At 43.2% G+C, this 71276-nt stretch overlaps 2 protein-coding genes across 4 annotated transcripts in view; one reads left to right on the top strand and one right to left on the bottom strand.

The window, feature by feature from the left end:
- Positions 1-43288: 43288 nt before the first annotated feature.
- STYK1 (serine/threonine/tyrosine kinase 1) lies at positions 43289-49777 on the bottom strand. Its single transcript, XM_013948738.1, is given in 12 exon segments — positions 43289-43473; positions 43476-43492; positions 44059-44155; positions 44438-44478; positions 44730-44828; positions 44830-44936; positions 45193-45276; positions 46952-47133; positions 47406-47654; positions 48617-48692; positions 48694-48761; positions 49711-49777. Coding segments are annotated over 12 exon segments (1272 nt in total).
- Positions 49778-68799: 19022 nt separating this feature from the next.
- SYCE3 (synaptonemal complex central element protein 3) overlaps positions 68800-71276 on the top strand; it is a 6027-nt gene continuing 3550 nt past the window's right edge. For 2 of the 3 annotated variants that reach the window (XM_013948762.2, XM_013948763.2), the window contains exon 1: positions 71035-71276. This exon is cut by the window's right edge. The gene's annotated coding sequence lies outside the window, so the exon portion shown is untranslated. Of the gene's footprint in view, positions 70695-71034 lie in introns of those variants that run through there. The other variant, XM_013948761.2, reaches the window with a different exon arrangement.

The following is a 71276-nucleotide window of genomic DNA, read 5'->3' on the forward strand; positions in this document are numbered from 1 at the left end:
TGACAGTCTGGAGAAATGGGCCAACAGGAATCTCATTAAGTTCAACAAAGGGAAATGCAGAGTCCTGTATTTGGAGAGGAACAACCCCATGTACCAGTACAGCCTGGAGCCCTACTGGCTGAAAAGCTACTTGGCAGAGAAGGACCTACCCTTATTCTCCTTATGTGTGATAAGCCTACTGCACTTCATCTTTTTACTTCCTTTCATTGCGCAGGGGACCATTAAACAGTAAAATGGCATGCTAATAAGAGTTATATGCACTTAAGGTTCATTTCACTTTTCTGCACTAGTTAAAAGCGCTATGTAGCTTTATCAGGAGAATAATCCCAGTCCAAGAAGAAGACACACACACAAAAAAATGCCAATTTTCCTTAAAAAGGAGAGATTTTCAAATTAATTTTTGTGCATGCACAAGTATCTGTCTTCTATGAAAATATTGTTTTCCTCAGAATGCCAAAAATGGAAAACCTGGGAATTTGAAAGCAAAATGCCAGCCAAGACTTTTTTTTAACTGTGTTTATCAATGGAAAAGATGTTTGTCAAAAACAAGAAATCTGGATTGCTTCCAAAATTCACCTAAATTGCAAATACATTTTAATTAGGCTAACAAATAGAAACTTAATTGTTTATTTTAGCATCCTGGGTGAATAATTTTGCATTTCCAATTAAAAATTTTCAAACTACTTAGGTTTGCCACAAAAAATTTTTTTTTCTGAGGCCAGGCAAATGTTCTGATGCATTTTCCTTTTTTTTTTTTTGTGTGTTGACACTGGTGACTTGGCTTGGAAAAAACTTACAAAATTTCAGGTTGCCAGTGGGTAAGATAAAATGGTTAAAATTATATTCAAAGGTTAAAAATGGAAAAATTATGTCTATTGAATGTTAATTCTGTATTGTTACCTTAGCAATAATATGAGTCAAAGTGAAAGACAGAGGAAGCCCTGTCTGCAATACAAACAAAGAAAGGATAGACAGATACTGAGTCCAATATGATTTTTATCACAATTTGTGAAATGTGGGAACATATTTGAAATCCTCCCTTAATTCTGGTTTCAAACTTTTAGGAGTTGCTGTTTAATGTCTGACTTAATTTTGGCTGAAAAGTGAGTTAAATTCCAGTTTAGATTGTTAGCACATAAAAGTATCTATTTTAAATCCTATTTTTTACACTTGGTTGAAAAGAACAAGAAATTTTTTAGACTTTTAGGAAGTTCTCAGTTATTCTTTAAAGATGTTTGAAGATGTTCGCAAAGGATAAAAAGCAGTTTGATTTCCAGTTCCAACACAAATAGACAAAACAGGTATGAATTCTCCTGAATTCCTTTAGAGAATCTCATCTGAATCATGTGGTACCAGAAACTAAAAAACACTGCAGTGTAGAGGTGCTCCAAAAAATGAGTCATTCAGCAGATTCACTCTCTGAGTGTACACTCACATCATATTTATATACTCACATCATATCTGCTAATTTAGGGCAGTGCAAAGAACTTAAGAAGTAAAAAACATCCACTTGGCTGACTGTAGCCCGCATAAGTTACAGTGAAGTCAGTTCTTTTCCTGTTTGCCCTATCGTCACCTAAAAGAAATCTTTTAATAAATATCCGGTTTGTTCGTGTCTGTGCTATCTCTTAGAGAAAGCAAAAAAGTAGTTAAATACTCTTCCTTCAGTTCCATCAGGCAGTTTCAGTCATCGCACAACTATATTTGTTAATATCTACCCTTCATTCCACAGAAGGAGCAAAATATTAAACCTCACCTCAATGCACTGCTGTATAAGAAACCTGTCATGAGCTACACATGTAAACTGCAAGAGTGCAAAGGTAATCTTGAGCTATTTAATGTAAGGTCAATATTTGTCCATTCTGTCAGAATAGCAACAGCACTTACACATTAGCATTCTGAACCAAAGATTTCCTCCTCGGAGTCTCTCAAGACTGAGAACAATGTATTACTACACTTGTACAGTGTATTATGTGAAAAAAAAAGTTATGGACATCACATGAAATGTTACTTTTTTTTTCCCTTTCAATTTCAAATCTCTGCAAATTTTGGTATATTTTTAGTTTGATTTCGGTAGATTTTGGAACACCTTCCAATTCTGTGTAACTTACAAGTTTCAAAGATGGGTAGATATAATCTCAGTTCTGGATCTTTAATAATGAAATTAAATGAAATAATAGACACCCCAAAGACTTTCTGCATTACCTCAATTCATGCCTATCCTTGAATTCAATATATTAGTCTTTATTCAGTAATGGCCCCTGACCAAGTTTGATCTGGTAAGACTATGTTGTTTTTGAATATATCTACTCTCCACTGACTTTTCAGGATGGGCAAATTGTCACAGACATATGAAATTAAAAAAGAAAGAAAGAAAAAAAATTTAAAGTCAGTTAAGTAGTATCTCTTTAATATTTCTACCCTATTATATAATGGTAAAAGCAATTAAATATTTTCTATAAAGCAAAAATGGACATATATGCCAAAGTTATTTATCATAAAGGAAGGATTCAATAAAGGTGGATTCAATACTTGTTACTAAGCACCTATGCAAAGTTATGAAAGGAAAAAGTTAAAAAAAACCATCCACAGCAATTTTCTTGTCTAACAGTGAAACTCAACAAAGTCGGTTGATGATAATACCTATGGAGGTATCCTGAGATCCATGTCCTGCAATCACAGTATAGAGTTTTAAAAGCTGCTGAGATCTTCTTTTTGTCTAAATATATCGGGAGAGTCAATAAAAGCAAAAAAAAGTCACAAAAAGTCAAAAAATATTCTATTCACAGTTGCACAGAAAGCTCTCATATTGCTATTTAACACATACCATTCATTGATATGTTCACATTAATAATAAAATAGTAATAATACCTTTTCTCCCCCTCCCATGCCAAACTGGACTGTGATTTTTTTTTTTTAATTTGTGACAATCTCTAATTCAGACTTACAAAGCAAGCCTTAACTGCTTACAACAGCAGAAGAGAGCACAACAGTGAATCCATAGTGAAGATGTTCACACATTGTCCCATAAGTTCTATTGCTTTCTTTCTTTCATTTTAAAGTTGTGTGAAATGAAGCACTTATCAGCACGATCTTATTATTATATAATTACAGACACTGTATTCCAAAGTAATCTAGCTCTAAACATTCTCAGTAATGTGTCAGCAGCTCTTCATTTATCTTCTCTTATTGAAATTTGTATCTTCTACTTTCAGTAAAGGAGAAATATCAGAAGAGTGGAGAAATAAACCTGATCAGCTATGCAGAATAAAAATATTCCTGCCCTATTTTACTTGCTTACAAAGATGGCCGCCAACCAGCACCATCTGTCCAGAGAGGAAAGAGAAAGAGGGTTCTACATCCAGCCATCTCTCAAAACACAGTAAAAAGGATGTCTGAATCACATGAGATGCTTTGTCAACTTAATTGCATGAGTTCATACAGTGATTCACCTCAGCCAGTGACATAGGTCTTCCTTAATTCATCATTGAATTTTACAGTAAAACTATGTGTAAATGCCATTGAATTGATAAAAATAAGAATGTAAGAACACCAATATTAGTTCAGACCAAAAGTTCATTTCCCCCCAGGATCCTGGTCCCAAAAGTGGTCACAAGAGGACACAGAACAGGGTAACCATGTGGCCATTTTCCTGTAGTATTCTCTCTGGATCCGTCTTTTCAAACAGAAAAAAAAAAAAAAAGAGAGGCTATAGGAGTCTTTTAGATTCTAGATATTCTGAATTTTTTTGTGGTTTGGTAGAGTAAAATGATCCTATTATATAGTCAAAAGACACACAAATGATATCTCAATAAAAATGATATTTACTGAAGTTTTCCAGACAGACATCAGTATTTATGTAAAGTTTATTATTAAGACACAGATTTATGTCACTTTTGAGAGTGTTGTGGCTATTTTAGTTTAGAAAGGCCTTTTATTACAGAGAACTATTCAAAGATGATGTCATGGATGTGTCTTCTTTCATTATCTTATCAGCTATTCTATTGAGGGGGAGCCCTATTTTGTTTTAGGAAAAAGTCAGCAGGGCAGCCTGGGAACCTCCTGGATTGCCTGTGCAATGCTGGGTTGCTCTTACAGGCAGCTATTTGGATGACTGAAATCCCCCAGGAGGATGAAGACCTGTGAGCAGGACACTCCTGCTAGTTTTTTTCAAAAGGTCTTCTACTTTCTCCTCTTGATCAGGTGGTCTGCTAAAGATCACTCACCACATCCCCAGTTTTACTTCCCCATTCTTCAGCCCTGCTTTCTCCACAGAACTTTCTCTAAAATAGGCCTTCCTCTGAGTCAGCATCGGACACTGTAACTAGACAGTTTACCCTACAGTCACCCCAAAAAGAAAAAGAAGCTCAGAGGCAGGTGAGGTCTTTGATCAACAGAGCTCTCACTGACAACAGCTACCAGGGCACACCAGCATGGGCTGATGTAAGAAGCTCAGCAAATGCTAACTTTTGTGGTAACAAAGATTATCTTTGCAGTGCGTGGAAGCAAAGGAACAGGGAAGAGTTAAAGGGAGTACAGAATGCTGTGTCTATCATGAATCTCATAGTCATGAGCTAAAATGGGAGATGCTTTCATGAGAGCAACACAGATGGTAGATAGTTTTTGATGGGACAAATGTAATACCTGGGATATGAATAATATCTGGAGAGCTGTCAGGGAGCAGCATGTGCTGCCTGCTCCCTATGGGGAAGAGAGCCAGGAACCAAGCATGAAAACAAGGTCAGTAGCGGCAGTGGCATCACCAAGAGTCTAGTCCCACATAACCCAAACAAGGGAGCAGAGCAGAGATCTATCTAGAGCCACTTTTCTTTCTTATGCAAGATCTGTTACAGTATTCCACCTGCTTTCTCTGGCTTTTGTCAAGCATATACATTATTTCCTGAAAATGTTTTCTCTGATAGGCATGTATGAACTCTTATTGCCCACTCAAGGGCTTTCTTGCATCTGCCTCTTTTGGCAGATCAGCCTCCTTTGGACTTTCAGGCAAGGTAAAATAAGGAAGAAGCATTTACCATAGAAGCTACAGGCCGTAAAAAGAACAGATGTTTTCTGAAACACAGACTCTTTTGAAGAAAGGGCCAGAACCTGTCATATATGGTATGGTTGTAATAGTGTTCCCGGGAATGTCAGCATATCAAGAAACAACCCGAGGATCTGGGGTTAGGGGGAGTAGGCAGTGTGCCTTCTTCTAGTGAACTTCTTGCATGCCTATTACAAGGGATTTTAATAATGTCACTCTAAGAGCTATTTCTGTGGATAGATGTAAAGTATAATTCTTTTACTCTCAGTTTTTTGGCATTCCACCCAAAATCATTTTATTTACAGAAATATGAAATTCCACAGTCATCTAGCATCATATAGTCATCTGAAACCACCAGTCAGACCTAGGGGTGACAAAGGCAGATGTAGGTGTAAGGGATGGGGATGGGCTTTCTTGAGGTGTCTCACACCTTGCAATCATTCCTGATACTCCAGAACTTTTTTTTCCATCAGAAGTTCCCGACATTTTCAAAAGCTACCCTCCTGGGTTCTGATTTGGCATGTAAGGAAATTCAGAATATTCAGATTTTTCCATTAATTACTGTCCATTAATGAGCGACTTGCATGGGACAGAAGGATGGCCATATTAGGCCAGAACAAAGGACAGCCTCTCTCAGTGGTATCTCCAACTGCGGCCAGCAGAAGCAGGAAGGCTGGCCATGTATATTTGCTTCATGGACTGTTGGCTGTTGATCATTGCAAGTGCTACCTTTACTTCTGGAGTTGGACTGGTGGTCCTTCTGCCTACCTCTGCCAGACGGAGACCATGGCTGCTACCATCACCACCAGCTTAATCGTTGCTGTCACCAATATCACCACTTTTTAATTTTACCAACCAGTAGACATGACAGGACCAAAAGATTTCATTGCCTGAAGGCCAGCAGCAACTTTCCATCTACCTACCACTTCTCTTCTTCCCAAATCCCTTCCTGAACTGCTAGGCCAGATCCCACAGACTGGAATGCAGGAAGCCAAAGACAAACTTCACCCTAGGCCCTGCAAGGCAGGAGGCAAAAACCTGCTGCAGGAAAGCAATATCACCAGGAAGCCTGGTACTGAACATATACAGAGAATTTTCTGGTTTATTTTGATCTCACAGGTAAATACAGCACTCCTTGGCTTTGCTCTGAACCTCAGGAAAGACCGTTCCCCAAGGACTTGGCTCCTATGCTCCATCCAGCCCCAATGCATTCCTGGCCCTAGAGCAATCTTCAGACCGGACACCAGGCAGGCACATAGAGGAAAATGAAGCCCAGGATTCAGAAACTCCAGATCCCAACCACTGACACTTTCCCAGGAAATACCCCCTTGGGACTAGATTCCCATGAGGAATGAATTTCAGGCAGCCAGGCAAAGGCACTTTCAGAGGCAGGTGTTTGCAATAGCTTACCACAGTTGACAGCATACCAGCCCCACGCTCTTGCAGTCAGACCTAGCAAAGTGAATGTCACAATGCTGATGCCACTGATGAATACCCAGGTGTCCCCACTCCATGTGCCATCGGGAGTTACATGGCCTCTGTGTAAGCAGTAGCGTCCTCTCTTGCCTGTATCCACATCCCCCCTCCTCTTATGCCACTAATAAACAGCATTCCAGGATGGGCTGGAAGGATATTGCCAGGTACCTCAAACTGCAAGGGATCGAAGCCAAACACTATATCTCCAAAGGAAACAGCGAAGTTTTGCAAACCCTTGGTTGTGATTTCCCCGAGTCATTTCCAGGGTCAGGGTGGGCACAGGAAAAACAGAGTCTTGCTGTAAAGTGATAAAGAAAGGTGTCCACTATGCAGACAACAGCATCAACATTTCCCATGCATGACCTAAGAGATCACCCTTGGACAAATGACATTTGGAGAAAGTCAAAATACAGACTGCTGGACTGTTCTTTTTGCCAAACACCTGTTGCAAAGAAACTAATACCAGAATGAAACCCTGACTGCTTTTGTCTAACCATCATTCTTGGGCTACCCTTGAGCCCAGACTGTGGGGAATGCACAAAGCACGCCATTCTACTGATTGGTTCATTACAGTCTCTGCATTTAAAATTTTCCTCTGGAACACAAACCCTTTTCCAGCGGCAAAGGGCAGAGGTGGGCAGAACAAGGGCTTTTCTGCATGGCAGGGAAAGGGGAGGGTCCATTTAGCATCTCACACTACAACTCCTAAGTTGCAGTGGCAAGGTAGAAAATTCAAGGAATGTCAGTTGCTCTTTCCAGCAGCCCAGGGTATGTAGCCAGTGAGGCGCAGACTGTTTGTCCTGAGTTTATATTCTCAGCTACAATGATGCTTTCTCACAGATGCATTTATTTGTGATAATACACGCTTGGGAGATGGCTTCTTCAGCTCTGAGAATCACACAGTTAAATCCAGAGTGTAAAAACAATGGAAATCTAGGAATAATAAAAGGAAGAACAATTACATAATTAGCTGTGCCACAGCTGGCACAAAAAACAAATAGGGTCCCTGTCCCCTGGAACAACTGAAGGTCTCATAGAAAATTAAACAAGGTGGGGAAAACACATCTCTTCCTGGCTGGAGGCAACACATGAGGGGAAATTGAACAGACTATCAATGAGAAGACAGACTCAATGAGAAGAAAACACATGAGTAATTTCCAGGTAGGGCAATCGGAATGAGCTGTGCTGTCCTCCCACACCCAAGGCCTAGAGGGGCCATCACGGGGCGGTCTGATCCAGCGCTGACAATTTAGGGCAAGAATAAAGGCCTGTGTTGGAACAAAATTAGTTCATGTCTCTGGGGCACAGACCTGCACAAATCACAAGAGGGAGACCCTTCATAGGCACTCACAGAGCATCAGTTCTCCCCTCTCCAGGAGCTGCCTCCAGCCACACTCACTACAAGGAACAGGCACCCAGAGCACTTCGCAGCATTCACGCACAGATCCAACTGCCTCTCAAGGGAAATAAGCCTCAAATTCTCCTAGCCTCTACCGTGAAAGACCTCACTCCAAGGGCTGCACCTCTCGCCTGGCAGGTGGGGCTACAGAGCCCCTCAGGCTGACCAGAGCAAGGGCCTCTCCTCCCTTAGGCAACTTGTCTTCCACCCAGCACACAAACCAAACCTGGAGAAGCCCTATAGACACATTTCTGCTGTGCATCCCTCCCTCCACAGTGATTTGCAAAGGGAAGCCCTCATCTCAGCCTCTCAGCCCTCCACTCTCATCTGGCACCCTCTATCCAGGATGTGTGTTCCATCTCCAGTCACACAGAGACACCCAACATGGATGTCTCAGTCACAGGCTCATGCACCTCTCAGGCACACCTGTACTTGCCAGTCACCATGGGACAAAAGAGGGGTCCCAGCTGTCTCCACCCTGCTCCTCTCACTTTCCACCTGTCTCTTCCTTTACAAAGAGCCTGGTAGAAAAGCCAACAACAATAACAATTCCTGACAGCTCTGCCTTGCTATCTATTTTCATCAACGATGAGTCCAGACTACCACAGTACTGTTGACTCTTGGCCCAGGATTGCTTCACAGATAGAAATAGTAACATTTCTGTCCATGCTGGATCCAGCTCCTGCCATTAGGGTCACATCTTGATGATTGATAAGGAAAGTACAACACAATCCCCATATGGCCATGGCAACAGGAGCGGTACAGGGACCGATGGCAAGAGTTACTCTGTAGTCCATGGCCATCCTGAGCTCTACTGTTTTATACTGGGATGTGCCTTCTGTTCAGACAATCAGAGAGATCAGCCGGGGGAGAGCAGAGGCCATACGGTGAGGGGGCAGCAAGCAGGACTGCTCAAAAGGGAGTGAGGGCAGAACCTGTGCTACTCAAAGGGGAACTCAAGAGTCCTGGGCTTCAGTCACTTCTCCCAGGGCACATTTTTGCTCTCACTCTCAGGCACAAGGTGCAAGCAAAACATCAGAGGAAGGGGCTCAGGATAACTAGAAACTGCCAGCCCATCCTTGCCCCCTTCCCAGCTTTGCCCCTTTGACACACTGGGTTAAGAGCCACAGGTTTGTCTCTATCTTGTTCTGCTCTGCATTGCTCAGCAAAGACTTGGCAAAGCCCTTGCAAAGCTCAACAAGATGCAGGAAAAGCCCACACCACTAACCTTCATCCTGGGTCAGCTTTCCCATGGGCAGCCAGAGGGATGGAGTGCTCCTCCATAACAAGTGCTCCTACATCATGGAGCAGGATGGGAAGGACAGAGCAAAAACCCCTCTGTGCAGCAACCTCCTGCTCTCTCCAAGGATTCCATAGCACCTCTCCATCCCTTCTTTCTCTTCCTTCTGTTGAAATGTCATTGCAAAGTCGTTCCCTAGGGATCACCACTCTAAACACACTGACCCCCTCACAAGGACCATACGTGTTTCCCATGCAAGAGGGAGAGGAGGCTATGTAATAGGTGAGCACAGACAGAGCACTACATCATGAGGTGAGCAAGGAGAGGTGCCTTTAGTTCTTCAACAAAAGCAGTTTCATAACAGCTGGCACAAGACATTCATGCTCATCAATACCTCCTCTGAAGCAGTTATGAGAACAGTGTCCTGGGCTTGGACATGGTTTCTCTCCTGCACACAGACTTCCAGTGCTTCCTCCAGTTAGGTATCATTTTTCAAGGGGGATTTTTTCTGGCAAAGATTCTCTTCCTTTTCTTTGCTTCCTTCCTGTGAAAGCTGGATATCTAAATGCAATATCAAGAGCAAAATGAACCAAAGGTAACTAGGGTAAAACTAATACCCCTTGTAGTAGTTTAGATCGAAGGGCTGCTGAAAGCTGGACACAATGTTCCCTACTAATAGCAAGAAAATCACCATACAGGTGTATTCAGTTCTTTACGCCAAGAACAGACTTTCTGTGTCAAAATCCATCACCCAGTCTCACAAGCAAGTGGCTCATTGTTTTCTGCAATATATTTTTGATCCTAAGGAAAACATACAACTAGCTCCCTTTCTCTCCCTCCATTCCCTCACTACATCCTCTCACCTACACAGCACATGAATCTAGCTAGACTGAGGGGGAATTACAAAGCTTCACTCTTCTGTCATGAAGTCTTCTTGGCCTCTTGTGCTCCCCTAGCATGTAGAAACAGCTGTCTTTTCTCATTGTTTGGACAGTAGTTCTGTGGGCACATGCCTTCCTGGGTGGTACTTTACAGCTCTTCACACATGAGGACCCAGCAGACAACCAAGGATAGCACTTCCATGCAAGAAGCTCTACAGCAGAAAAAACTTGTATCCTAAATTCTCTGGATCAGAACCCATATGGTCTTGAAGAAATACAGAAGGACAGATGGATGGTCACAGCTCAGATGATACCTCTGTAACAAACAGGCACAAGCTGTTTTTCCCCCCCACACTCTCGGACATAACATAGCAGCATGCCTCCCACATCATTGATGTCACTTTCATCAATATGCTTCCACAGTCCTGGCTATCTTTCTCCACTCCGTGTTAATCACATTTGGCACCAGAGATCCCAGTCATGGCTGACAAACCCAGGCAAAGAAGACACAGAATTACTGCAAGGAGTCACCACCGTGGGCTTACCATGGCAGAGGATGATGAAGAAAGCAGTGGAAAAACATTCAGTCATGTGATATGAGAGGACTGGGACACAAACACAAGCACTCCCATCACAACACCTGAAACCGAAAGCAAACTAATAATACGAATGTGTAGATGGACCAGTATTAAAATAATGCTCGTGTGTTTTTCCTCTACAATGGTGCTCAGAAAAGTCAAAGAGACATCTACTGGACCTGGTTCCATGGCTCACCCTGTGTGAAGGCCATGCCTGTCACATCCCCATTCCCACAGGCCCACTGTGCTGCTCACAGACTAACTGTTGACCTATAGTACCCCTAGCCTCATTATCCCTGCTTACCATATTAAAAATCATGCCCTTTGCTGCATAATGACATGTAAATAAGGGGGGGCATACCCCCAACAACCATGCAAATGGCAATCTGGCCAATGAAGTATGTCTGCCGCGCTTCCACATCCTGCCTTCAGCAACTATAAAACAGAGGATAGCTCACTAAAGTTTTTGGAAGGGAAGAAAATTGAACTGCCAACCAGTTCACTGGAGATTGCTGATGAGCGAGCCTCCTTCTCCCTTCCCCCAAACAGGGACGCCTCTTTGGTAAGACTTGCGCCTCCAACAAACGTCGGATGTTACCCGGGAAAATATATTATTATTGAAAGTGCTTAATTGTTAGTTTGAGCTCATAGAAAGAAATTTGTAGCAGCAAGTGCATTTATCAACGGCAATTCCAAACCTGTTGTATCTGTCGCTTTAATAAAATCTTATTCTTTTTACTTTGCGAAACTGTCTCAGGGAAAGTCCTCAAACAGGGGGGCTCTGGCAGGCAAATGTAAATTATAATGATAAGGAAGGGCCTTCTGTTCCTTCCTTTCACGCGAGATGATCACAGGCTTAAGTTAACCTCAGCAGTGCAGTGAACAGCCTGGATAGTAGCAAACACATCAGCCACTTATAACTTTGTGACCCTGTCTGGGTTCCAGATTAATTACTTCCTTTTTTACTCAAAAACAACTGTCCAAGTCTTCCAGGACACAAAAATCTTTTTTTATTATTCAAGCAACAAAGAAAAGAAAGTCGAAACCTATTTTCTCAACCAGACCATGTTAATGTAAAAATTTCCACCTAGCTTAGTCAGCTGTGACCCTCTACTTCCTCCCCCTTCTTTACTGCATGACATTTAAAGAAATCGCTGTTGAGTGAACTGTTGCAGGATGGGAGGAAGGAAGCACATTGGAAATGCCAGGTGTTGTTATTAGAGGGCCATTTCATGTGTAGTGTAGCAGTGATTTACAAAGCAATTCACTCGCGTGGATGTAGCTGACAAACTGTTTTCAGATCCCCAGGGATGAAAGGTGGTCCAAGCATGCAGAGTGCTGCTCTGACTTGGCATCGGCAACCAGGGCACGATGCTGTGTGTTAAGTGATGAAATGCCAGTTTTATGGATAGACAAACAAGTAGGAGCAGGAAAGCACATGCTGGAGGATGTGAGAGGTGTTACACTGTTGTTAAAGCAAATTGAATTTTCCTTTTTCTTAAATTCTCAGATGAACACTGTATTTTTTCTCTCTTTGTCTTGCAAATTGTGAAGGCTACATGGCGTTGATAAAAGCACTTGCTGCAAAAATTCAACTTTTTTGAGCTCAAACTGATAATTAAGCAGTTTCAATAATGGTATTTTTCCCGGGTAATGTCCGACATTGTCAGAGGCACAAATCTTACCAAAGAGGCATCCCTGTTTGGGCAGGAGAGAGGTCCAGGCCCATCAACCTATCCGTAGGTTAGTCATCCTCAAAATAGAGGAACTTTTACGCTCTGAATTTATAATCTTGGTGAGGTGTGACTGAGTCAAACACTGTGGGATGATTGGTCCTTGTCGAGTTCAGTGGAGGGCGTCACTGGGTGTTGGCCTTTTTTGCCCTTAGTAACAACAACTAAGCTGCAAGACTCCCGCCTCACCCCAGGGGTCATTTTGGGTTGAACAATGTCGAGTAGCGAGACCTCTGCCTCAGCCTGGGCATTGCCTCGCTGACATGGACACTAGACTGCAAATCACCTTTTGCATCTGCTGTTTGCCCCTGGCAGTGATGATAAAAACATATAGACCAGTATCCCACAGGAGGGAATGCCATCTATGCTGCTTTGTGATGCCTAGGTGAAAACCTGGCCACAAGGCTGCAGCTTGCTTCTGAGTTTCTAGAGGGTGAGCAGGTCCTTAAGGAAGCTCCTATGGAAAAAGAAGGTGCTCTGGAAGAAAGAGAAGAAGAGTTTGAGGAGAGAGAGATCATGAGAAAGAGCACACCATGAAGACTAAAGCCATGGCAACACCAGGGGATATCTTCCTGGGTTAGGGCTGTGCTAAGACCTGCCTCAAAGCACATGTTGGCAGCTTTGCAGACCAAACCTCCCTGGGAGGCCAGATCTTGTTGGCTGTATTTGTAGTCCCAGGTTTGCACCTGTGAGTCCTTGGTTGGGTCCCTAAAATAGACCTCTTAACACCCCAGGGACCCCAGTTCTTCGTGCTACAATCCCTTGTTGCAGACCACAGGGTTCACAGCTGAGTTTAGGCTGGATTGGAGGGTTGGGAGAAGGTGGTGCCCATATGCAGATATGGGTGGGTCAGCCCACTCACAAGGCATTCCCTCACTTTGTTCCCCACCCCCCACCAAGCCCAGCCCTCTTCCCACTTATCCCTACTTATGTCCTTGCAGTTGACTCCCTAGAAGAATACATATTGGTTGCACACATAACACCTAGTAAAGGCGATGCACTTCCTTAGCTTTTTTTTTCTGGCAGCCTTGCATGAAATCTCACCACTCCTGCAGGCCACATGAGCATTCGGTGTCTCTTTGAGCTGAGAAGAGAGATAGGAGGAAAGGGAAATAGCTCAGAGGGAAGGACAACCTCTGCCCACAAACCCAAATACATGTGCTCCTGGCCCAGCACTCTCTGTTGCAATTGACTATTCCCCTGGGCAGTCTGAGAAGAAGAGAGCCCCCCCCCAGAAGAGCTCCAACGGAAAGACCCCAGATGGTTCTCCTGTCTGTCCTACATCCCTGCTGAAGATCAGCAGGAAGTCCAAGTCAGGCCTGTTCGTCCTGGGCTCCTCCTGTGCCAAGACAACTAGAAGGGAGCATATGCTTGCATTGGTGGATGTTCACCCTCCAGCTCATCTAGGGAGCCTCTCCAGAGGATTTGGAGCAGCTACCGGTAGCTTGTCAGACACAGGAGTTTCCCTCCATACCCAGAAAGTCATGGGGTATGGACATCCCTGGGCAGCAAGGCAGGCAGTGGAGGTATTTAAGTGTTCCCAGAAGAGTGCTCTGGGGACAGATGCAGCTCTTCCTGGGCTGAGGCAGTGTATCTGTTTGCAGACTAAGTCAGGACCTAAACAGGCTCCCTGTGTAGGCACCATCCAGAGCAGCTCTGCCCTCACCATCTCCTCGGCTTCCTTCTCCAGCTGTCCAGGTCTCTTGGCATCCAGGCCTTCAAAGCTGGGCACTTTGCTGCTCTTCTTCAACTGGCCCTTTCTTCTTTTTCTCCTTCTCCAAGTTCTCACAGCACTACTGGTAGACCTGCTTAGTTTTGCCCTTCTCAGACTTTTCCTCTTACTGCCAAATCAAAACAGTTACCTAGGATGACAATTCACCAGGAAGAGCAAAGACTGATAGAAGAGCCCTGAGCTTTTATAGGGGAATATGGAGGGGCAGGAGGGAGCCTGGCATCCCTGGGGATCTGGTTGGCCAAGCTCTTTTTTATCACAGCATTGTTCCTGTTCCCCAGGATAACAGAGGAAGGATGCATCCTCAAGGCTATGTATGCAACTGTGAGACTCAGAGCTAGATCGGGGACCACCAACACAGCATATGTGGTGAATACTATTATTTACCAGCTTCCTTTGGGTCTGCTGCCACCACTGTTCGATTTCCTCCACCAGCTGCTGCCCTAAGTACCTAGAGCAGGTAAAGAGAAACAGCCAGACATAGGGTGTGGCTGGAGCAACAGGATCCCTCTTCTTCCCTTTGCAAAGGACTTTGTCTCTGACACCAAACTCCCCTGTCATTAGCTGAGTTGTGGAATCTGAAGTGAGAACAACCACTGTAGGAAAGTTTTTGCCATGCACTCGGTTATGGACTCAAAGGCATCAGATGCCATTTCCCTCCAGAGGAAAGAAAGCAAGAGACACCTTCTGCAACAGGAACATGAGTGTTCCCCACCTGCTGCACCTGGCCAGAGAGCCCAGAGACCTATGTCACCAGATGTGTGTGTGAATGTGGACCCATGCCAAGACATTTGCAAGTCTGAGCACAGCTGGATTCTGGCTCTGGAAAGAGCTGCCTGTAGTACCAAAGAGTAGGGAGATGGCCAGCATTTGCCTGTTGCTGATCACTGCTACTCTGCACTGAGTAATCTGGATCAGGACTGTGAGCACGTGTATGTGTGCATGAGCATGCTTGTGTGGGTACACGGGTGAGAGTCTGCACTGGGTGGCTCATTTACCTGCAGGCATTTCTCTTTCTGCATGATACCTCGCAGAACAGCTGCCCCCATAAGCTATATGATACTCCTAAATTGTCCAATAAGTTGACAGCAATGGCACAGATGGCTGAAAAAATGAGAAAACACACTGCTGAGACTCAACAAGACATACAAGGAGGTCCATCCTTCAATGCAGGGCAAGAGTGAGAGCCTCGGCTTGTGTGCCTGCTACTGGTAAAAGCCCAGACCTGGGCTGAAACCTTGTAGTCACAGATTGCAAAAAGACTGCTGGGAGGGAGATGGGAGGCCTGCTGAAGCTGGCAGGGCCAAACCCCTTGCCCAGCATCTAGGGTAGGAGCACAGGAACCAGTGGTTTGTGAGCTGACCTTTGGGAGTTCCCCAACTCCACCTGCTTACCTCTTGAGAGTGGGTCTCTTTGAAATCACATGCTAATGACTGAAACTCTTTAGCAGTCTTCCAGATCTCTCCTTGCAAATTCTTCCCAATATCCATAACACCTCTTCTGGGATCTTCATGTGCTGTGCCCTGCAGGCACCACCTGCCACCAGCCTCCTTCACTTCTGCATTGGCTTTTCTATCCTGCATCCTTTGCCACATTTGTCAACATTGCCCCAGGAAAAGGTTTCAAGCAATCCTGGGCATGTGATACCCAATCTGCCTCCCAAACTCTTCTCATGGCTATGCCCAGGTATCAAGGAGGAGATGCTCTTTCCTGCCAGCTGCTTGGCTCAGCCCACGGCCCTGACATTCCCATGTCCTGCCAGCCTTAGTCCTGCATCCAGGGAACATCCGCTTTGTCCATCTTGCAGTTTCCTGTCCCAGAAGGCATCTTGGCTTCCCTAGCACTGGGAACTCCTCCATCAAGGCTTTGGTGACAAAGGTGGAAAAGAGAGCTACCCAGGGAAGAAGAAGAGAAGCTGTGGAGGGAAGGGATCTTGAAGGAGGCTGGTGAATCTGCCAGAGTGAGGGAAATGGTAACCCAGGGCTTCTGGAGCACAGCTTGCAATGTGCTGGACACAGCCCTGGTATGACAGGAAGGCCATGAGGTTTTTGGGGACCTCCTTGGTACACAGCCATTTCAAAACTGCTCCTCCCCTTCCACTGCCAGCCAGTTTCCACCTTCTCTCCCTTTTGGCTCTAGCTGCCTGGTGCCTTTTTCCTCTCCTTGTGAATGGCAGTGTGGCCAGCAGGCAAAGGCTGCAAGCAGCTCTGCCAGTCTTAGTGGGGGGGGCCCTGGAAATCCTGTGCCTTGGGCTCAGTGGCTCTCCTCCTTCACAACCCAGGTATGGGTTTCCCTTCAGAGGCAACCAAGAGCTGTGCAATGGGGGCTGCCCTCACTCACCCGGTCCTCATCACTGGATAGACTGGAAGTGATGGTGCTGCTTTCCCTTTGCTCCACGGTGCTCGTGGGCGTGTGCAATGACAGGAAGGAAAGAGCTGGTTGGCAAGCAAAAGGGTGAAGATAACAGACGTGGGCCTCCTCCAAAGGGCGCCCAATTCACATGCAAGGGACAGGACTGCGTCAGTTGGCACTGCAGTGCTGACTGCTGGGAGGGATCAGTCCAGCTCCTCTTGATACTGTCTTGACAAGTGTAGTTGAAGGAAGAGAGCCTGGTGGTGCTGCAGCCCCCAGGATGGCCAGAAGAGGGAGGAGGAGAGCTCAAGCAGGCCTTGAAGTGCATCCCTTGGACAAGGCACTGTGTCGTGTGTATGGTTTGGAGGGGGGAATCCAAGGGAGGATGTGTTTCCTGGCTGGCTGGGAATCATGGGGTCCGACATGGAACCTTGTTGAGGGGAAACGGCTGGACAAAAGTTGCTTACACATCAGCAAGGATCTCTATGGGCTTCTGAAGCTTTTCCTTGCATGCTTTTTTGGTCTGAGCAAGATTGGAAACATGGCAGTAGGAGGAATGCAAAAGCCCCTGGTAATGAACACCTGTCCCTCCCTGCCCTGTGACAATGTTTGCTTGTTCCTGAGGGTCTTAAGCTTGCTGTGGGCAAGGACCCTCCATCCCTGCAAGGGGGGGTCCCTGCCTTGAGAAGCCCTTAGGCATGTCCTTGAATGAAAGCATTTAGTGCATCTCATGGGGAAGCCACATCTGTTCCCTTTGGATGTTGCTATAGGAGGCTGATACAGGACTTGCTACCCTGAAATCTCTCCCCACTGTTCTGCCCTTCTCTGCAAAGGGAGGAATCCCTGACTGTACATGGAGCACCACAGGGCCTGGGAACTTTTTTACCTGAATAGTGTTTGTCCAGCCACCAGAGATGAAAAGTAAGGCCCCTCAGCCAATTCCTCTTTAGCATTCTGGCTAGTCAGATGGGTGGCAGGATGGGCTTCCCCCAAAGCCATTGAGGGATCTGCTATTGCTAAAAACTCAGCAACAGCCCCTTTGCTCTCCCATCCACATTACTCCTGCTGTCTTTCTCCAGGACCTGGAATCTGACTCTCTTGAAAGGGTGACAGGTGCCACACAGGCAAGCGTGGGACTCTGGATAGTGCAGCCCACAGAAGAGGGGTTTACTCTGGGGTGCACCCCAGGAGTTAACTGTCGGAGTGGGGGGACGGACCCGGAGTAACGATGAGTCTCAATATGAGTATGGTCGTTCTCCCTTTATTGGAGCTTACACAGAGTATATATAGACAAGCAATACGCATGCACTAGCAATAGCTGTATGATTGGTTTACAGTCTGTTCACGCGCCTAAAGTGAATACACGATTGGTGCAAAGTTGCTGTTCATGTGGAGGGGCTTGTCAGCCCCCTCCTTTACTTGTTTACCACTACTTGCCTTCCCCTTCTGTAATGGTCTAGGAATGTTCAAGGACAGTTCACATAGCCGTGGGATCCTCCCTTCATCATGAAGGCAGGATTGCTCACTTCTAAGAGATCATGCCCTCTCTCGCTTAACCATTCTCCCACAATTAACAAACCCCGGGTGCACCATGGCCAGAGCCACCACATTGTGGGGTTACTTTTGTATAACTGTGGGCTGGCATTGTTTTTACTGACTGTAAAAGAGAGTAAACCACATACGTTTGTTGTGGACTTGGACCCAAAGTCAGCTGGCCTGTGGACCCCGGGACCCACCTGTCAGCTGCAATGCCCCTGATGTCAACAGTCTGGTGAGGAGAAACAAGGGAAAATTATATCGGAAAGGTAGTTCATAAAGGGTGAGAGTGGTCATTGTACCCACTGCTTGAGAATCCAGGGAAGACTATATAGGAGGGATAGCCCTCAATGAAAGGGCGAGAGCAGTTGTTCTATCAAGTATCCATGATTTAACTGTAGAGCTCTGATATGTATATATTTTCAGTTCGCTTATATTTCTAGCTTTACTATACTTTTAGCTTTGTTATAACCTCTTTAATAAATTCTCATACTTGACAAATGATGATCGCTTGAGTTCAGTGCAGCTAATTCCAGAATCCTAAAGAATCCTGCATGCCCCTGTATAGGCGCATCACAGAGGCTGTTTCTCTTCCCTTCCTTACAGAACATGGCTATAAAGAGGACTCAGAGCCACAGACTCAGAGCCATTAATACCATGGGAAATATGGAAGGTGGGAAAGTTCCTCCAGTTCACAGGGTGAAACAAGGGAGCTGGCTCTCTTGCCACCTCCCACCTCCTCAGTCATCCAACGAGTGAGGGACCTGCCAGGAGCTCCCAGCATCACAGCTGAGGCCATTGAGACATGAGTTCCAGCACTGATACATGAAGGAGCAAAGGCTTCTGGAAAACTCTCGAATCAGTCAATGGTCTTGCATATGCAGACACAGACGGTGACACATGCTGATGTCAGGGAGAGTGAGAATGAGGCATTTCTGCAGAACTGCTCCAGCTGCCAGACCCCAGTGCTGTGTTCTGACCATGATGCAGGGTTTCAGCCCCTGAGGCACAGTATCGAAGTGCCCTGAGTATGATTTATAGTGCTTGAAGCTGTGCCCGCTCTTGTTACCTGGGGGCAGAGCTGCTGAGCTTGCTAACCTGCCCCTTCTCTTTGGCTTTTCCTTGAAGACTTTTTTTTTTTTTTTGGCAAGGCAAGCACCCATGTGTTTAGATAGTCGCGATGCAGACCTCCAGCCAGGACATGGCCATGCTAGCACAGTCAGTGTCACCACTTACTCTGCCATAACCAGATAAACAATTCCTGCCTGCTCCTCTGTGGGTCCTCCACAGGCTGCAGTCCCTTCAGGGATGTACCTGCTCTGGCAAGGGAGTGGAATGGGAGAGACACATATCACAACCAATACTTCTTGGAACACATTTTATTAAGTTGTCATTTTTATTATTTAGAAGCAAGCAGCTGTTATTAATAGCATATAACTGCTTACACTCACTCATAGTTACTCATTTGGAGCAAGAGTTGGAGGCCAACCCGAACAGTACACTCTGAAGTAGAAGGTCATATAGATGCACCAGTGACTTCTACGTTGATGTTTGTTGGATCTTGGCATTCTGAATTTATCATTTTTTTGCAGATTCAACAGAACTGCTAGTCTCTAGAGCTTCTGAGGTCCTGGAAGGCTGACCTGCTACCTCTCAGCATGTACTTCTCTTCATTTTTTTTCTTTTTTTCTGGTGGCTATTTTCTCATCCACACCCACAGGTACCTGTGCAGCTTACATAAGACTCACACAAGAAGGGACTTTTCTAACAAAAGGAGAAGATCGAGAAACACAGGAGCTATGCCATTGCTTACTGGTGAGGGAAAGAAAACAGAAACTAGATGCTGCTATAAGTTGCTGAGATGTTCCTGCTTCCTTCTGTCCTTCCATTCCTGCCAAAACAAGGTGAGTCTGACAGGGGAAAATCACTTCCTTTCTAGCATCTCCAGCAAATGCATCACTTGGCCACAATGTCCCCAAACAGCAGCCAAAGGAACAAAAACCCAGACAGAAAGATTAAAAACTCCTAGAAACATTGCAGTTTTTCATGGCTTCATTGCTCCAACCTAATCCCCATTAAAAAAAAATGCGGAAGCATTCACAACACTGAATTTCCACAAGGTACAGATCAATTGCTCTCCTGGTCCTATAAACTTTATCAAATCTATTTTCATATCTTCCCTACCTTCAAGCTCTTTCAGGATACAGCCGCCTTTTCCACCATGCAGCTGCTCCTCTCTCCCACTGCCCCACCTAATTGCCTACGGTTTATGCAGGCCATCTGCTTTTTTCTTCCTTTAACCTGTCTCCCAGTACACTCCCGCTGACTCACCTACATGACACCTATTCCCACTCCATAACAATTCCAGTCTCCTGGGCACTCACTCTTTTGGGACTCCTTCTAGCTTTGGGGAAAAAATGCATTTTGGGAAAAACACATCATAATCAGATGCATGGACCTGTGGAATCCCGGTTCCACTACTCACATGCCTATGTCTGTGCTGATCTTATCACCCCCTTTTGTCCTGAGCTAGTATTCAACAGCTGGGGCCTTGTACAGTGATAGGAGGAAGCTATATTGAGATTTTACTTAAGCATTTCTTTCATATTCCTGTTCATAGGACATTCCTATTGCTTTAGTTATCTGGATCCATAGAATTACTGTTTTTAATTTTTTAATTAAATTTATTTATATATTATAATATTATAATAAAAATAATTTAATTAATAAAATTTAATTAAATTTAATTACTGTTTTTAATTACTGTTACTTTCAACACTACTCATAATAAACAGCAATAATTGTACCCAAACACATCAAGGTTTATTCCAATTTTCCTCCCTCCCTCTTCCCACTATAGCAGTGAGTTGTGCTGTCATACATTTAACAGATACCTCAAATGCTACAGGATAGCTCTGCCACATAGCAGTAAGACTGACACTATCATATATAAGCAATCAATCTACAATAAACAGCAACAAAATTACCTCTGCTGATGGGTAAAGCTGGGCATTACTAGCAAGGTAATGGTACTGAGTGGCCCTCACAGTATCATGCAAAGGAGTAAACACATTCAACCGTGACAGAGCTTCACCAATCAGAGAAATGGGCAGTGCAATCCTCAATAACAGCAGGATCCAGTGGGTCCCCTCTAAAATATCCTGACCAAGTGACAATTTGACAAGCCTTCTGTGAAATTGTGCAGGAGAAGAGGAGGAAATCCTCTCCTTAATCTTCATTGCCCCGTACATGCAGAGATCAAATGAGTTGATGTGTCATGACAAGCAGTACTGTGGCAGTGTGTCTATGCAGTGGACAGTTGCACTCCTTTTCCTGTGCAAATCTTCAACCAAGGATTTTGTTGAGCTTCTTCGCCAACAAAGGTAACATGACTATAGCTATTCTCTTTCCAGTATGGAAAAACAGACAGAAAAAAGCCTTGAGAACAAGGCAACACAATTCCTAGTCAGCCACTGGGCGTACACTCAAGTGTTTGACTATAGGATCTACACACCGCTTAGATGGCATGCAGGGACTGTAACATGCAGGGACTGTAACTTCATTCTCCTCTCTCCAGTGTCAGGCTCTTCTCTTTGGGGTTCCACAAGCACAGGAGAGGTGGGAAAGCCAACTACCCTTGTTTTGATCAGTGATCTTATACAAGTGGCTGCTTTCCATAGTCTCAAATGAAGAAAATGTAAGACAAAAGCAAATGTCATATTTGCTCCCTCCTGATCTCTACCTTCAGCACCATGAAGCCAAGGAAAGAGCAATAATGTTTACTTTCATCACAAATCTTATCATTGGTAAAATGTTAACGCTTTTTCCTGCAATATGCATCCAACTGTCTGAACAAAAGTTCATTTTTCCTTTTAAAAGAAAATTTCTTGGGGATTCATCATAGTGCTGAACTGATGAGTGTGATGCAGGACAGAGCTGAAAGTCCCTGTTTACTAGCTGCATGGAGCAAGGGAATAATTATTACATGGGAATGGCCAACATAGCATTTTCCTCACACACAGCACTGCACTGCTATAAAGAATGCCTAATGAGGAAGTCCACTATTTCTGCTGCAGATGAACCCTGACTGAGAATTATTTGAGTCTTGCCATTGCAATAATTAGATCAGTCCTATACATAGGGCCTACACTGGGGTAGATTTTTGTTAACATAATCCACTAATTGATAAGGAATTCCACATGAAAGTTACCAGAAAGGTAATTGCAGAACTCTGTTTGATACCTTGCCTTTTTGCAAAACCTTGAGAGTTTTGTGTGGTGGACTAACAGAGCCTCTCTGCAAACTATCAGGTTTCTTGAAACAGGAAGACGTTTTACTCCTGTTGTTGGAGTATTAGAATATGTGTCTACCTGTACCATTACTTTATTTGGTGTAGATGTCACCTTCTTAAGCCTTTCCTTTCCCCATCCAGTCTATCCCTTAGTAGGGAATCTGGAATTCATTTTCCTTTGAACTTTTGTCTAGATTTCATTCTTTGAACATTGTGTAATCTTTGAAAAGATCGTATTATTCACAAAGTCTTCTGGACTGATCTCTTCAGAACAATAATTTTTCTGTTTATGTATTTGTTGCATTTTTTTATGAATGTGTACAATTTGACTCTCTGGACTCTAGCAGTTACCAGCCCAAAGATCATCATTGCAACTTGTCTCCATTGTAAACAGTGAGACAGAAATTGTAACAGAAACAGAAGAAAAAATCATTCCACATGGGTGTGAGGGTCATATTCTCAGGACATGATGCTCATCTGAGGATGGCATGATCAGAGTTCCCAGCTACCTAGTCTAGTCAAGCTAAAATTACATCTAGATCCCTTCTGGATAGGAGTCAAGGCCATTCAAATGGCTATATATGGCTAAAGCACTGTGACTATGAGCACTTCAAAATAAAGAGACATGTTTTTCCTGACAATGATGATACTGACATCTTTATTCACCCAGCAGGGGATCATTTAATACTGCGGGCAAGGAATAGCATGAGCTATGTTTATTCAACAGTTTTGTTGTCATTTGCATTAGTCATCATTCTTCTGTTGATCAGTGACTCTCCCTTGCTGTTGAGAGACGTTAAGAGAAATGCCTGCTAATAAAGCCCTCCAAATCTACAGCTTCTAGTCATAATCATGCTCTTTATGTCCACATGGACAGCTCCCCATTTTTCCAACAGGGACTGGAAAATGACAACCCCATAGGATTAGAAAAGAAGTTGGATTGTTACATAAAAATATTTTGAGTTATATAATTTTTGCAGAACTCATTTTTTGTGTTGATGAACCACAATACACCTTACTGCTACAGGGATAACAGAAAGAAATTTTTTTTTTTCTTCTGGATATGTTCTATTCCTCAGCTGTCCCAATTAACTCCTTTACCCTAGCATCCTTTTAAGTTTCTTGAGTGATAGTGGTATATCCTCTATCTTTTTCTATTCCTCTGTAATCAGCAACCTCATTTTAACGGTCAACATATGCATGCACCATAAACATGTTTCTAGGTGTTACTGTCAAATTATTTATTCTTTAAACATGTCTAAAAACCAGCCTTTTCTAACAATGGACAGTTGTTGTCTCAGTACTGGGTAAAGGTGCTATTCTGCTATTTCCTGCCTTGTTATACCAGGTAAATAATACTCTTCCAGAATCTGCACAGCTTCTTTTCTGCTATTAACAATAAGGGAATTTGTTGTGCTTGCTACTGGAGAAGAGATCAGGATGTAGTGGACGACATTGCAGAGGAAGTATTTCTTCATTTGCTTCAGAGACAGAAGACAATATTTACTGCAAAGAGCTTTTCCAACAATTCCTTTAAAAAGCTAGCATGCTTTGCAGAGATTATTCAGCACAATGTATAGTTTTTCTGTGTCACACATTGATCTGGTCTTTCTGGAGCTACACACTGCAACTGGTCCATGAAAACAGACATTGCAAAACCTCAAGCAACTGCACACTGGTTTTATGATCTAATCTAACCTCAGTCAAGGCAAAACTGTTAAACTCCCTTCTCCTGACCACTGTTATTTTTCTGTCAAAGACTCCTACAAGTCTATCAAAAAAAAAAAAAAAAACCCAACCCTAAAACACAAGCCAGTGATTAACGTACCTTTATGCTCACTGAGCTGTCCCAACATTGGGACTTAGTGGTGCAACTAACCAAAGAGGTCTGTCCTAGATTAAGCAGTGCAAAGGGGGTTCTTTGAACATTTTATTTAAAAGATTAACCAGGACACAAACTACTCCTAAAATATACTATCCAAAGTCATTCTTTCCTTACACTGGCATCACACTTCAGGAAGAAAAGCACTGCTTGAGAGAGAGTGCATCCTCAGCATGGGTATGAAGACTGACTTTAAACTATAATACTATTCCTGAAATTCTACATGCAGCAGCCTTTTGGTATGCAATTCCTATTACTTTCATACACGTACAGCTGCTGAGTTCAAGCTTCACAAGCTGAACCTCACACAGCATGCCAGTCTAACAAAACTTTAAAGACCACAAGTCAATGCGGAAACCAGGCAGCCTAGAACAATAGTCTTTATCTCATATATCTGAAGTGAGCTAAGACTCAGATTGTTCATTTCCCTACACAGATGAGGTGTCGAGAAAGCATGTGATGTAGTTTCAATCTTGCTGTTATAAATAATGTTTACTTGTGTATTTGAATTAGTTATGGTTACTTTTTCTTCCCCTACTACTCTCACATGCTTGCTACTACATTTTTCTGTAAAAAGGTGTGACGCTTCTCAGAAGCACTCCCTTTGGCTCCAACATAACCTAAGCATATCAGTGCATTTGAACATTATATCTCAGAGAGCAAACATAAACTGTGTTATTAGTGAAGAAACAAGGAAAGAATAACTCTGCTCTGACTGGCAGAAAGCAGGAAGAAAAGAGCAGCAAGGTTCTCATGACAGGGCTTGTTATTGGGTTAGCACCACTCAACATGTGAATAACAAACTTCCTGATAAGAATACCAGTCTTTGGAAGGTAGGCAAGGATCATCCTATGGCAGCAAGAAGATACGTTATTTTTTTACTCTTCCATGGGCATTTCATCAACTTCACTTACACTCTTCACTTCCTCTTTTAACAGTTATTTTGCCTTGATGCTGATCCTTAATTAACCCTTGATGCTGACATCTTTACTTTTACCAAGAATAGCTCCACAAAGCAAAAACGTCAAACTTAAGGTCAGGACAGAAATCATTCCTTGACCAATCTGCACCCGTATAAATTATATCCTAAACAGGATTAGAACTATTTCATGACATGTCTCATTGGTAGTGTTGCAGCTCAAACCTAGCACTATTAAACAGTGCTTCCTTATACTACAGGTCTGCTTTAAGTTTCTGAAAGTCAAAAGTAGTTATTATAAGTCTAGCAGAAGGTAAAGACAGGAAACGGAGGGTAAGTGGGTTGGTTTGGTTGTATGAGCTTTTTGTATTGACCAAGCAGGTCTGTACGTGACAAAAAGTTGTCTCCTATTTACTGGGCTTTTTTTAATTTACACTTTGAGATGGGAATTCATGCTTGAGGTTTGACAGAGCTATTTGGAAATGAATCATTTCTGTAAATGCATTGGACTGTGTGAGAAAGCAGGCCACAGTTACAAGTAGCCTTTAGAAAGCTAACCAGGAGAGGCAAGAGACTTTACATCTGTGCGCAAACTGGGAGATGCCACAGGCAATTTTCAGTACCTGATGAATCAGCAGTTGTAAGTATGATGTGATAGAGGAGTTATCAATACACAGAGAAAAATCTCCAACACACGACACTGTAAAAGGATTCAGCACCACTACATAATACAGTGGGGGAAAAGACATTTCGGCTTAAATAGTATTTACCCAGCCATTCATTTTTCAGTGATCACTAAGTCTCTCCACTCATGCTCCATCATCTGCAAGATAACACAAAATAAAGAACTTAGAAAAAAAATCTAAGATGAACTTTAAATCTGTGCTTACATCAGGAGGAGGAGAAAAAGCAGTGCTGGGTAAGAAATATTTGTCAAACCTAAATATTTAAGCAAAGCTAGACCCAGTCAAGAACCTATACACTAACACAAGCTCATGGGGCTGACAGACATTTTTGTGGTGGAAACATCCCCTGCACACACCGGCTAGAGGTTAGTTATTTCACAAGAACATAATGAGCTGCCTTCAAGCTGCACAACACCCTATTGATAAGTAACCAGCAGCCTTCTAACCAGCCACACTCACATGATTCAATTCAACAGCAGTCTTCTAGAGCTATTCCCAGATAAGCAGTCCAATTATCTCTTTGGAAATTTTCAATATTTGAAGAGAAATAAGAAAAAGGCAAGTGCATTAGTAAGAAGGAAGATATGAGAGTCCCAAGACTGTATTATGTAGTGGTGCTGAATTCTGTTGTGCCAAACTCTGCTTGTATGTGTTTAGCCTATTTTAACTGCTCCTGAGGAGGCTACAGTCTTCAGTCTTCCTTTGTTTTCATAACAAATTCCAAAAATACATAATTATTTTATGATGCATATGTCCAGACATGCATCGGATACTAAGCAACATTTTGCTCTGATTTGGCCTCAAACTTCTGTCTCAGGGGGAACCTAAGGTCGGACCCTGTTGTGGTGGCCGGTAAGCGTAATTTTCCACAACAGTTTGGCACCTCAAATGGGACCCTAGACAACCACTGTTGGGGCCTCACATCTCCAAACGATCATCTGGTGTCATATGGTGAGTTCATCTGGTATCTTCAGCAATGGGAGGCTCCAAAAGGCTGAGTCTTAAATTCCCACCTAAATTCTAAATTCTGGTTTGGTAACAAAGTGCAAGGAGTAGGCAAGTTGATCACTGTAATGTATACCGGGTACCGTGACTAGTGTGAGTGTTGATAGTACCAGGTACTGTGACTAGTGTGAGTGCACATAACCTGGGAACCAAAGGGGCTGATAAAGCCACCCACTGAGAAGGGACAGCAGTCCTAGCAGTCAAAGACTCGGGTAGTGTGAGTGCGGTTCTGAGAGAGAGAGAGAGAGAGAGAGAGAGAGAGTGTTCACACTGGCTGCAGGGGTAATGAAAATTTAAATTCTTGTGTTTCTGGAAAAAGGGTATATTATAAGGAAGTGCACTGCCTAATCAGCATAAGATGCACTTTTCAGGAACAAGATATGGGAAATAATTTTGGCATGGAAAAGGGGATGCCCTTAGCTGAAATTCTGGAAAACTGGAGTAAGATTGATGGTACCAAGAACCTAAGGAAAAAAAAAAAAAGTTGATCCAACTATGTCAGGAGGATTGGCCATTCCTGACTAAGGATGGTAGCCTGGTGGAACGATGGCCACCGCAGGGAATCTTTGATCATCAGGAGGTAACTTTCCTGCGTCACCATGTGAAGGATAAGTTCCCCGGACAAATGGATTATTGGCATGTATGGGACAATTGGGTATTTGCTAGGCGAAAAGAGATGCCTAGAAAAGAAAAAAAATTTCTTCTCAAAATACTGTGAGTATATCATCTGCTAAAATGCTTGTGGAATCTGCTCCACCCTATGCTCTATCCTTTTCTTCAGTTTCTCTATATCCCTTGCTTTCTTCTGCTCCTGTCCTCCAAGCCCTTTTACAAGTGGTGCTGGTGCTGGGAGTAGCTGTGCCTGGTCCAGGAGGGGTGCTCCAAGTAGCCACTACAAAGTTCTATCGACCTTGTGGCCCCTAAGACTTGATTGCTTGGAGTCAACAGAACCCCAGGCTTAGGGAAGATCCAGAGAAAGTGTTACAAACTGTAAGAGAATACTGCAGGCATATGATCCTGCCTGGGGGGGGGGGGGGGGGGTTGTACAAATGCTCCTTGAAGCTTTGTTCACTCCAGACGAAAAACACTCAATTCTGGATGAGAACTGTCGTTGGGCAGAATGGGGGGGGTATGTTGTGGCTGCTCAAATGGCCTGACTGTCTGTGGAGCCCGGGTGGAATTATAATGCAGAGGCAGATAACAGGCAGTTGCATTTAGCCATACAAGGCTTAGAAGAAGCTATACATTTGGCAGAACAGAAGACTGCAAGTTGGTTTAAAATAAAGGAGTGTCAGCAACAACCTGAGGAACACCCCTCAGCTTTCCTTTCTAGACTGTCTAAACAAATCAGAATTTGGGTGGTGGGGGGGAATAGATCCAGAAGCTGAGGCTAACAGGCCTCTAATGGTTTCCAGATTGATAGATCAAACAGCCCGGACATTAAAAAGTATTCTTCTAAACATGTTCCTGACTGGCCAGGGAGGTCTATGGATGAAATAGTATGTTTAGCCACATTTGTGTATAACAGTTGGGATGAAGAGAAGGTAAAAGAAAAGAGATGACAAAAGAAAGAGGAAGTAAGTGTGTTAGTGGCTGTGTTAAGAGCTGGGTTTAAAGAAACTAGGGGAAGGGGGGAAGTAAGGGCCAGAGGAGATAGACGGAATCAAAGCGAATGTGTTGTATGCTTAGGAGTTAATGGTCGTTGCCCTTATTGCGGGGAGCAAGAGCACTGGAAGTGGGAATGCCCAGTGAGGCCCCCTGTGCCTAGGAATAGAGGGGACAGCATGAGACAGTTGAGACCTGGGAATGACACCAGGCAATTCCCAGACAGTCCACAATGACAGGAGATGGGAGACCCACGAAATACTGTGGAAACTGGGGTAAATTCATGGGATATAGATTTGTATTTCAGGGGGCAGATAATGGCAAATATAAAAGGTCTAGAAATTCCCTTTCTAGTGGATACTGGAACTACCCTTTCTCTTTTGAATTTTGAGCCTAAAGGATGCAAGTCGTCAGATAAAATAATAATACAAGCAGTAATGGGAAAAGGTGAACAAACATTAACTAAGCCCTTATTGCTCACTATTGGAGGTAAAGGAGTGTGGGTACATTTCATAATTTCCATGAATTCACCCTCTTGCCTTTTAGGGAGAGTTTTCTTACAAGTCTTGGATACTCAGATCTGCTTAAAGCCATAAGGGATAAAATTAATAATAATGGGCTCATGTGTTCTGGCTGAGACACTAGAACCAGAGTCAACTAATCTGCAGATTCCGACAGGTTTAGAATCAGTTCCTGGAAAGTTATGGAGCTCCTTAGGAATGGATGTTGGACTATTGAAATCAGCTAATCCAGTCTCGGTCAAAACAAAAGGGGGATTGCCTCCTGCAGTTAAATACCCTATCCCAAAAGAAGCAGAGAAGAGTATCCAAAAACAAATTGATCACTATTTAAAACTGGGTATCCTTAGAGTCTGTGAATCCCCATACCACACTTTGATTCTACTAGTTAAAAGAAATAGGTGGGATTCTGATGGTGATCCAGCGTATCAATTTGTACAAGTCTTAAGGGTTATAAACCAACATGCAATTGCTCCCCACGCAGTAGTTCCTGACCCAACAACTATATTATTACAGATACTTCATTGGGGAAATTATTTTACTGTGATTGATTTAATGGCAGACTTTTTTAGTATACTGGTAGCTGAGAACAGCCAAGATCTTTTTGCCTTCACTTGAAAGGGACAACAATTAACTAGAACAAGACTACCACAGGGATTTACTGGGTCTCCAACTATTTTTTCGTGTATTCTTAAAAATGATCTTGCGGATATTGAACTTCCAGGAGGATCAGTATTAATACAATATGTGGATGATTTGTTAATAGAAAGTAAAGATTATGAGACATGTTTAAAAGACACTATTTCTCTATGTAATGTTCTTGCAGAGAAAGGGCATCAAGCATCTCCATCCAAGCTTCAACTGTGTCAATCAATCAGAGGTAAAATATTTGGGGTTTATTTTGAAAGAAGGACACAGGTTAATCAATCCAGAATGATTAAAGACAATTCTTAAAATGCCTCATCCTGTAACAAAAAAGAAACTTAGGGTATTTTTAGGAGCTGTACGATTTTGCTGACCATGATCCCCGAGTTGGGAGAACTTACCAAACCTTTGGTCCAGGCAACAAAAAAGGAGACAGAGCCTTTGACCTGGGGTCCAGAAAAAGAAAAAGCTTTTGCTTCTGTAAAAAAGCATTGGTTTCAGCCCCGGCTCTAGGACTACCAGATTATAGTAAGCCATTTGAATTATTCATTCATGAATGACAGGGGGTAGCAGGTGGAGTACTCACTCAAAAACTAGGTCCTCACCATAGGCCAATGGCCTATTATTCCACCCAGCTAGATGTGTTAACCAAAGGCACTCCAGGATACATCAGAGCGATAGCAGCTACTGCAGCCATTATTGAAAAAAACATAACCTGTAGTTTTAGGTCACCCAGCGACTGTGTACAGACCATATGAAATAGAACTGTTAATGGAGCAACACGCTACTCAAGCACCATCCCCACAGAGAGCTCACCACTATGAACTACTGATACTACATGCAGATATTGTGACCTTAAAAAGATGCAATATCTTAAATCCAGTGACATTATTGTATCTACCTGAGGATGGAAAGCTTCATCATTCTTGTGAACAGCTGGTTGTCAGTTCAAGCAAGTCCTGGGAGGATCTTAAAGATGAACCCTTGGGAAACCCAGACTTGGTTCTGTTTACAGATGGATCATCCTATTATTTGGTGGAAGATGCCATTCAGGGTTATGCTGTCACCAACCTTCTTGAGGTACTTGAAGCTAATCCCTTATCTTTGTCTGTAAGTGCTCAAGGGGCAGAATTAATAGCATTAACCCAAGCAGCAAAGATAGGTAAGGACCTGCGAGTAAATGTATATAACGACTCTAAATATGCATTTGGAGTATGTCATGCAATGGGAATGCTGTGGAAGGAAAGGTGATTCCTCACATCTGCAGGGAAAGCACTCGCTAATGGACAAGAAGTACAGAAATTATTAAACGTGATGAAACTCCCCAAAGAAATTGCTGTCATTTACCATCCTACTCATACAAAAGAAGCCTCTGATGTAGCTAAAGGAAATGATTTGGTGGACAAGGCAGCTACAGCTGCTGCTAGACAGCCTCTCCTTGTAGCCACTGCAGATCTAGTACAAGAATGACCAGATGTATTGAATCCAGCAGAAATGTATGAAGTTATGCTGCAGAAAGAGAAAGAGAATTGGAAAAAGTGGGAAGCAGTTCAAGATGAAAAAGGAATTTATACTATTGAGGGGGAAGGCCATCCTTCCCTTAAGGTATTTGCTTTCTGTGGTTAGATGGTATCATGAGATGGATACATACATGGAGAAGCATCAACTGTCACCTTACATATTCTACAAATCTGGGCAGCTCCCGGAGTGCGTGTGGTTGCAAAATGCATAACAACAACCTGCCCAACTTGCCAAAAATTTAATGATACTCGTCCAAAGGTTAACAGAGGAGGCTGCCCATGGGCTTATTTTCCATTCTAGCGTCTACAAATTGACTATGCTGACACGCCTGCAGCAGAAGGATTTAAACATCTCCTTGTGATAACTGATCAAATTAAGTGGGTGGGTGGAAGTCTTTCCTACCACAAAGCAGATACGGCTGCAGTGATTAAAGCCTTGTTAAAATAAATTGTCCCTAGGTATGAAGTATCAGAAACTATAGATTCAGATAGGGGTTCTCACTTATCAGCAGGATTTTTAGGGAAATTATATCAAATGCTAGGAATTCATAGAGACTTACACACACCTTATCATCTGCAGTCTTCAGGGCAAGTTGAGAGTGAACAGAACTATTAAAAACAAGTTAGTATGGATATGTACACAGACAGGTCTCAAATGGCCTAATGCCTTAAACTTAGTGCTGTGGGAAATTAGAACAACCCCTAGGCAACCGGTAGGTTTATCCCCAGCAGAAGTCTTATTTGGGTGTCAGTTGGTTATACCAGGAACTTATATTCCAGCAAAGACCAGCCTCTTGGATGGAGAATAACATTTGACCAGGTGTGTACTAGCCTTAAACACATTTTTGTGATGCTTGGAACCAAGCCCAGTGGTCTCAGGCAGTACCTAAGGGTCCATGACATCCAACCTGGGAATAAAGTCATGATTAAAGTATATTCTAGAAAGACTAAGCTTGACCCAAAATGGGAGGGCCCTTATATGGCATAACTAATCTCTTATTTTGCTGTAAAGGTAGTGGGAAAAGTGGCCTGGCTCCACTGCTCACACGTCAAACACCTACCTGAGGATCCCTCAATTAATGAGCCATAACCGACCACCAGGACCTCTACCAGAGGGCAGCCATGGCAAGACCAGTCAGTCCTGTGAAACAACCAACTGCACCAACTATAATGAAATAAGGGTAAACACTGCATCCTGTGGATGGGTCTAGGTTTTGTCACATTGCTGTCTTGTTTCTTGAGTCAGAAGCCATACTGAGACCTTTTATGAACTTGTGTGAAGTAAATGCACCTGCAACAGGGATTTTTATTTTTTTTTTGGCATCCCTTTGCTCTGGCATCTGAGAAATCCCCCTGCCATTGCAAAAGTGACTGTTTTAGCACAACCATGACTGATCCTTGCTGTTAAGATGCCACCTCAGAGCAACTCTGACACCAAGGGCTCTTGCAGCAAAGACAGACCAAGAGTCAGATACACTGCATGATGGCAGCAGGGGGAAGCAAAACAGAAATCTTTTCTTCCAGATATTGCTGAGCAGCTACTGCAGTGGAGAAATATGCTTAAAGCCCCTTGTTTTATCATGGACGAAAACACAGAAATCTCAGAAAATGACCTTTATATACAAACAGTGGCTATGTGTTCATAGACCCAATATAAATCTCTCCTTTATACATGCAAAATGCCACTGTTAACAGAAGAGAGGGAGTACAGGGCTGAGGTAGATCCAAAGGCTCTGCTGGCAGCCGGTGATATCAGGCTGTCTATGTGGTCATAAGTCAGGCTGCAAGGGCCGGAGGCCTTGAGAAGATATCCTGGAGTTTTGACCCTGTGCCTTTGCTTTTAGAAAAATACAAAAGGATAAGACATTAAATGATGGATGGAAATATTCAAGCTGATTTTCCACCAAAACCTAATACTTTTACCACGCAAAGATCTTCTGCTGACCCAAACCAGTACCTGCACACAGCACAGCACTGTGTTCAGAATGGCTTGTTAGCCTAGCACCACATTCAGATAACACACACTACCTCTCAGCAGACCTAATTCACTCAGGTGAAGTGTCTCCCTGTTGTGGTATCACTACTTCATGGTTCAGTACTAAGTTAGGTGGTCTGTGCTTCCTTCCACTGCACAGTATACACATGTAATACCTCTGTGGGTGAGGTGCCAAGGGTGGGAGATGGTTTGAAAGATAAAGCAGTGGTATGTTGAATGGTAAATGCAGTTGGATGAAGTGTACCAACTCTCATTCATGTAATGTAGAGTTCATCAACGTTCTGAAGAAAACCTGCTAAAACACCACACAGAATGCATTTACCCACTTTTTTATTTACCCACTTTCTTGTTTTCTCAACAAATGAGATTACACAGTTCATAATTTGTAACCATACTATTGTGATAAGGGCTTGAGCCCTAGCTTCAAATGTATGAGACAGCAGTGTAACAGCTGTGTTGTTTCTCTGCATTTATTGCAGAAGGAGGAATCCTCTTATGTTCTAAAACAAACAAAAAATCCATATTTAGACACCAGTCCTAGAGAATCACCACGTAGAAAGTAAAAAGCTCATTTCAAAGAAACAGTAAACCCATGTTTTCATTAATGGCAGATTGTCAGATAGAAATACTGTGAACTGGAAAAGCTAAATCTCAGGTGCAGAGTCCATTCCACCAGTTCTGCAAGAGTTATGAATCCTCTGTTTCACACTAAGCCAGCACAGATCAATTGCATTATGCCAATGACTCTATCTCAGAGAAAATTTCTGTCAGACTAAAAAGTCAACTTTTTCCTCAGAACAAGATCCTTTCAATTAAACAAGTAAAACAAATGCCTTTATCAAAAATCCATGCTTCTCCATAGAACAATTTCTATGAAAATTTCCTCCAAGTCCTCATGGTGGTTTAGCTAATGAGGAAATCATGCATGAGTCTACACTGATCCTCAACCACTTCATGTAGACCCATTCAAGGTAGACTCATTCATGATGGGAGGCTGTAAAGAGAACAGGACCAGACGCTTCTCAATGGGCAAAATTTGAAACACGAGAAATTGCACTTGAACTCAAGACAACACTTCTTTACTGTGAGTGTGACTGAGCAATGGAACAGGTTGCCCAGAGAGATTGCAGAGTCTCCATACTTGGAAATATTCAAAACCCAGCTGGACATGGGCCTGGGCGATGTTGCTCTAGGTGACCCTGCTTGAGCAGGGGAGTTGGACTGTATGATCTCCAGAGGTCCCTTACAACCCCAGCTGGTCTGTGATTCATCCATGCGTCTATGTTTTGAGGAACAATTAAATTGCTTGTGTTTTTCTTTGTTATTTTGGAGACTGCCTATATGGGAAGGATTTCTATATATACTACTTTAACTATCACAAAGTGTAGTTAAACTAGGATAGTTCCACCTGTATAATCCTTTTCATGCCACTATAAAACTCAGTCTGATTTACATTCTTTTGTTAGATCTTTTTGCAGATCTTTTGTTAGAGGCTGTGAGGTGCTCAGCATCCTGAATTCCCACGCATTCCCTTGATCAGAGCTTTGATAACAGAAACAAAATATCAGGATTTGTGTAAACCAGAATAGTGCTTTCTGTGACATAACAAGCTAGGGAGCTTTTAGAACAGTGATGCATTTGTCACGTTTATCTCTGTTTAACAAACTTCCCTGTGAACCGTTGTGCATTATTCATCAGATATGCAGCAGCACTGTGGGTTCTGTTAAAGGTTTTGAGATTGTTTAACATATCTGAAATACACCTACCTTTCACTGACAAGACCTTTGAGAGTATTCCATTCTTGAGTAGGAGGTTTGAACTGAGCATACTTTTTAATTAATAGTTTATTCACAGAAAAAAAAATATTGGATAACTGGCAATTGTGAATTTGACCTAAATTGACCGAGTACCTTTGAACCTATTTTCAAATGGGGGAGAGAGAACAGGATGAACACTGAAGAAAGGAGTTTGAGTGGCTGCGAACGACTGCTTTACTCTTGCAGTGGTAGTCCCAAGGAGACATCCCACAGCTGGGGTAAGAAGGAGTTAATTCCAGTCCGCAATGGGGCACCAACAGTGAAAGCAGGTGTTATCTCTCAAGGTCCTGATGAGGAGGAGACAGTCCTGACCACAGCAATTAACACTGCCCCAGCAGTGAGAGGAGGCTTTTGTTTCTCAAGGTCCAGGTGCTGAAGCAGGCCTTATCTCAAAGTCTTGACATCCTCCCTTTTGGAGTGTAAAACACAAGAATTCAGGCTACTTGTAACTGGCACCAAATGTATATGGGGGGGAGGAGCTGGGAGCATCCCCTCACATTCCCACCCCTCGACTCCATGGACACCTTCCATACTGTGTAGTTATGGTAAGAACACCTTTTACTTACACAGGGGTATAGACAGTTGTAACAGTGTTACTTTCTAGGGTTTCAGGTACATGGCCTGTTGATTTTAGGTGTACATATTTAATTTGTAATACTGAATGTTCAATAATACGATGGATACATCCAAAAGCAATGCAAATTACAATAGGTAATAGCAATAAAGATAATATAAATTGCAGTAAACTATTCAACCATCCTTGAAAATTTAGTCCTAACCGTCCCATTAAGGATCCAAACTAGGAATCCTATAAACTTCTCTGGGTATGGGCTGAATCAGTTGTGACCTTACACATGATTTTGATTTGATTAGAAAGTGGTTCAGTTATATTTGGGATACAGATGCAGCATTGCTCTGCTGACATATTTATATACATACATACTCTACCATGTCTCAATAACATTGCATCCAAAGCTAATCTATTCGCAATAGTCATTTTAGTGGTGGCTTGTAACTGTTCGTTGAGGAGTTCATCTCCCCAAGTGGAAGCATTAGCTAATAACTCGAGTTGATCTGTCAGCTCAGCCATTGATACACGGTTTCTAGTAATACCAAGCGAAAAGTCCCTCAAATACCCATGCTATTTTCTTTTCAATTTGTTCTCCCTGTGAGAGATCGCACCAAAGAGGGGTAGGTGTCTGTTTGGAACAAACTCCCATGACTAAAGGGGCAGATGGTAGCCCTGGATAGTAGCTTTCAGGACACAAAAGCAGTACTACTAGGGTACATTGGACTCCTCCTAACGAGGCAGGGAGAGTGCTCTAAAGATGTTGATTGTTACAAGCCTATGCCATACCTTTCAGGGCAGGGACGTCAGCAACATTACAATTCGGGTTTGGAAGCAGGCCGGAGACCATCTTTTTACCTAAATCAGAGTAATAGCCAATGTGATACAGATGTGGAGTATGTGGCGTTGAATAGTTAAAACATAATCAACCTTGAAATACAGCTGATCTCGGGGTGAAGTTGTTTTAGGCAAACACGACCACTCTAATTGGTTTGCATAAAATCCAATTTAATAGAATAACTGAGCAAGTTACAAGTAAGCAAAACAGCGCTGGGCGGCCGGGGAGTCTCCTGCTCCACCAACGGCACGCAAAATTCCCCCGCTCACAGTCTCCTTATATGCGGCTCTAGTTCCGGGTATACGTGGCACTTCCTGTAACTTCTGCGGTTGCGCCGACTGTTGTTAGGGGGTCTTCTTCAGCCCTCTGGTGGTCGTGGGGATGAAGGCTGGAGTCTTCCTCAGCGTTGTGAGTGATGACCTTCAGGTCGTGTGCACACATTTCACAATACAGTTGTGCAATACCGCCATATTAGGTAATCTAAACTAACATTGCAGTTTCGCTAGCTCAGTGGAATCACCTTGGGTGGGGGACATGTTCTCGTTACAGGATGTTGTAGTTTAGCCCGTACTTAGCGCCTAGTTTCATCGTATAATCACTTCCCGAGTTGATGAAACAAATTAGCACATATCACAAAGTGGTGTCAAAATTAACTAAATAGTTCCAGGTATGAATTTCTTTTGGGAATACCCACGAGGTCAGGGGTTTCTACGGAGATCCTCTGGGATTGTCAGAGATGAACCATACACAGGAATGAAAAGCACATCCAAACCCCTTCCGTCAGGTGAAATCAGTACCACAGTTTTTGTTGAAGTTCACTGCTCAAGGGTCTCCAGGGTAGGTATCATTATTATTCTGGTAATGGCATGCACTTCCACAATTTGAGCCAAACTTGGAAGGTCACATTATACGCCAAGGTATGTTATCTGGCATTGTTGACCACAGGACAGAATGATTCCTTTGGTTCCAGTCACTAGTGTCAGCTGCCAACCCCCCAAGGAAGAGAAGAACAAGGTCTAGGAACTTTGCTACTAAGGTAATCACTAGTACAAATGGCAGTGTCATCCCAGTGGTGTGCAGGCCAGGAATATTCACAGTCAGCTGCGTAAATAGTAAATGTAAATGAGCCATGATGGGCGAGTGAAGAGTTAACAGGACTGAAGTTTGGCAAGTGCAAAGCTGTTGAACAGAGGAGTTGACAGGACTGAAGTTTGTCAATTGATATGCAAAAGAACTGATATGCACAAGAACTGATGTGCGCAAAGCTGCTGAACAGAGGAGTTAACAGGACTAAGGAAGTCTACCAACCGATATGCGCAAGGATTGACATGAGCAAGGCTGCAGAATGGAAGCATTAACAAGACTGCAGAAGTCTGCCACCTGGAATCTGCACGGACCCCCAGGGAGGGAAGAAACAATACGGAGGTGCTGGGGTCTTGCCTCGCTAGCAGGGTCCTCCCAAGCAGACAAACAGTCCCGTGATTGTGAAACTTGCAAAAAGTCAGCAAAAGCAGTGTTTGCCCAGAGCCCCAGCCGTATAAAAAGAGACTTGGGAGCTAGGAGAGTTTGAGCAGGGACGGGAACGAGACCTGATCATCCTCTCCGGCTGGACCGTGAGTATTCTCCCCCCTCCCCTTTTCCTGGGACGCTGGGTTAAGGTAACTCCTCGAGGTTGAGAGTCCTGTCACTAGGAGAGTGAACAAGCTAGCTTTCAAGCAGGGATAAGCAGTGCTTCCAATTAATAGCGCAGTAATCGACAGTTTTGGGTTATCCTTTCTAAATTAGTAACTGATGGTTTTGTGTTATCCTTTCTAAATTAGTAATCGCATTATTTTAATGGATGTTACTAATCCAAGAACTTGTGTAAGGAAATAAACTTTTTTAAATTATTATATTACTGTCTCAGTCATTGCTATCGAACCTTCATAGTGTGACAGTGCAACAAGCCAGCCTTCTTAATAAATTATTTTCAAGATGCCGGGTGGTGAATTTACTGGCTCGGCTGGTTCCATTTCACCACACAGATGCCAAATACATTGTGTTAATTTTGAGGAGCAATATTCGATGCCCAGCACGCATACCGCTAGAATTACCAGAGCAACTATTAGTACCCATTCCCATCCTAGCATCAGCATTCAGAATCGTTGGAGTCCTACTCATGTCTGTGAAGGGGATGGTGTCAGCGACATTCCTTCTTGTGCTCCAACATGAGACCTGAAAAACAAAAGAAACTAGGTCTTGGGGAGGGGCCCCCAAGCCTGTGGAGCATGAATTTCCTTCCCTCCTTCAAGGTCTATTATCCTAGTCGGAAGTTGGACTTGTACTTTGGCACCAGGTGCTAAGCAGGTGGCAAGTTCTAACAAGTTTCTTTGGGGAAAGAGCTGTTCTGTCACAGGTGGAAAAGTTTGTGACAAGGGGCTACCAGCAGGTTTAAGTTGCTGGGTCAGGATTCTAATAGATGTCCAGAGCCTATCACCCCATCAGGCATTAACAGGGATGTATACACATTAGGCCTGAACAAACTTCTACTCCTACCAAGATATATTTCCACCCCTGAGCTGCTTGAGAAATTTGAGCCCCTGTATCTATTAAAAAATCACACCGGAGCTCATACCTCTCCGGCGGGCAATACTACATGAGGTCCCCCTTTATTATCTTATCGAAATGCCTGTGGCCTCTGGACGGGGACCGTTGTCCTGGGCACAGGCAGATCTAGTTTCCCAAATCCGCCCTTTGCAACTGCTTCTCATTTATCAAACATAGCTGGGCTCTCCAAGCCGTTTCCTTTGGCACAAGTAACTGTATCAATTTATCAGAAAAGGTCAGCTGAGCTCTTAGTTTACACAACAAATCTGGTCCTAGGAAAGGCAAGGGGCACTCTGGCATATATAAACTTATGTGTTAAAGTTGTATCTCCAGTTGTGCATTCCATAGGCTATAAAAATGGTTTCAAAGCATGCTTTCCCATGACCCCAACAACTGGCATATGAGTTTTACTTAAAGGTCCTTTACAATTCGTAATCACAGAGTACATAGCTCCGGTATCTATAAAAAAGTCTATCGTTTCCTTCCCCAGCTTTACTGGAACCAGGGGATCAGCTGGGGAGACTTCAATAAGTTCCCCTGGTTTCCTTCAATCTGAATCTGTAGTTTCTAGCATAATTAAATCCCCTTCGGGACCTGGCCTGCCTTTCACCATTTCCCTCTTCTGGAGGCCCTCTTTCCCCCACCGGACCTATCCTTGACTTTTGGGGCACTCATTCTTCCAATGCCTGCACATTGATTTGGTCCTAACATTCCAGGTCTTATAGGGCTGGGATTATATCCACGACCCCTTCCTTCTCCTATTAACCCTCCTTTACCTTGTGCTCTGCCTCTTCCAGAATTTCCTGCAAGAGCAGCTGCTAGCAGAAAAGCTTGTAACCTTTGATCCTTCTGTTTCTTTTTCAATTTTTCTCTTTTCTCTACTTCCTCCCTATTATTATATACTTTATAAGCTATGTCTATTAATTATGAAATGGACATACCTCCTACCCCATCCATTTTCTGTAGCTTTCGCCTAATGTCTGGTGCTGACTGTCCAATAAAAAACATATTAAACATTTAACATTTTCCTGTTAGCTTCATCCTCCGGATCCAAACCAGTCCATTTCCTAGCACTTTCACAAAGTTTTTCATAGAACGACAAGGGGTTTTCATTCCCTCTCCTTGCCTTATTTCATACAACTTCTACTGACAGCCAAAATATATACACCATTAGAATCATTATCCATCAATTTACATTTTTCTCACTTCATAATCATTTCGTAAAGTGAAAAACAAATCCATGTATGGTACTTCATCCCATTTTTCCAATCTTTACAAAACAACATTAACTGCAAAATAGTATTATAATTCAAAGTTCCATTTTCAGGCCTTTTTCTTTGTCATATAATTTATACATAAACCACCATTGATTACAATACCATTTCAATTTGATTTTCATTAGGGGATCCCCACCAAATCTTATCCAATTTTTCAGGATGCATCCTAAAGGAGAACAAGGGGGTATCTCAGTGGAGGAGGAAACTCACCATATGAGCTAATTATTCCAGAAACATATTTTCCTACTCATCGATCTCCCCTTTGTTCTATCAATCGATATCTCTCTTTCAGCATTGCACCGTTGTGTCGCTGTCCAGCTGCGGAGCCGGAGCCACCAGAGTCCCCAATCAAAAGGTCGGTGCGTGTTGGAGTCCACGCAGCTCTTAGGCTCCCTGGCAAGCGCAGCAAGTCGAGCTGGGCAAGGCTGGTCATCTGTTACCCATAACCACTCACTTTCCAGTTCACAGAATCCATGAGACAAATTCCAATGACGTTCCAAGTGTCAAATTACCACAAAAATGGAGCAATACGGGACTCTAACCTGACCTGGTGGGACTTTAATCCACAATTGTGCACAAAATACCAACCCGGGTGTTCCACAGACTTTCATCTAGCAGAACTATAACCTTACCTTCCCCTTGAGGTACCTCTTTAGCCCAACTCTGCATTGGTTTTCGCCGTGCCTTACAGGCAGGCAACCTTACCTTTGCCTTTTAGTCCAACCCTGCGAGGCTTTCGCCGCGTCTTATGGGCAGGCAACCCAACCTTTTAAAGAAAGGAATGCCTTTACCTTCCCAGGGGTCTTCTTCAGAGCTCTTCGGTCCAGGGATCGGAGGTTCTCTCCAAGAATACCTCGGTGCCGGCTGGAGGTCCTGCGATCCCATGGATCCATCGAGATTCAGAAGCAGAGTCCCATCTGGGTCGCCAAAACTGTCACCAAAATCGGGAGTAAAACTCTTTAATACCAATGTAGCATTAAGAAGCAGGCATTCTCTTTATTACGGCGCCAGATGCATGGGGGATCGCTCCGCCCAACGTGCATGCCATATGTTGCATCAGCCAAAGCTTATATTGCTGTTACATACATATGCATTAAATTTCCCTGAATGATTATACATATTCATTCTATTTCCTGGAACTAATTATCATATTTACATAGTCATTACACATGCAGTCTGAGTCTCCGGGGGGCTTCTATGGAGGTGGTCTCTGGTGGTCCTAAGTGGTTGCTGAAAAGGTGCCTCTTAGTGTCTTTCCATGAACTCTGAGCTCCTTTCCTATATATTGTCTCGGTTTGGCTCATCTCTTTGTTTGAGAAAGCTGTCTCGTTCCTTATTCTGGTTTATCTGTACTCCTTCAGGATGTACCAGTCACAGTCCTTGGGTGCATTCTTGTCTGAGGCCCCTGGCAACAACAGGGATGCCCTCCCGCAGTTACTTCCCTGGGATTGTGTACCTTGGCTGCTGAGGCAACATGTGGGTAAGATCAACCAGAATTGGTTTGCCTGGTTCATTTGTTTGGGTATTTACAGTTAGTATAAATTAGCTATCTTTTTCTGTTTACTAAGTAGTTACCATTAGCATAACTTTTAGTGTAATTAGAAATAAGTATTCTAGTTGAGCTAAGTTTCTGTTAATAAGAATTGTTGCTTTGTACCATTGCAGCTTCTGTAGTAAATTTTGGTCTTTGAAACAAGTTGTGGAGTCATGCAGTAAATCTCCTTCTCCCCCTCCTCCCCTCCCTCATGCCACACGAAACCCACACTGGGACTGTAAGATAGTCGGTTGTTCCGTGACAGCATATAAATGATATATATTTTCATATATAGTGAAAATTTCTCACACTATTATTTTAACTGAGTCTTGAGTTCACATCCAGCAGCTCATTGGGCATAAATTCATTTTCTCCATATGATTATCAAAGTGCCTCTATTATTAATATGCAAAATCTTGAAATAGCTCTGTTATCATCACAGTATTCACAAAATGCTACATACTGTCAATTTGTCATAGGATGGTTAAGAAGGCAGCATTTAATATCCATATCCTCACTATAGAAGTCATACAGCAAATGTATCACCATAGCAATAAATACAGTCTGCAGTATATTCTCACCACAATCACAGTGTCACTGTGCACATTTATTATCATATATTGTTTGTACTGTACCTCAACCTTTCTTGTTTGGTGTATTCATACCATTTCTGTACTCTTTTCACAGTAGCTGTTACAATTAAGGCCAGATGTCCCCCCCAAAAAACCCCAAATAATTAACCCAGCAACTAGCAGCTTAAAGGAAAAGCACATGAATAAATCACCTGCTCTGCTCAAATGTTAATCAGTTAAGGATCATCCCTGAGAACTTAAGGTAAGGACTTTTCCCTGAGATGGTAGGACAATAGGGATTTTGCCTTGCAATACTCACATGACCCCACAGTTACCACAGACAAGGCACAATCTACATCAGGAAGTTGTAGTACATTAGTTTAACAACTTCTGCATCCCCAGATATGCAGGTATTTTATTTCATTAGAATATACAATTCCCCTTCTCCCATGGGGAGCTAGGGTACAAAGCGCCAAGAGAAATCCCAGACATTTATTGGACACTTACACACAAGAGTGCAACTGACTTGAGTGGGTCCTTAGTGAATGTGTAACTAACGAACAAGAAACTATCCATTTGTGTTACCTATCCTGTCCACTTTCTCCTGCCAGACCGTGCTCCACAGCATAACCCCCAGAACATCATCTACTTTCTCCTTTGAATACCCCAGTAATGCAATTTCCTGGGACAGAAAGAATGGGGAGAGATTTCCAAAAACCCTCAAACTGCTTCTTGATATTCTAGATCAATTGTCCCTCCTTTCACTTCAACTCAAATTTCCCAATACATTTTCTATATCTTCCTAAACCCACTTTGCTCCCAAATGACCACTGCTGTTTTAGGTTGGACCCTTTCTAATAGAGTGATATCAACAGGGTGATTTAATAGTAATAATACTGCTAGTTCATTGTTTCAGGTGTGAAGGAGAGATCTCAAATATATAATGTGTTTGAAAAACAAAGGGATCCCTCTCAGGATACACACCTCATTCTGAACTTCGAAAGTGTCTAGAAAGCAGCAATGTCAGAGACCTCTCCTTTCCCGACATGTGAAACATTCCTTTAGAGTACAGTGTAGTCACTCACCAGACTGCCCACATCAACACCAGCAACATTAGCATAGAATTCAGGCACCGCCATCTCAGGCACCTGCAATACTGCATGGTCATTGCTTGACTTTATAGCTTTTTGTAGGCACTGGATCAGGTCTGCTGGGGAAGGCCAGCTAGTTGCATTCCACTGCCAGAGGACTTCATGATGCTATACCTGCAGGATGAAGAGGCAGGGAGGAGCTGGGAATGAGAAGCACCAACACGAAGTTTTACTACAGTTAAGTTATCTCATATGTCAGTTAGAAACTGAAAAGGGGAAAAGATTGAGTTTAGTGTTCCCCTTTGGAACAGCAGATGGGATTCCTTAAGGACAAAAGTGCCTCTGAATATTCAGCAACTGTCTTCACAAGAGGAACTATAATGCCCAAAATCATTCCCCATGGATGGTTAGTTCATTTCAGGGATAATTCCACAGCTTTCAGGAGAAAAAGAAAAAATTATTCCAGAATAGTCCTGCACTGTGCAGGGAAGCAGGGGAATAGAAAAATGGAAGACAGTAAAACAGAAACAAAATCAAATTTTAGAAGTGTGAAAGAGTTTTGGGTAATTAAAGTTTCATGCAGCAGAATCCAGCAAGAAGAGGTGGCAGACGTGAGAACAAGTCTCCTCAGCTAACAGATAACTGTCTAGTTTTATTTGTCTCAAATCATTTGGCTTTTTTCACTTCCATTTAACTCTGCAGATCTCCAGTTCCATTGTCCATAAATCAAGTGTCCTTACATGGCTTGCTGGCAGCTTGAGGGCCGTTTCATGATGTTCCGTTTCTGCAGGTGTTGTAGAATGTCGGAAGGTGGCACCTCAGGATATGGTGGAGCACCTGGAAGGGGAAAGGAATAACAGTAGAAAAAACATAAGGGAATGGTTACAGATAGCAGCTTCTACATAAGAATGCCTTCCTTTCCCACTAAAACTGATTCTTCTTTCCTACCACAATTCCTATCAACAGAAAGTCTAAAAGGATCTGTCAAGACTTTGCAGGTCGGAAAAAATAGGATGCTTATTTAAATGCTCACTTTACAGTCTCAGATTTGAAACTCTGAATCTTAACTTGTTAATTGGCTTCCTTATATCCTTTTTTTTTTTAATTTAATGTTCTTACCTAATGTAACCATTTCTTATAGTAGAATTCCAAAAGACCATCTGCAAGAAAAGAAAACAAAACAATGTTAAGTTTCCATTCTTGACTGAATGAATGAGGTAGCTAGCTTAAACAAATATAGACAACTAGACATGACCTGCAGAAATTAGAAGGTATGAGCTACAAGGTGGAGCATTGTGCTGGAGATAGATATGCCTTACTGTGAAGTTCAGGGCATGAAATGCTACATAAAGAAGTGAAAGAGACAGGCCTGACAGCCAGATGAACTTCCAGTCCAAAAATGAAAACATACATGTCTGCCTTGATGCTGGGGGCTTTCTTCAGGAGTCGCTCTGGTGCCTGCCACTTGAGGGGCACAGTCTGTGTGACTGAGCTGGCACCATATGTGTGTTTCATAGGCCAGTCCTAAACCGCAGAGTTTGGCAGTGAAGTTGTGTTGAAGGAAGACATTCCTGGCAGCAACATCACCATGGAACAACTTCTTCTGCTAGAGGTAACCCTGGAAAGTTGGAGAAGAAGGACACCATGGTCATTATAAAGGGAATTTAAAAAAAAGAAATTTTACTTTAGTTCGTACCCAGCCTCCACACTGCAGAATAGAAGTGCATGCTCAGCAGAACAATGCAAGTATATCTGGTTCATCTTTAACAAACCACATCCTCAGTGCTTAGACCAAGAAGTTTCAACACCACGCAGAGACTTGTATTGCAAGCAAGCCAGCAGGAAAAGAAGACAGCAAATCTGAGCAGATTTACCAGAGCTGCTGCAACATTCTGTCCAACTTCATATACCTGCCTCTCAGTGATGTCATAGGGGATACCATCCATTGCCATTACATCCTAAAGACAAAAGAGCAAACTTTGGAACAAACAAATGCCATAGCTTTTGGGTACTGGGGAACATATTTCCTTCTAATCTAATAAAGTAAGTGCTATCTAATCTTATGATCTCCCAGATGAATTCAAAGATCAACAACAGAGTGACTGAAAGATGTATGGGTGGTGCTGATAGATGCTGGGTAAGATGAGTATACTAGAGACAATTTGTGGATAAATTGAAGAGTGGAAAAGAGATAAATAAGTTAGATAAGAAAGGGCATAATGACAGTGGAGAATGACAACCCACACAGATGAATGAAAGAAATACTACATATTACAGTGATGAGTAGAAAAGCACACTTACAAGAATGAACATCTAAGATCAGACTAACGGTCCATCTCTCTCTCACTACCCCGTCTCTAACAGCGACCCTAGATGGATGGCCAATGGAGAGAGAGAACAAGGTAAGAATATGATGCTTTTCCTGAGTAGGCTTCCAGCCTCCAACTATTTTCAGCTCAAGGACTTCCTGAGATGGTTAGGTTTCAATACGTTCAGTAACCTTTAACAGGTTATATTCCATGGATTTATTCAGTCTTATCTTGAACCCATGTGAAGTCTCATCATCCACAGCATTCAGTGGCAAGAAATTCCATTAGCCAGCTCCCCACTGTATTAAGAACCACCTCCATTTGTTTATTTTGAATATGGCACTTACTAGCTTTAATTCCTTCCACTTCACCCTTCTACTGAACAAGACAGTGAGCGATCTCTGTATTTAGTGTTCATGTGGAAGGATGGATTTATATAACAGCATTTTGTTTATATGCCTTTCTTAATAATTCCTAACATTTGGTTTCTTTTTTGGCCTGAGCTGACAGTTTCATGGGACCAAACATCTTCATAGAATCAGTCTCAGGATTTCACTGTTCATCAGCAATGGTCAGATCTAAGCCCATTGGTTTATATATGGAGCAAGGATTGCTTTTCTACATGCATCATTTCATTTTTATCTATACTGAATTCCATCTGACCATTTATTGGCCAGTTTCTCAATCTTGGAAGAGCCTTCTGCAAGACTTCACAGTCAGCCCTTACCCTTACTGGCTGGTATCATCATCAACTTTCATCACCTCACTGTTATCCTGTTCTCTAAGTCATTGATACATACAATAAACAGCACCACGTCTGAGCATATATCCCAGGAGACCTTCACTGCTGACCTCTATTCATTGCAAATACTGACCTTGCACTTATATGCTCTGTTTTCTGTCCTTTAATCAATTAGTTATCATTCAAGGACTTTCTCCCTGATGTCCTGACTGCTTTGTTTCCTTAAAAGTTTCTGGAGTGGGACTTTGTTGAAAGCTTTTTAGAAACTGAGGTAGTTGCATCAACTCTCATTCTTATTCCAATGCCTGCTGACTCCTTCGAGGAACTCCAGTGGTCTGCAAAGTAGGTCTGTAGTCTTTACAAAAATCATGTCAACTTTTCCAAACTATATTGTATTTATCCAGGCATCCACTATTTCTTTTCCAGTTCAGATTGGTATGGAGCTTTTTTGCGGGTACGGAAATAGTTTAGACAGATATAGATGGATGCATGGACAGATGAAAAGAATCGTCTATGACTTATGGATTGATACGTACCTAAGCAGTTTAAGAAGATAGTCTATCATCACTTCTTTTGACTCACCTTCCGACATGTCCATAAAAAGGTCAACAGGCCACCAGGAGACACATCCTCCATGACCATATAAAGTGGGAGCTGGTCTACACAGCATCCAACCAATTCAACCAGATTCTCATGATGGCCAAGATTTTGATGGAATTTAATCCTTCCCAGGAAATCCTTTATTTCCTGGGGACCAGCCAGGTCTGAAAGAACCAAAAAATCCCCAGTCTGTCACCACATGGAGGCAGCAAAAAACAGGGCAAGCAGCTTGAACATCAACATGAGCAGCAACCTTCTTTGGTTCTTACATAGTACTTTTGAATAAATACTTCAAGAACCAAAATGCCACTCTGAATAGCTAATGTGATACTGAACACATCTTACTCTTGTCCAGTAGCTACTGCAGAGTTCTGTCCAGCATCATGTCTTTGAAATGGAGATCTGTACCAAAATGGGTTCCTGTCATGTACGCTACCTTGTAAGGCTTTCAGTATGACAGTCCTAGTCCTCCTGGGGTTCTCAGTTTTCAATTCTGCCCTGTAGATACTCCCATAGCTGCCATGGTTTATCAGTTCCAAGATGCCTGGTGAGAGTTTCTCTCATGGTATCTCCAGTTCTTTGAGAGTCAAGGATACACAATTTAGCAGACTCTCCACAGTTGTCTCACTCAGCTGGATGTAGGGGTTCTCTGCTAAGCTGGATTCCTGCTGGTTCTTGTCATTCACTGGCAAAACAAATACACATGATACATAAATACAGAAGTGACAATACCCATTCATCTGCTCCCTTTGATTTGTGGTCCATACTGTTTTTGGAAATCAGGATGAGGTAAGGAAATGTTGTTGCATGTTCCTTATCCCTGCCCTTGAAAAGGCTCTATTTGACGAAAAGATAGAATGAGTCTGCAGACCTCTACTGTATTTAACTACGAAAATATTCTTGCTGGTAAGACACTTCTGTACTTGATTCCCATGTGGTGAAGCAACAACCATATTCATTTGTCACCAGCTACAAGTTGTTACAAAAAAAAAACATGCACAGGATGTTCGCACAAAGGCCTTATCTTTGTTTTCAATTATTTCCCTTAATATAGGCTGATGATGCCTTTTCCTGTGCAGAAACAAAAATAGTTCAGATTTGAAATTCCATTTCCCCATGGCAGCATGTTTTGGCTGTAATGACAGCCCTTTTCTCTACCTTCTCCCCAGTCCCTGTTCTCTCTATTTCCAGTTGTCCCCCACAGGAAGTAAGAGACAGCAGCTTGAAACAAAATTTCTTTAATGACAGTGTAGAAAATAGATTAATTAGATGTGATTTAGATCAGAAAGACTCATGCACAATTACCCTTGTGAAACTGACCTTGCAGTAGCACCCATGAAGGCTGTAACATAAAGAAAATTTGCAGCTCTCAGGTGATTTTACTATAGTATATTAATCAGCCTACGGATATACAGTACATTGGTTTAGATTCCTCAGAACCATTTATACTACAGATTCCATTATAGCTACCACAAGTGGAGTAAAAGAGGGTTCCCAATTTTCCTACCATTCCCTGGGCTGCTGAATACCACACTTAGGCTCTTCAGAAATCCAGTTGTCCAACAGCTCAAGCAATGGGGAAACGGGATTGACCTCTGGCCACTGAAACCAATACGCTTTTCTCTGTTCTGAAAACCATAATGTTACATTTGTGTCCAGATAGTGATGATTCCTCCTGCTTTGTTCTCATGCTTCGACAGTGGAGCCAAAGGATCACACTTAACCAGGATGATAAAAGCACCCATGAGGAGAACTGGGATAATGATCACTTCAGTCTGATATTCATGCACAACTGTCAGCAGAAAAAGAAAATAGGAAGCCAAGGAATGAGCAGCATTGCTCTGAAAACAACCGTGTGCGTAGCATTGCCTGATGCACACTGATTCTGCACAACAGAGCAGTAATAACCTATTACAGTAATTTTCAACCCCAAAAGTATGTGTATCCACCCTGTGTTCCTTGGAATAGCAATTGAACACTTTTAGTGTCAAATATCTAAACCTTCTGAAGACACTGGGACTCCTGCACCTCAGGTCACTTACTTACGTGCCCAAATACAGAAGCTGGAAATTGTAGTCATGTGCCTAAGTATCATCCACTAGTGAAATGTAGCTGGTCCTGGGAGAGGGGTAGGAAGGGCATGGGAAAGGCTGGAAGTTGTTGAGCCTTTACAAGTCCTTTTAACAGCACAATTAGAGGTTTAGAGGTTCCATTAAAATTACAGGGAGCATTTTAAAGAAATAGGGCGTTGTCACCTGATTTGGAATTTGACTGAAGAAAATTAACAAGAATGTTGCGGTTAACTAACTCTCTTAGGTCCCCAGATTTGGAGGTGCTGCTATTCTTGTGTGGAGTGAGACGACATTTCAGTTCCCAAAGATGAGAGAAACTGATGAAATCAAAATCTCACAAGACTGATCCTTAGGAAAGCAGCAGGGAATCTTTAATGACTATGTTTTGAGGTTGTAACCTCATCTTTATGTCTCATTCAAGGTAGAAATCCTCTAAGATGGCTAATATTTTGTAAGATGAGTCCCACCCTGCATGACTAAAGGCTGCATTCACATAAAAGTTTCTACCCTGAGACACAATGCAAGGAAAGCTCAGTGAAGTTATTCTGTGTGGTCTTGGGATGGAGAAAGAGGAGAGTAAAAGGCTTTGCCCACTTTTAGCAAAGTTGGCCTTGTTGTTCAGCATATGAAACCTTATTAAAGGAAGAAGTGCAGGCTTGTGAATCTTACCATATAGCTTGTCATTGCTGCTGCATTCCAGTAGCATGTGTGTGAATCTTCTTACATCCCCTGCCATGTTCAATTACAAGCAAGTACTGCAGACCTCTGTCTTCTGCACACATGTGAAGAATATTAATAAAATTTGTCAGGAGGACAGGATGATTTATGAAAAAGTGGGTGAGCTGAATATGGAGATTTCCACTCCTTTGTCAATACTACTTAAGATCAGTGGGAGTGCAAAGAAGGAGCACAGGAACTTAGAAGCTTAGAGAATGACATGGGATATTCAGTACCAAATTCTATGAACTGGTGAGAATTTAACAGTATGTTTTTTCTATAGTGCTACACAAGCAATTGGGTACCTCTAGGCCTACAGGCTGGCATATGCACAAACATTCATAATTATTAGCTCAATTATATATAAATAACCTAGCTAACACTTTTTAGATGCCAGAATGACTCAGCCTTTTATCTTCTGGTTCACAACAAATGAACAGATCAGAAGCACGCATATAAAATGTCTGTCATGCTTGACTACAGCACTTGCCACAACTCCTGTTATTGCTCCACAGACATGGGGAAACAAGAAGTTTTGCCATTAGGGCTCCCCAATACTGAGTCCATAACATTGCCAGGTCTATAATTAATCTGAATCACAACATATGTAACTCCCTAATGTCCATGGGAGCACATTGGTAGTTGAAATTCCACAGTCTGTGCAAGCATGCACCTTTCCTAATTTCAGCTATTGCTAGACCAATACCTTAGCATTTGCAATCATACACCTAAAAAACCTTCTGACTGTGTATGTCACGTATACAACCTCACTCAGACAGAGCTAAATTCACCAGTGTATACCAGTGACTTTGTATTGTGCCAGGACTGAAACACAGCTGCAGCCCCCCCCAAATACATACCTGATGTTGAATTTCAGCTGTGCTATATTACAGGGGGAGCTTAAAGCAGACATGAGGTATGGTGTATCTGGCCCATAATTCTATTTATGTTTCCATGAAGATCCTTTTAAAAGTTAACTTTATCTTTTCTATGTTCGCTTCCTATCTGTTCTTTTCATATGAAGGAAACACTTGTGCCTATAAATGTTTGTTCATGATAACACCCTGTAGAAATTTGTATTTCAGTAAAAATTGATACATGTGAGCTTTTTTATTCTCTTGAGAACACATAAGAGTTTTAGAAGATGTACCATTGCTACACTAAGCCTGCTATCTTTGCTGAAGATAGATTTAAACAATAGGCATGGGCCCGGTGGTGCTGCGCTGATTTATATCAACAGAGGATCTGGACTACTATGTTTAAATTGTGAGAATCAATGTGGTGAATGGTGATGGCTGACAGAAATGCAAGCCATGTACATTTAGCCACTGTTACTTATAAACATCGCCAGAAATTTAACACCTGCAGTTTCACAAACAATTTCACCTAGAATGTTTTATAGGCAATGGGACCTTGATCTTATAAATATTTACTTTATTTTCAGTTAGGCATAGCAGGCTATTACCCTCCAAATGCTATGGATTCTTATAGATACTGACAGGGTTTATGGAAATTGATGGTACATAAAACAATAAACAGATTTTGTTCTCAAGGTTAAAACAGAGGAGTAAATTTATGCTTTTACCAGTTGCACAAGAGAGGCAGTGCAAAAGGGAAAAGAGGAATATATACACACTTTAAAATATTACAAAAGTCTATTCCATTTTTAAATTTCTTTTGATTCTTAATATGTTAACAAATTCACTTGTTTTCAGGGTGTGGTTGTAAAGTGAGTCAAGCTGAAAGAGTAATGATACAACAATAAAATCAATCCAAGCTTCTCAGATACACTCTGAAAGCAAGCAAACTAAGTAAAACTATGTTGGATATAACACATATGCACACTCAGACACAAATGCATATGTACAATGCTAAGGGGAATGGTCCTAGCTTCTCTCATTCTCAGACAGATAGACACAGATATGTTATGTTGTATCAAGATCAGTGCTATCTAGATCAGAAGAACCAGAAGGCTGAACAATATATTCTGCATTACTTCAGTTTAGGATTTTCATTGGACAGTTGGTGCAATCACAGGTAAATTGTCAGCTTTTTTTTTTTTTTTAATTATTCTTTTGCACACATTGAAATCTACTCATTGAAATTCTTGGATCTTCATTTCTCTTTATTGGTTACTTTCAAAAATATATGCTCTCCCTGACTGGGCCTATTTAATCTTTCAGTTATTATTCTGATTTTCTTCTTATTCAGTTGAAACTCCTTGACCTGAATCTTTATTTTTGTTGTTTGCACAGATCCTGGAATTTTCCTTTTTCTCATGGACACATGTATTTTCATTAGATCCTCTACTGTGAAGCAAATCAATGTGACCTGACATCTTATTTAAGAAAACCAGTCTGGTGTATTTAGGAATGTAATAAAAAATTATAGGTAACAAGCATAGTACTAGACCATTCTTCTTTCAGAATGTCAAGAACCAAGGTAATAGTCATATATTCCAGTTCAGCTTCAAATTCCAAAGCCATTTTGAAAGACACCTTACCTTTCATACAGTGCTAAGAATGCAAATTAAAATTTCTGAAACAAACCTTCTCAAAACAAAGGAGTGAATGGAAGCAACAATGGGCAGTGAAGATCTCTACAAATGAGTTTTTAAAAGGTACTTGTTCCCCTGAAGGCAGCTCAGAGATCGAAACAGGGTTTCCACTATGCAGATTTGGAGAGATGGGAAGCCTTTTGTTGTGGCAGAAGGAAATTAATATGAATCAACCCAGATACAAAGGCCTTGAGGGCAAAGCTCGATGCTTTATTAACCCTGTTCAGATATTACATGGTTACCAGTGGACTGCAACAACGATGGTAGTCAGCCTTTCTTTGATCAAAAGCTGAATCCAAAGCCCCTTGGGCAAGCTAAATGCACAATAAAGATTGCAGTAACTAGAAATAGCAGAAGCTGCTGCCCTTAGACAATGAGATACACTGCAAAAACTTGAGCAAAAGCTAGAGGAAACAATGTTTGCAAACTGGTGCTATGAGACTACTTGGTAAATTGGGGGTGGGGGGAGGCGTCAGTAATTACACAGTCATTCCTTTGGTGACAGTGCCAGGTTAGTAAGCCCCCATATCTGCCCTTCACTGACAACTTATTGCCGCTCTGTGCACATTTGTCAACACAATGAGCACTGGGGAAAAAAAAAAGCATTGTTTAACTTTCAGACACATTTGTTCACTACACTGGTCTGCCACCCCAGTAATTTTGACATAGCACAGGGCAACATGGGGACAGGAATAAGTAGCCAAAATAAGGTGGCTGTGAGGGCTGCTTAAACCAGTTCAAGGAGAACCAATACTGAATATGAACATGGTTTTGTAATGCAACTGAGCTGAATTAAGTGCTTACCACTGTCAAAAGAGGGGAGTATCTCTTTTCTCCTCTCTCTGTTCCCATTACTCCTTGTTCTGCTCCCAGATGAGCAACTGATCACCAAGTAAACTGATTTAAACCACTAAGTCAGCAGAAGAATATTCACCTTTGTATTCCCACTTTAATTTCCTACCATTTTAGTGAGTGGTATCAGTTTGCCAAGGCAATTAAGCAAATGCCAAAGGAGGCTCAAGGAAGTGGCAAGAGCATACATCCAGAAGCAGCAACAGGGAAGATGGATGTCCCACTACTGAGGATGGTGAATGGCTAATTTGTCCAAAGCCACATTGTAAAAACATCCCCTGTGTCAAATAGATCCCACAGGCACTGTATGCCAGCATAAGCTCTACTATGGTTTTTCCCCATAAGCCCTACTGTGATTTTCCCCACCCTCCATCATTCATTCCCACATGCATGCTGTCCCCTTACTTAGCGCTAGCACAAGCATTTGCACGGCAGTGCTGTAAAGTGGATTGGGAAGCTGTTCTGCCCTAAAACTAGCCATCCTCTCTTGCATGTTACACTGGACTTACTTGCTTAGCAGGCTTATTTTATGCTTTTTAAATTGCTAGGACATAAGAGTCAAGAAGCCTTAGTAACAGACATAATTGCGAATACTGAAAAGAAACAGAAATATAATAAAGTTCTATATTTCTGCAGTAAACAATGGAATAGTTGGCTTGAGAACTGTAAGCATGGAAATTGCCTGCCATTTGTTTCTACTGTGTTCAGAGAAGCAAGATGTTGTATATATTCACTGTAAATAAACAGTTTCATTCATGAAAATGATTTGTAACACCAGTTCTCATTATCAAAACAAATTTGTAAATCCATGAGTACTGATTAGCTATTCTGGCTAAAGGAATGGCTGATTAAATTAAGTACTGTGCAAATAAAGGCTAGGATTAATTGGGATCTTCATTAGACCCTTTAAAATATATTTTGCAGGAGCTGATGTGGGAATTAATACAGTTACTTCTCCAGTCTTCCTGACCAGTATTAACTGCACATCACTTTATTATCAAAATATCCTTACAGCTGTTTTTCATTACTCATAAAAACCAACTGTAATATGACTACAGGTAGGTAAAGCACAGCTGAATAGTTACTCACTTCGATCTAGCATATTGCCTGGCTGATAAAAGGCAAAATAAATTCTTTAACCATGATGACATCTATATAATTTCTTGCAATGGAAGAATCATATTCTCAGGCTTTTCCAGTTACCATTTCTGTATTGCTTTTATTATTTTCTTGCTCTGTTTATATGAACTTCAGAACATGGCCACAAGTCATGACTCAGACAATCACTGTGCACAAGTGGTCTGTACTGGCCATGCAGATGAAAGGGAGAGTGCTACTGAAGAACTGTAGAAACCAAAATGGTGAGGATATCACAATGTGTGGGCTCAGAAGAGCTTTGCTGTTGTGAACACGGCACATGAGAGAAGAGAGAGAAGAAAAGGAGCATGGAAAAGCAGACAGAAAAACAGAGATTTCTTCCTCTGTAGTGTCTACCATTTTACTAAAAGCAGCATACCAAACTAATCAAAAACAATTCCCATAGCTCTCAGAACTAACAACTTGATACCACAGGAACATACTTCTGCAGAAAGCTGCTTATCTGTTACACTGCATGTTCTGTCTCGCAATTCTTCTGCCTTCAGCAGACTTCAGTGACTATTTTCAATACCCTGTCAGTCTCCAAGGAGATCATGACATCTTGGCAAGTTTTCTGTGGCCCATCAAGTTATCTCATCTCTCACCGTAATGTGCCTCTGAGCTACTAAGCAGCATCTCCAACTGTGTAGAATGGGGAATTCTGTCAATTCAGTCCTGGTCATAATGTACCAGAGCTGCCTCACTTCTGTCCTAAGTAAGACTTGCTGGTAGTATCCTGCAGCTTGTTGTACTGGAATGTGGTAAATTCTCAGCTATAAAGATTTGGTAATCCAACTCACATTTACACCAGCTGGTAGCTGTAACACCTTATAAGAAAACAAAGTGTTTCAAAAAACAATGTACACTGACTTGAGTTTTTCTCTTGGCCCCAAATTACTAGCAGTGCCTGAACATCAAAGCAGGCTAGCTGCTACTGAAGTATATTAAGGAGTGAAAGAAAATAAGGTTCAGCACTTCTGAAGAGCTAGATCATGGAGAAAACAGCAAATAATGAGGTTCATGCTGCTATTTGAACAGGTGAGTAACTTATGGCAAACGGTTCCCTTCTGCTCTTGGGAGCAGCAGATAGGCAAAGTCAGCAGTCACTACTGTATTGAGAAATACGAGTGAGGAGGACTCTGCACTGCCATGCTTTTATGCTACCAAGGTTAGTCCAAACCAGCACCACATCACTGGATATATATAAAAGATCTCATGGTGCTAAGTTTTGCTTAAACTTAGACTACCTCAAAAAATGAATTTATTTGTGTAGCATGAGGAAGTTCTGAGTACAGAAGTGTGATACTGTGCAGAAACTTAATAGTGATTAAGACAATTTTTTTCTAATGCAGGCAAGCCATTTTTTTTCCTGAAATATTAATGTCTATCTTCATCAGATTGCTTCTGAATTAAAGCCACAATAAATTATTTCTCATAGGTAATCTGAAAAATTAAAATTAAAAAACCCTGAGGAATACATTAACGTGAAGACCTCAGTGAGAAAGCTGTTTAGCATATGGAATTTCGGAGGCCAGATTCTCGACAGCACACTCTTGCCTATGACTTTCACTTACGTAGTTCAAAATCACTTGCTACTTTTTAAAATGCTGGTCATTCTGTCTCTGTCTTACTATCTGAACTCTGATTTTGTTGGCAGCTGCAAGCATAAAGTCTGTAACAAACCCTAGCCCAAACTTAATACAGATATTCTGGAACATTGTGACAGTAAAAGCTGTGACAGGATATAAGAAAAATGAAGGAGCTTTTGAAAGACTGCACATATATGTATTTCTTGCTGTAGAAAAATACTACATGATATTGTATTACTGAATAATGGTTTAAGAAATAAAACGTGAATTTGCTTTTGTAAACACATTAGCACAAGTTGCAGTTGTGTATACAACTTTAGCTTCATAATTTCCCAACGTTTTGATGTTTATTTGTGCATTTAATGTAGATTTTGCTTATACTTTGAACAGGCAGCTCATGCACACATACACACACATATATGTGCGCAGGTAAACACGTAGAAAAATCCAGATATCTGCACTGCATTGGGTTAGAGTTAACTTCTTTACAGTTGAGTGATAATGACGGAAATCAAACATGCCTGTAAGTTATTTCATTTAAATCAACCTGAGTGTAGAAGAAATACCTCTCTTTTCTTCTCAAGCCCCCAAATCATCAGGATAACATTAATTTATTACTACAGGTAACTTCAATATAAGCAATAAGTACATGCACAGATGTATATGCATACATACATGCACTCACACATATAGACTCTGTATAGTTATATCCTAGTTCAGGTGACATGTTATTAAAAATCTTTTCAAAGATTTAAATATTCATTATGTTATCTTCACGTAGTGTTTTCTCTCACTTACCTGAATTATACCACTTCTCTTGCCCTGCGGTAGTCTCCAGAGCTCGTCTCCTGCTGCTTTCCAGTTTGTCTGAGGCCACTCCTGATAATGCTGATGGTTATATCTTGCGTGGTTGTAACTAAGTTACTCCTTAGTGATTTTCCTACCCCAAAACTGCTCAGCTTCAATTCTTTACTCCTCAAAGTCTTCTCAGCTGTCTCCCCAGAGGGATCATGTGATTGTTATGTCTAACACACCAGCTGATAGGCAGACACTGGTAAAATGGGTCTGCCTGCCTGCTATGCATAAACTGTTCACTCTCTGGTGATAGAGACAGCCAAGGCAAAGAGTCCTTGGGTGGAGGCCTCGGTGCATAATGTGAAAGGCAGGCAAACAGATCAAGTGGGATAGACTAACGTAACAGACAAACAGTGATCATACACTTCAGATGAAAGGTTCACTATTAGAAAAAAATGGGTGCTCGGCACAGAAAATCTGTACAACCCCCCTAAAAGCCTCCAGATGCTGAAACTACTTTCTTAGCAGGAATAGATCCTAATGGGAACTATACAAATGAAGAAAAAGAGAAAAGGATATAATGCCGAAACATGCTACAAGGGAAAGAGGCAATATAGGCCTTTTTCACATTCAGCCTTGCTTATATCCCTCCTACCTGGGCTGTCCATGCCTTCTGCCAACAGCTTCAAGCTGTCAACCCTCCCCACCCTCTCCTCCAGCCCTGAGCTCCCCACACAGCCCTACCAGTGATACCCACTCTTGCTTTTCATTCAGCCCCTTACAAATCCATCCTGAGCTCCACAACCAGACCTATTAATACCTCTTGAACTTGCTCTGCAACCTCTTCCTGTTACTATGCCCTTGAGGTCACCATACAGCTCTGCTAGTGGCCTTAGTTCTGAGCAGCTCTAAAGTATATTCTTCATTGCATTTTAGTTTAATATTCAGTTCTGGAGACTTCAAAATTTGCCTGTGTATTGACTTTCCAGTTGCTGGCCTGCAGGTTCCTCCTATTACCTCCAAGATTCTCCTCACCTATCACTGTAAAACCTTTTGTCAGAGTTTTAGATTCCTAACTAACTCCTAGTTATATGAGTCTGTACAAGATTATTTGCTTACCTTTTTCATAGAAGTGGGAGGCAGTTGTATTACAAGAGGAAACAACATGCAACCTGCTGTTGAGAAACAAAGTTCATTTCACAGTCAATGACACACCGCAGGTGGCTTTGAGAAGATGTAGAAGATGATATAATTTCTGCCAACTGCTTGAGCAAAAGTCACTGCGCCTATTAACGCTTTGGTGTTGTGTATATTCTTTTGTTATGGGAAGATTTTAGTTGTAGATGCAATAGCATTAGATATTGAAATACAATAGTTCATTTAGCCATAAGAGGGACTGCGTATGAATGTATTTGTAATAGCAGTACATCCTAAACAACTTCTTGCAATTATTCTTCCACCCCACACGTAGTGCCTGTGGGGGGGAAATGGTGAAAACAGCAGTGGTTCTCTTCATTACCTGATCTCTCTATAGAGACTAGCGGAAGTGGGCAAAATAGTATTAGTGGAATAGTTCTTTGATGTGGACTTTTGTCCCCTGAGAAGCCAGGAAAGGCATTATCTAGACTGCAAATTCAGTACAACTATAGAGTGTAGGCTCAGGCTCTGGTTTCTATTTTCCTTTTACTCTGGTGCTAGCTTGTGTAGACTCTGAGAAGTATTTTCTCCACGAAGGAGCAGATGATCTGTCTTACACCCCATTCCCTATCAAAAAGTGGGTAAATTGCAGAAGACAGTTCTTCTTTTAAATGGGTTCTTTATTGAAATGTGTCCCTTTCCATGGGCACACTCACTAAGGACAGCTGGGAGAACCTATTCAAATTTCCTGTTTAAAAATAGGATAATCGACCATCTTCTTCCTTTCACACCTTCTTCCCTATTTTTCCAGCTCCCAACTGTAGAAAATACAATGGGAAAGGCAAGGGGTTAATATTCAAGGCATGCATATGAGGAGCAACCACTGCTGCTGTTATTTTTCCCCAGTCAGTCTTCCTGCTGTGCTCCTAGTCAGACTGGTTGGAGAAGATATTTTAACAGTTCAGAGTTCAGGCCTGTGACTAGTCTTCCTCACTGATCCCTAAGCCTCTCCCCCTGTTTGGTTAAGGGACAGCAATTAATCATTGTCATGTTTTGTCCTGCGAAAAGCAAACTTTCCTGTTACAAATCTGTGCATACCCACGAATGTGGAAGAATGGTTAAGTGAAAAGGGGCATGATCTCTTAGAAGTGAGCAATCCTGTCTTCACAATAGAGGGAGGATCCCTGCGGCTATGTGAACTGTCCTTGAGCATTCCTAGACCATTACAGAAGGGGAAGGCAAGTAGTGGTAAACAAGTAAAGGAGGGGGCTGACAAGCCCCTCCACGTGAACAGCAACTTTGCACCAATCGTGTATTCGCTTTAGGCGCGTGAACAGAGACTGTAAACCAATCATACAGCTACTGCTAGTGCATGCTTATTGCTTGTCTATATATACTCTGTGTAAGCTCTAATAAAGGGAGAACGACCATACTCATATTGAGACTCATCGTTACTCCGGGTCCGTCTCCCACTCCGACATCTGGTAGCAGAGGATGGTTACGCTCGACTAAGATCTCCGAGACTGCGGTAAGCAGCTAGAGGAGGGGAGTGGGAAACCACGGCTGAGAGTGTTATAGGTAAACGCGACAAATTGACAACCACTTGGGCCGGGTTGCATAAATTCCAATTTAATAGAATAATTGAGCAAGTCACAAGTAAGCAAAACAGCGCTGGGCGGCCGGGGAGTCTTCTGCTCCACCAACGGCACGCGCAATCCCCCGCTCACAGTCCCCTTATATGCCTGTAACTTCTGTGGTTGCGCCGGCTGTTGCTGGGGGGGGTCGGGATGAAGGCAGGGGTCTTCCTCTGCGTTGTGCGTGGTGCCCTTCAGGTTGCGCGCATACATTTCACAATACAATATCGCTCTGCTGGCTCAGTACAATCATTGTGGTGATAGCCCGTACTTAGCGCCTAGTTTCATCATAAAATCACTTCACGAGTTGATAGCCCGTACTTAGCGCCTAGTTTCATCGTAAAATCACTTCCCGAGTTGATGTAACAAATTATCACCTATCACAAGAGGCCACTGCCCGAAGCAGGCGCCAGGCAAACATTTTAGTGGGGTCACGCCCCACCTCTCAGAGGCGCAGCTATGGAAATTGATGCTGCAGCAACGCTACTCTCTGCAATCCTCTCTAAGAGAGGGATAGACGCACCGGCGAAACTGCTACACATCTTGATTAAACTGGGACGACGTTGGGGTCACTTTTCTGACACCCACTTGTTGTTTTCGGTATCTGAATGGCGAGACTTTGGGGAAACCATGTGGCAAAAATCAATTGATGGGGGTGAAAAGGAGGAGAAGGAGATAAAGGTCGTTCGCGCACTTTGGAGAACTGTGTTAGAGACTCTGAAGGCTTTAAAAGCCGAAAGGAAAGTAGCATGCGCGGCAGCGCAGATGCTGGGTCCGGGAGTCCCTGCTTCCAAGCCCCAGAACAAGCCAGGGCCCGTTGCGCGATTTTTTGGCTTGCCTGCGGTCAGAGGCATGTCCGGGACGGTTTGCCAGAACGCTACTGAGGTGCGGGAGAAAGTAGAGGGTCGGAGCCCCGTTACATCGGAGGACGTCCCGAGCCCTGGTCCGAGCCAAAGAAAAGAGGAAGTTGCCGCGCCGGAGGCTGGCGCGAGCTCTGAGACCAAAGCGGAAGTGCGCCCGGGGGCAGTCCCGAAAGGGGCGGAGGCCGCGCCTCTTGCCGACCTCATAGACTTGGGCGGAGAGAGGTGTCGACCTTCCCCTACTGCTCCTCCCTTGCCGCCGCCTACCGCACCTCCCCTGAATCCGCCGCACTGCCCGTCACCGCCGCTGCCGGCAGCTCCCTTGTATCCGCCGCTACCATCAATGCCACCACCCGCACTACCATCATGCCCTCCCCCCACGGAGTACCCACCACTGCCTGCATCTGGAGAGTCATCTGGATGTCACACGCCTGATGCCGCAAAAACAACACCGTCACCCCAGGGAGCCACTGCAAAAATGTTGCAAGCAGTACTGGAGCGCCTGGAAAAGATAGAGCTGAGGTCGAGCAGCGGCGAGAAGGAGTTACCGCTCTGTCTACAAAGACCGCCAGGTCAAGCAGCACCAACGCGATGGAGCGGCATTATTAAAGATGCCATTATAGAAGGACAATGGAAACCTGTTGGTGGGGCCGAGGGTCCCGCAGCATTAGCGTTCCCTGTGGTACAGCAGAATGGTGCCGCAAAATGGGAACCACATGATTGGAAAATTTTACAACAAGCTCGTACCACCATCTCAACCTATGGGGGAGGTTGGACTGGACTAGGACCCCAATTTGGAACAATGGTACCCCAAAAGCCTTGCCGCCAGACGTCTTTTTGATATGTGGTGACAGGGCCTGGCAGGGACACCCCCCCCTCCAAAAAAAAAAAAAAAAAAAGGAAAAAAGAAAAAAAAAGAAAAAGAAAAAAAAGGGAAAAAAGAAAGTTGATGTTAATAAAGATTCTCAGAGGTGTCTGACCACTAAAAGCTTAGTACAACTTCATAGTGAAGTTGAAATGGCTTGCCTTGTACTGTAGAGATTTTGACAACTTACCAACCTTTCCTTACACTTGGTACTTTTGTGTCTTGATTTTGGCTAAATTAGCTTAACTCTGAGTTTTGGTTGAACCATTCCTGCAGTGCAAGAGGCCATACCATTTTTTTTTGGACCTTACTTATGCAACCTATGGGAGCCTTGCAGCCCGGAATGCCGTCACCTAGTATGCTGCCAGAAGGGTGGCACCTACTGATTGTTGATTTGAAGGACTGTTTTTTCACCATTCCGTTACACCCTCAAGACACCCAACGCTTTGCCTTTTCTGTGCCAGCAATAAACAAGGCTGCGCCCGCGGAGTGCTATGAGTGGGTTGTTTTGCCGCAAGGAATGAAAAACTCACCAACCCTGTGTCAACTTTACGTTGCGTGGGCATTGCAGCCACTCCGGGACAAATGGCCAGACACCATAATTTATCACTACATGGACGATATTCTCTGTTGCCAGGAGAAGCCTTTTGTGAAAGAAGCATTAGAACAGCTAACGGACACTCTGTCCTCAAAGGGACTTATCATTGCACCAGAAAAGATTCAGCGCACGGCTCCATGGAAATACCTTGGATGGTCCATTGCAGAGTCTAAAATTCGGCCCCAAAAGACAGAACTCACAACGCGGTTAAGCACCCTACATGATGTACAGACCCTGCTTGGGAACGTACAGTGGGTGCGACATTGTGTTGGTATCTCCAATACCGATATTGCGCCCCTGACGGCGCTATTGCGAGGCACTAATCCCGCTAACAAAATTACCCTGACACCTGAACAACATGCTGTGTTACAGTGTATCACACAAAAATTGCATTTGGCATGGTCCTCTCGATGCCTCCTAAACCTTCCCATATCCCTAATCATATGCAATGGGAAAGACTCACCATATGCAGTCATTTGTCAGTGGCAAAACAGAAGCGGGGAATCTCTCTCCCCTATTCTGATCAATGCCACTGCCAAACGCAAAGATCAAAAAGATGTATTTCATATCTTGGAATGGGTATTCCTGAGTGTACAACCAAAAACGAGTATCCAGACCCGAACCGAAGCAGTAGGTGAATTGATACGCAAAGGGCGATCAAGAATCTTAGAGATCAGTGGTCAAGAGCCGAATGATATCAGTATACCTGTTAACATGGCTGACCTAGAGTGGTGGCTCCAAAACGCTGTGGCCATACAAAATGCTCTGTTAGGTTTCTGTGGTAAGGTACATTCGTGTCAGCCTCAGGGAAAGTTATGGCAGGTGCTACAGCGAAATCAATGGATAGAAAAGTCCAAAGTAAGTAGGTAACCCCTTTCAGATGGCGTTACTGTCTACACGGATGCGGGTAAGCGCTTGCGACGTGCCGCGTGCGTGTGGAAAGAAGGTGAGCAATGGAAACAACACGTCATGGAGGGACAGCCTCGGGATTCCCTTCAGACTTTAGAATTAACTGCGGTAGTTTGGGCTCTAACCAATTGGCTGAATACTCCTTTAAATGTAGTGACTGACTCAATGTATGTAGCAGGGATAGTACCACGACTGGAGGACGCCTTAATAAGGGAAACATCTAACCCGAGGTTGGGAAGTCTGTTCATCACCTTGTGCTCTGTGCTGGGTCAACGAACAGCGGCTTGTTGTGTTATCCACATTCGTAGTCACCAGCTGGATGTGGGGCTAGGCCAAGGCAATCAGCTCGCTGACAGCCTGGTTAGCTCAGTGTGTCATCTACCCCCTATGGATAAGTTTCAGCAAGCTAGGCAAAGTCACGACATGTTTCATCAAAATGCCAAGGGCTTAAAAAGGCAATTTGCCTTGACAGAGAGTGAGGCCCGAGGTATTGTACAGGCCTGCCCAAGATGCGGGAACCATGACCCAGGCATTGGGCTTGGGGTAAATCCAAAAGGGCTGAAAGCTCTAGAATTATGGCAAATGGATGTCACTCATGTTCCAGAATTTGGTCGGTTAAAGTATGTACATGTGACCGTTGATACCTTTTCAAAAATGATATGGGCAACTGCATTACCCGGAGAAAAGGCACAACATGCGTGCAAACACCTGTTGGCTTGTTTCGCCATATTGGGTGTACTGGAGCGGATAAAAATGGATAATGGACCTGCCTATATCAGCCACAAATTCAGGGCGTTTCTGTCCCGATGGGGAGTTGATCATGTTACAGGAATCCCACACTCACCCACTGGACAGGGCCTAGTGGAGCGCACCCATCAAGTGTTAAAAGACTACCTAAGGAAGCAAAAGGGTGAGGAGACGGACGCACAGCAGAGGCTGCACCGTGCGCTCTTCACCCTGAATTATCTCTGTCTCATGGGCGACTGTGAGGAACCCCCAGTGATAATTCACCACCAAAATCTTAAGTTTAATAATACAACAACATTACCACAGTTTAAAGTAATGCATAGGGACCCAGTCTCCGGAATATGGATTGGGCCCGCCCCTGTTGTCTTTAATGGTCGAGGTTATATGTGTGTCTCCACAGATCGTGGTCCAGTGTGGGTACCCAGCAAGAACGTGAAGCCTGTCTTGACTCATCATGACTCATCTAGCGAACAAGAAGACAGAGATCCTGATTCTGGGAATACTGTTCCCAGTGGCAATGACTCTCCACAAGATTGAACACAGACAAAATATGTGGGTTACCTGGGCAAACAAAACAGGGCCACAAGCCTTTTGTCTGTCGCTGGCTTCTGCTACGCAACCCTTTAGAACCTGCTTAGTAGGAATTCCCGGCTATGATAAAAGCGAATTTTCTGAGTATAGCAGGGGGAGGTGCAACAGCAGTATGCCTGCTAGTAATTGTAGTGCCGCACTTATTAATGCTTAGACGGATGGCTAACTAACCTGTTTGGAAATCTACCACAGTGGCTAATAGGGTTGCTTACTGAAGGCTTAAGCATATTGATAATCCTTGTAGTTATAGGTTTGTGTTTATGTGTAGTATTAAGCTGTATTAAGAAAGCTCTGCTGAAAGTAGTGAACCAAGCCTGGATTGCTCAAAAACAAGAAGGGGGAATTGTGGAAGAATGGTTAAGTGAAAAGGGGCATGATCTCTTAGAAGTGAGCAATCCTGTCTTCACAATAGAGGGAGGATCCCTGCGGCTATGTGAACTGTCCTTGAGCATTCCTAGACCATTACAGAAGGGGAAGGCAAGTAGTGGTAAACAAGTAAAGGAGGGGGCTGACAAGCCCCTCCACGTGAACAGCAACTTTGCACCAATCGTGTATTCGCTTTAGGCGCGTGAACAGAGACTGTAAACCAATCATACAGCTACTGCTAGTGCATGCTTATTGCTTGTCTATATATACTCTGTGTAAGCTCTAATAAAGGGAGAACGACCATACTCATATTGAGACTCATCGTTACTCCGGGTCTGTCTCCCAGTCCGACACACGAAGAAAACACTGCCTGTTGAAATGATTCTTGCCATCTGTTTTTTTCCTTAAGCAAGTATGATTAGGTACATTGAAGGGTAATGAACTGGCAGTCAGTCTTATTAACTCAAATGTACTCTTTATCTCCAGAGCAGCTGCAGCACATGTAGCAACCATGCAGATCACACACACTCAGTAGCTTCAACAATGTGCACCTAGGACTGAGAGGCAATTCAACCACAATCCATTCAGCCTTGTGGCCTATGTGATGACTTAACAAAAGTGCTAATTTTGTAGTTCAACCTCCAGAAAGTCAGCAAACATAAAGGAACTACCACTGGACCAGAAAAAGCACACTTCAGATGAAAGGATCCCTTTCCTAAATGTCACTGAGGTATTCACATTTCCTGCAGTAATTTAGAGGTAGTAAAGTCTCAGACTTGTTTTCACATCCCAATGTAAGATTTAAAACCATGGATAACAAACATGGCTTATGGACAGTGACTGATTTTTTGGTCAACCTAAGCCCACTGAGGGTTCAGTACCTGTTCCTTTGTTTCTACAAGCCAGCCATTCATCCCTGTATAGGATAAGAATCATAATAGGTGATCTAAAAGTGAAAGAAACATTCTCATCATTTTCCCAAGTCACTTTTGTTCCACATGAGCTCTGCCTCTGCCTATTTAACGTTCAGATTTTTCTTGAAAATGCTAGTTCTGTTGTGGTTTTCACTTTATCCATGCAGGTTTTGTTATTTAAAATTTTCAAAGAAACAAAGGTGGGGGGGAGAGGGTAGCATTACTTGAAAAGAAACAAAAAAATACAAAGCTTCTCCTTATGAAAATAAAATGACTGAATGATTATGCATCTATCCTCTTTGGCCAGTAATCTGCCATCATTTCCTCTATTCAGGTTTAGGCATATCTAATAATAGTTTTTTACCTCTACCAGTAATAGTTTTTTCCTCCTCCTGCCAAATTTGACTTTGTTATTCCTAATTCTTTTCTTAAATCTAAATGGAAATTTCCTTTGAACATTTTTATGCAGTCACTGGTCTGATCAGCCCTCCCTACTCAAACTAGACACTCAGAAAAGCTCCTGAAGGTTAGTTAGATGCTCTAGGTTAAATGAACTCAGTAGGCTACAGTAGAGTTTTCCCCTTTGATTTCTTTGGCAGATTTTCCAGGCCCAGAGACTGGGATTCATTCTACATAGCTAAAAAGCTAAGTTGCCCTAGGTTCTCTGTATAGTTACAGAATCACAGAATCGCTGAGGTTGGAAGGGACCTCTGGAGATCATCTAGTCCAACCCCCCTGCTCAAGCAGGGTCACCTAGAGCACATTGCACAGGATTGCATCCAGGCGCGTTTTGAATATCTCCAGAAATAGAGACTCCACCACCTCTCGGGGCAACCTGTTCCAGTGCTCTGTCACCCTCACAGTGAAAAAGTTTTTCCTCATGTTAAGATGGAAGTGTCTGTGTTTCAGTTTGTGCCCATTGCCTCGCGTCCTGTCGCTCGGCACCACTGAAAAGAGTCTGGTCCCATCCTCTCGACACCCTCCCTTCAGATACTTGTACACGTTGATAAGATCTCCTCTCAGCCTTCTCTTCTCCAAGCTAAACAGGCCCAGCTCTCTCAGCCTTTCCTCATAAGAGAGATGCTCCAGTCCCCTAATCATCTTTGTGGCCCTTCGCTGGACTTGCTCCAGTAGTGCCACATCCCTCTTGTACTGGGGAGCCCAGAACTGGACGCAGTACTCTAGATGTGGCCTCAGCAGGGCTGAGTCGAGGGGGAGAATCACCTCCCTCCACCTGCTGACAACACTCTTCCTGATGCACCCCAGCATACCATTGGCCTTCTTGGCCACAAGGGCACATTGCTGCCTCATGCTTAACTTGGTGTCCACCAGCACTCCCAGGTCCTTCTCTGCAGAGCTGCTTTCCAGCAGGTCAACCCCCAACCTGTACTGGTGACTGGGGTTATTCCTCCCCAGGTGCAGGACCCTGCACTTCCCTTTGTTGAACTTCATGAGGTTCCTCTCTGCCCACCTCTCCAGCCTGTCCAAGTCTCTTTGAATGGCAGCACAGCCCTCTGGCGTATCGGCCACTCCTCCCAGTTTTGTATCATCAGCAAACTTGCTGAGGGTGCACTCTGTGCCTTCATCCAGGTCATTGATGAAGAAGTTGAACAAGACTGGACCCAGTACTGACCCCTGGGGGACACCGCTAGCTACAGGCCTCCAACTAGACTCTGCGCCGCTGATCACAACCCTCTGAGTTCTGCCATTCAGCCAGTTCTCAATCCACCTCACTGTCCACTCATCTAACCCACACTTCCTGAGCTTGTCTATGAGGATGCTATGGGAGACAGTGTCAAAAGCCTTGCTGAAGTCTAGGTAGACAACATCCACTGCTCTCCCCTCATCTACCCAGCCAGTCATTCCATCATAGAAGGCTATCAGGTTGGTTAGGCATGATTTCCCCTTGGTGAAGCCATGCTGACTACTCCTGATCACCTTCTTTTCCTCCACATGCGTGGAGATGGCTTCCAGGATGAGCTGCTCCATCACCTTTCCAGGGATGCAGGTGAGGCTGACTGGCCTGCAGTTCCCTGGGTCCTCCTTCTTGCCCTTTTTGAAGACTGGGGTGACATTGGCTTTCTTCCAGTCCTCGGGCACCTCTCCTGTCCTCCATGACCTTTCAAAGATGATGGAGAGTGGCTTAGCAATAATGTCCGCCAGCTCCCTCAGCACTCGTGGGTGCATCCCATCAGGGCCCATGGATTTGTGGGTGTCAAGTTTGCTTAAATGATCTCTAACCCACTCCTCCTCCACCAAGGGAAAGTCTTCCTCTCTCCAGACTTTCTCTCTTGCCTCCAGGATCTGGGGTTCCTGAGGGCTGGCCTGAGCAGTAAAGACTGAAGCAAAGAAGGCATTCAGTAACTCTGCCTTCTCTGCATCCTTCGTCACCAGGGCACCCACCCCATTCTGCAATGGGCCCACATTTTCCCTAGTCTTCCTCTTGCTGCTGATGTATTTGAAGTAGCCCTTCTTGCTGTCCTTGACATCTCTAGCCAGATTTAATTCCAAACGGGCCTTAGCCTTCCTTGTTGCATCCCTACATACTCTGACAACGTTCCTATATTCCTCCCAAGTGGCCTGTCCCCCTTTCCACTTTCTGTATACTTCCTTCTTCTGGTTGAGTTTTGCCAGGAGCTCCTTGCTCATCCATGCAGGTCTCCTGCCTCCTTTGCTTGACTTCCTACTCATAGGGATGCACCGCTCTTGAGCCTGGAGGAAGTGATGTTTGAATATTAACCAGCTCTCTTGAACACTCCTTCCTTCTAGGGCCCTCACCCATGGGATTCCTCCAAGTAGGTCCCTGAAGAGGCCAAAGTTTGCTCTCCTGAAGTCCAGGGTTGCGATCCTACTTGGTGCCCTGCTGCCTCCTCGCAGGATCCTGAACTCCACCATCTCATGGTCACTGCAGCCAAGGCAGCCCCCAACCTTCACATCTTCCACCAGTCCTTCTTTGTTTGTTAGTACGAGGTCCAGCAGCACACCTCTCCTTGTTGGCTCCTCCACCACCTGTGTCAAGAAGTTGTCACCAATGCTCTGCAGGAACCTCCAGGACTGTTTGTGCCTAGCTGTGTTGTCTTTCCTTGTTAATACAAGGTCATAGACACTTTTGTGTGTGAATTCAATTCAAATACTAAAATACTAAAAAGTGGGTGAACAGAGCTATAGTGACCTAAACATTCAGTCTAAGAATGGGATAAATTGCAGGGCTTCACACAAAAAGAGGTGGAGGAGCCTCTTGAAACGGGGCAACCCTGGAAAGGTTGCCCATAGAGACCTTATAAGAGCGAGAAAGTACATCTCACCAAGGGCTATAAGATTGTTATATAAAAATGCATTTAAGAACTATTCTATTTAATAATGCTATTTTTTAAATCTGAAATTCACCCTCTATCACATCACCGTGTCCTAAAGGATACTAGAGGGAAAAAAAAAACAAGCCACAACATGTTGAAACAAAACAGGTTCCAGTCTCCTGATTTCACTGGAAATGGATTTTAGCTCATTTATTAATATGCAGTAGCAAGGTGGCTGCTAAACTATTGGAATTACATATGTTCTAGGATAAATAAATAAATAAATAATTGTATAAACACATGATATTTGCTGCCCAGGTTTACATAGACTCGTATAGCAGTATTAAACAGCAACACCACTAAAATTAAGAGCCTCCTAATCACATATAAACACACACATGTATAGCAGGAGGTAGCATCTGGAAGATAGCTTAATGGCACAGAATTTAGGAGCTGGGGTTACATAAGAAGATTAAAATGACAGTGCTACATCAAACTAGTGGTCCATCTAGCCTATTATTATGCCTCAAATAGCTGTCAATGAGGGTGCCTTGGGAAGTGAAAGATCATGACAAACATAAAATGATACTTTCCTTAGTACTTTCACAATCTGCCAGTAATCTGTGGCTCAAGGATTTCTTTACCCAAATGACTTTTTTCATATGTCTTGAAGAATTTTGCTCAACTGCTTTTGAATGCCTGTAAAATTTTAGCAATAAAATGTGCTATGTTAGATTCTATGGTGTTAATGGAACCTGTGTGAATAAATACTTAATTTTGTTTGTTTTGAAGATGGATTACAATCCCCAAAGTAGCTACTTGTTCTACTGGTTTGGCAGTGAGATGAGTGGTGATAACAAGAGATGACTAAAAAACTTTCATGCTCTTTGAAAATATGCATTTATTCAATCATTTTCCTATTTATCGTGGCAAAAAACCCCAAGACTTTCAATGACTGTGTTTGCAAATGAAAAAGCAAAATAAGACACAGCTCAGACAGTTTAAGGTTTGGATACTCAGCTGGAATGGGACATGATTTGGGACATGAGCAGCTCAGAGAAAGACTTGAATCTAGGCCTCCTATGTATTATCTAATGCCTAATCAGCCAGCTCTTGACAAACTTTGAGTCTTGTTTCTTAGTCGTCAGAAAATTTCTCACCCTTCTTTGACTAGCACTGCAAGCATCTTCTGATATTTTTTAAAGAAAGATAAAAATAATGCAGAAGGGGAGATGAACCCCTGCAGAAAAAGAAGTAGATGCACCCAGCACAGAACTTTCATAATTTCAGACTTTGGACTTCAGACTTAACTTTTGGGTTTAGATTTTTCACAAGAATTTCCAAAATTACAGGACTTCTAGTGCAACTTATGTTGTCCTTGCTGCAAATGTCGCAAGTCAAACAGCCAGAGTCAGGAAAGAAACTTGGAGCAGTGATAAAGAAATGAGTGTTATCCACAGAGGGCAAAGGAAGGCACTTGTAGATTCTTTAAGCACCTGTCCAACTTCTTGTCAGAATGCACATACTTAATGCTCTTCACATAAAACATCAGAATAACTAAATTATAGTAATAGCAAAAGACAAAAAAGAAATCAGATGTGTAAGACTCTGGGGACAGTGAAAGAAACAGCAAAAAGGGAAAGAGGGCATTAACCTTTGCTTTTCCAGCCTCCGGGAAAAGCCAATTATTTATGTGGCAGGTAGGGGGTGAGATACTATCGAGGAAGTAGAAGATGTGATCTGCCAGAGAACCACGGCAGGAGCCAGGCAAGCTGAGAGGCCGGATTAACGGGAGGGCCTGGATCCCCGGGCGGAGGAAAGGGAGCCCGGCCCCGGCTGTGACGGCGGTTCCCTGCGCCGGGGCTGGGGTGCTGCCTGCCACGGGCCCGCCCGGGCGGTCTCCAGCGTGCTGGCGCTTCACTGGTTCTGGGCCAGGGCCGTAACGTGACTCCTAGCCGGCCACGGCTCCCGGGGCAAACCCCGCCAGCACCATCCCCGCCTCCAAACAGCGTTTCTTTCCCGCTCCCTCTCCTCGGCCGCCTAACTCCTCACCGAAGTGCTCATTTTGGTGAAACATAGAATTAATCGAGTACGTGAGTTCGGGGGCAGAGCAGTGACACGGGAGGACGCTTACGAGGGAACATTTTTGGGTGTGCCGTTCCCGGCCGCTCCTGTTGTCCTCCCTTTTTGTCTCGCGCCCAGCCGCAGCTGGCACTTGAGGCGGGGAGGGGGGGAAAGGAGTGCGCGGGGGCGCCTCGAGCGCGGCGGGTTGGGGTGGGGCGGACGGAACGGTTGGCTTTGGCGGGAAGCGGGGAGGGTGAGGCACTCGCAGACGTTGCGAGTGGGCTAAGAAGTCCCCCAGCCCGGCGGATGGGAGCGGGGTTTGGTGGGGGTGCTGAGGTTGTGGCAGGGACTGGGGGGGGAGGCAGTGAGGCTGGTGGAAGCAGAGGAAAAAAGGGTCCTTCCCGTTAGGAGGGTGGGAGGGAGGAAACAAGTCGGAGGCTGAGGTCTCAGACTGGATGGGCACTAGGCACCACCTGAAGGTTGCTCCCCCGCATGCCTTTTGGACTCAGAATGAGGTGGTAAATAAAAGGTGCAGAGATCACCCAGTGCCAGCTGTCTTCTTCTGTCAGTGCATTGCAGGGAAGCATGATTGAGTAAAGGGTGTTGA

Source organism: Apteryx mantelli, chromosome 1 (genome assembly GCF_036417845.1).
Source record: "Apteryx mantelli isolate bAptMan1 chromosome 1, bAptMan1.hap1, whole genome shotgun sequence".
NCBI lineage: Eukaryota > Metazoa > Chordata > Aves > Apterygiformes > Apterygidae > Apteryx > Apteryx mantelli.